The sequence below is a fragment of the Ciconia boyciana genome, chromosome 7 (genome assembly GCF_034638445.1).
Source record: "Ciconia boyciana chromosome 7, ASM3463844v1, whole genome shotgun sequence".
Lineage (NCBI taxonomy): Eukaryota > Metazoa > Chordata > Aves > Ciconiiformes > Ciconiidae > Ciconia > Ciconia boyciana.
Genome location: NC_132940.1, coordinates 4,293,543 through 4,365,631, shown reverse-complemented (window position 1 = coordinate 4,365,631; position 72,089 = coordinate 4,293,543).

The following is a 72,089-nucleotide window of genomic DNA, read 5'->3' as shown; positions in this document are numbered from 1 at the left end:
ACAGCCCGGAGCCTAAGAGTATGTTGAAGCTGTATTATGTGTGTTTTGAAGATAGAATCTCAGCTTATTCTGCAGGACTTTATGCTTCAAATTCTCAAGAGTCTTAATAACAATATCCTGTCTGTTTTTTATGTAGCACCTGTCAACCCGGAGGGACCAAAAACACTTCAAAAACTCTGTGTGGTTGTTGCTGTTAAAAACTCAGGAATCACTGCTTGAGTTGCCTGCAGGAGACTGAAATGTAGGATATTTAGCATTAAAGAAGAGCAAATAATTAGTTATGAATAATTTATCCCCTCAAATCAGCTTCTTTTTGACTTTATTGAACATCTGCAAATAGGTCTCAGCCTCACTCTTAGCTTTATTTGATGGTTTCATTTCACTTTTTCTTTTTCACATTACTGCATACTTTTATGAACCATCATCTCCCTAAAAACACTGAAGAGAGCAGAGCGAAGATGAGCAAAATTTAAATTACCTGACTATAAACACGACAGAAGCCACTAATACGTAATGAGGACAGGTAGAATTTTTTAAATAAAATGATGGACAAAAGAAACGTTGAGAAAAGGTTGGAAAGAGATGAGCAAGACATGGAAGAGGGTGAATTGTCTAGGAGACAGCTGGACAGAGACGTTTTATGGAGACATTTTAAAGCAATAGCATTTTGGAGCTCTAGGCCGAAGGGGAGAGAGAGGATCTGTGAGAAACTGGAATCAATGTGGTTGTTTGGATATGCATGTCTTGGAGCAGACATCCCAAGGGAAGCTCTAATCATAAGGATGAAAGGAAGGGAAGGTATGAGTAAAATCTGGGGAGGGAAACATCAAACCTGTGGCATGACAGAAGCTGTTTCTGAAGCTGTGATTAATTCACAACTTAAAATGGATGAATTTAGACTTTCTTCCTCCTGCTCAGAACTTGTCTATCAACACACTTTGTTTATTTGAAATTGTTGAAAAGTTTTCTAAAAATCCATTTCAGTTAGAGGTTGATGACCAGATATTTGGTTTCACATGTTTTCAATTAGGCAGTGTCCCTGGTATGTGATGGGATGCCCCGACCATGTGATACTGATGCTTTCCTAAGCAGGAGGAGGGAATGTGGAGGAGGAGTGCTTGCTATGTAAGCACTTTCTACTACACGAGCAGTGCTGGAATGAAATTCTACCTATATATATATGCAAGGTAAGTGCAGTGAACAATCTGTTGGATGCCTTTTTTTCAATTAGTACACATAAGATTTTACCTTAGGATAAAATTCAGGAGAATTCCTCAAGACAAGGAGAGGCAGATTTAGAATGATAACCTTAATAAATGCTCTAAGGAGAGAAATGGAAGAAAGAATTGCTCTTGACTTCTCTGAATTTCTAAAAAAGCCTTCCTGGGAATTGCTTGTGATGGAGTACTGTCCCAGGGTCCAAATAGCTTTCTTGGATTTGCTATTCCTGGCCATTTAACCTGATCGGTTTTGTTCTTTGCTGGTTTGCTAGGGATCTGCTACCAGCACAGTAATGCTGACATTTTGTTATTTTCTAGGCTTTACTGTTTCAACCCTTCACCTTTTCCCCTCTTTTTTACTTCTGGCAAGGTTTACTTGCGGTTGCAAAAATACTGAGGAACTGATTTTCTAGCTGTGACTGAACTTAAATAAACTGAAAGAAGCAGAACTACTGTAGGATTAAAGCAGTTCAACAGTTTACAATGTGAAATGATTTAAGTTTTGACACTTATTTCCTCAGCTATCTTTCCTTATCGAAATATACCACAAATAACAGCTCAGCGTGCTAGCGCTGACAGCAGTGCTACTGCCTGCCGGAGGTTATAGCACCCTTTGCAGGATCCCATTAGCTGAGCAGCATCTGCCAAGCGCAGCCCGACTGCCTTTGTACACGGGCAGGAGATGGCTGGCGAACGGCAACGGGACCTGCTGGGAAAGGCCGCGTGCAGCAATGCTTCTGAGCCCTTGCAGCTGCAGATAACCCCAGCACAGACACTGAAGCCAGAACGGACCGCCGGTCACCCATTTCACGTGACAGCAAATGCCTCCCAAAGACCATGAGCAAGCTTCAGGTGTTTGCTGCAAAAGGGTGGAAAGCTATCTGCCATTGAATGGGAGCCGGAGGGAGCAGGACTGACTCCAGATCCCTCGAGCTGAGCATATGCAGCTAAACCCTGCAGTCAACCCGAGCAATGAAGATGCACCATTACAAACAGGAAAACATCTTTAGATACCAGACTTCTAGATACTACAGCTAGTCTACTACATACTACGTCTCATATCTAGCCAGTTTCTGGTGCTATAGAGGAAAGTAGAAGCCCTAAAGCACGGAATTAGTTAAATACCACACAAATACAACACAACTCATGTTCACTGATCAAATCTCTTTTCACAACCCTTTTGCGGATAATGAATCAACAAATGAAATATCCCTAGCTTCATGATAAGAAACACTGGTTTCAAGATTGCCATTATCCTGTTTTACGATCTCTCATTAATTTGTTACGTTGTTCTTGCAACATAATCCTTTTGGTGAGGCCATTCCAGAACTTCTGGCAGCTACAAACTGTCTTCTAATTCCTAGTCTAAAAATATTGAGGACAATATATATTCATTTGATATTGTACCAGCTTCATGTTAGCTCTCTTTAGGTGGCTAAATAAAATATTTTAATGCTTCAACATAGTGTTAGGGAGTACTCATCTGCTACAGCTGCTTCTCAGCAGCATTTATGATAATATAGCAGAATGGGACTCCGTTGTGCTGGGTGTTGCAGAAATACGTAGAAAGAAACAAGTCCTGCCTTGTAGTTTCCATTCAGAATAGAAATGGTACACAGAACTTGTTGGGGCGGTGGGAATAATATAACAGTGTATGCATTTTTAATGTATTTTTAAAATATGGATATTATTAATCTTTTCTGCCTCTCCAGGTCTCTTTCACTGACTGATTTAATTTTGTTATTATCATAGAGGTGAAACTTGAGAACCAAAAGGAGACAGTGACACTCAGTGCACTATGGAACAATGAGAAATAATATAAAAAACAGAGCTGCTTGTATGAGATAGATACTGGTCCATAAGCAACTCGTCCAAGTGCCATAGTGGAGCAGAGGTAGGCGGGTACTGCAGCAAAAGACACAAGAACATAGTAGGGATGAAGGTAAGGAAGGATCCAAAAGATTGAGGAAACAGTAGGGATTATGAGGTGAAATAGGATGAGTAATTAGAAGAATTTGTCAGAGGCAATGAAAATAATCTTTACTGGTGTCATTCCTTTGGACCAAATGGACGAGAAATCCATGAGATGGAAAGGAATTAATTCCTTGTTTTCTGGGGCAACGACTGGAATGAATCAAACCTGGTCATCCCAGGCTGCAGACCTGAGCAGCAAGGGAACAGTGGTGCAGCCAAGGATCATAAAGAACAAACAGGATGAGAGAAATATTAAGGATATTTCAGGAGTTAACTTCTGTCTATAAAGCATTTCAGCTGTAGCAAAATAGCCAGGAAGACATGCCCATGCTCTGAGATGGATGACTGGAAACAGTTCAGAAGCAGAAGGTCAGAGAGCAGTGGGTGTAAAGACAGCAGATGAATATGCCGAATGGCTGGATTAAAAAATGGGCAAAGGGTATGAAGAGAAGAGAGAAGAGCACAATTGAAAGAGCCCTGGGGTACCCTCACTTGGAGGGAGAAAGAAAGGAGAGGGCACAATGAGGAGCTGAAGAAATAAGCAAAAGCAAGATTTAAAGAATAAAAGAAAGAAATCCAGAATGTTTCCTGTTAGAGAAGAAATGCTAGCCCATATGTCCTGCCCAAATTTCCACTCCCCATTGTTCTAACTTAATTTTTCACACAGATAAAGATGTTCCCTGTACATTGTTTTTTCTATTTGGTTTTCTAATGTTACCTGCTATACTCCATCTAAGTGATGAATGTTTTTCAAAAATGCCTACTGTACTATATACATCAGTTGATTAAATGCATGAACGTTAGAGATGAGAGATACTGCTCAACAAAGATCTATTATTAGTGTTCTTGGATCATCAATGCAGAACACAAGTCATTTTCGTTGTAAGGTTTTATCTCCTCTCCTTCCGCAGAAATGGTAAGGTTTCTCACAGGCAAGAGCCACAAAGCAGGTTCAAGACGGAGCCTGGCTAGAAGTACGTATGGATTTTGGATACAGTTTTGTTATGCCTTACTTCAGCAGAATATCCAAGGCAACAAAGAGAAAGGAAATGTGAAACCGTCCAAAGCACTGGCTGAGCTGTAGCGCTGGGGGGGGAAGAAAGCGCAGAGAGACAGAGAATGCCTGAAATGTCTGCAAAATGTAACTCAATTATCAGAGATCAGCCATAACAAGGAAAAAATCACATAAGGCTGTAAGAGCTATAAGTATCAAATAGTTACGTTTACTGCATTTATAAACAGATATCTTTTGGCAGGAGACTCAAAGAGGCCTCCACAAGGCACGAGAATCTGGGCTTGAATCCATTCACTCTGTGAATTAATTGACTTGGTTTGAACTCTACTGTTTTCAGTTGGAGAATTCACTGTGAACATGTTGTACATATCTCAGATATCAAATAGCAAATGTACTGAAGCCAGATACTGAACTGAAGCCAGAAATTTTTCATTAATCAGTATTGTATGCTTTCTGTGAATAGGAAATAGAACAACAACAAAAAGCAGACAAGAATGGGGAAAATATTTTTCTCTCTCTCCCTGTTTCTACACCCCCACATATGCTATTATTATTACTCAGTATTTACATTACAGTCACACCCAGCGGTTCCAACTGAGGCAGGAGCCCCACGGTGCTAGGTACTGTACAAAATAAATACACTTCAAGAGACAATGGCTGCTCTGAAGAGTTTAAAGTCCAAACAGATGGGATGGATGAGAGGGAGGCGTAGAAAGGTAACCGAGTTGGCTAGAGGTCAGACAGTGGGTCCATGGAAAAGATGAGAGCCCTTTTCTTGGGGGAAATCTTGAAATTATTGTCAAAATCCATATGTTTTAGCAGAGAAAACAGGTCTGTCCACACCACCAGTGACCCAGGCTTGCGCCTTATCCACCAGGCTCCAGCAGCTCGCCAGTGCTGCAGATCAAAATTCACTTCCAGGCAGAATGGGTAGCTGAAAGTAACAATAACAGATTATAATATCACACTCACATACTTTTGTGGAAGGGCAGATTTAGCAGGGAACGGAAAGTATGGTAGCCCTCACCACCATCTGACAGAGAAGAGGCTACTGCCCTCCCTGTGCTCCTTTGTAATCCATTAATTTGCTCCTGATTTACACCATCTAAGAGGTCAGACCCAGTATCTTCACAACTCAGGAAAGAATGGTAGGTTAGATTTCAGTTTCCTTGCAATTCCCCTTGGCAAAGCATAAATAGAGGAGAAGCACCCCACAACTGGCATCGATCACAAACAAATGCAACCACTCTTTTTCAGCAGCAAGGCAGAAATTATACGTTTTGGAAAGCACCTTCTGCTCAGCAAACCCAGTCGTTCCCTATCCCTGCTGTGCACAAGTGAGGTGGTAACCGAGCCTGCACTTACTGTGCATTGTGTTCTATGCTTCAGTCTCATCTCCCACATAACCTGTCCTGAATAAAGCTTCATTACCGTGTGTTTAGATTGTGATATGCCATGGCCAAAAACATTTCTCTGGAAAAGATGAGAAAATCTGCAGGAAGATAGTCTAAATACATGAAGAATCTGCTGGAATTTGATGACGGCTTCTCTGTCTTGTCTCAGCTTTTTAAGCTACCTATTTGCAAGCCAAATATATACATAAAAGAGAAAGCATATTACACAGTTGCCGGAGGGAAGGATATTTCTACTTATACAAATGAGCAGGGGGAAATGGAGACAGAGAGAAGAAGACCATAACCGGGAAAATAAATGAGCAGATGGAGAAAACAACAAATGAGGAAATAATACCAGTCATGGCTGTGATTCCAGACGGCCCACCTGCAAATGTTTTATGGTGAGCATGCATAAGAAGAAGAATATTTCCATTGGCCATCTCAGTGTTTGCCTCCCATTACTGGCACATCCTACTTGCCCTAAATCCTGCCGAACGCTGGAAGAACACAGAAGCAAGCAAAAATAACAACACAAAGGACTTATTAATGTTTCTGTGACTTACAAGACTGCTGCCAGCAAACTGGGGAAGCCTTTCGGGGAACCCAGTGACCCGAAGCTCTCCCCGCTTCATTCCTCCCATATTCTGACCCCAACCATCCCGTTATCCTCATCTGCAGCTTTTTCAAAAATCAGGGAAAACTCACAAAATAATGTGACTCCCTAAACCACCTACCTTTGAAATTACATTCATACGTTACAGGCCCAGTCCAGAATAGCCTGATCTGAACAGAAAGACACACACTGTATCTTCAGCCCAAAAATCAGTACCATAATGCAGTACATTTAGATTTAATTCATGTCATCTAGCTAAGGAACTCCTAGGAATAAGCTTATTATTAACCTTGACTAGATAATACGTGTTAAAATACAACTGCTTTGTCTTCAGCAGGATTTTAACATGGTTTAGCTCAGACTGGCTTAAAAATCATGTCTTTTTCCTCATGAAGATATATGCAGCATTTGAGCAATTGTTTGGAGAAATCTTTCTATCCTGTTCTGCAGAGCTCATTGCCTAAGATTTGTTAAAGGCTGGTGATTCTACCTCATCTGGTCGGGAAGCAAGGTTTGCTTTTGACTTCTGATTTTTTCTGGTTTATATAAAGTCATATAGACTGAACACTGACAGCCACGTGCACTCCAACTTCCTGAGCAAGAAAATGTATGTCAGCTACCAATCCTGCTGCCCAGTAGCCTATTTTACAGATTTAAGAAGGTAGATGAACACCAAGGAAACACAGAAAGAAAACATGAGCACTTTTCCTCCTACCCTGGCCCTGTATTTGCATGGTTGATTGGAACAGGTAGGAAGGAAACCACCATTTCTCCAAATATTCAAAGCAGAATCCCTAAATCTCTCCCACAGTTAAAACTCACACCTGCTCCATGCTTATGAAGCTCCTGTTTCTCCTTAATGATGAAAATTATGGACAAATGAAAATGCAGCTTAAGAGTTTAATAATGTAAGGAAAAGGTCTTGGTTACTTTGGGGAGGAGACTTCTATTTCATTACTCTTTTTTTACTGTGGGTTTTTTTTTTTTTTCAAATGGCCCCCAAAATTACCAAGCTTCCTCAGGCAAGAGGAATACAATTCACTAAGAATTGAACTCCAAAAATGGTAAGAGACTCTGACATAGCTATTTATGCTCATAAAGTATGCAAACTGTATTCTTCCTCTCAGCACCCATTTAGTCTGTTCCAGAAATAAATGTATTTGCTTGTAGCAAAGTCTGAAGAAAGTAGTCAATAGACAGATGTGTTATATGTTTGGGTAAGAGAGTCCATTTCCTTTCCTCCTCACCTCCCATTTCTGGTAGTTATATACTTTAAATAAAGTATGACTAAAATCCCTTATTTGGCATGGGGAGATTGCCAGCTGTTGAATCCAAAGCAGTTTAATTTAATCTAGACGACCACTGTCTGGTTAAAATGAAATATGAATATTTATTGTTACTAAATACATGAATTATTTACATTATTTATATTAGCCAGCAAAAGATTTGCAAGCATCTTTAAAAGAAGAGATAGCTATGCTGCTGACTGTAAAGAGACAGAGATATAAAAATATTCTCAAAATATTTTATTTATGGATTGAACATACACAGTTTGCATAACGATCTAGTCTTGGGAATACATATATATATGTATGTATGTATGTATGTATGTATGTATAAATAGGCCCAGAAGAACTGAGAGAAGGGCAATGTTCTTAATCCCGAGGGGATCAGAATGTTGTAGGACGAAAGCCAGGCAAAGTATGAAACAGGCAGATGATAACAAGCAAGAAACTGGGACTGGGGAATAGTCTATGGCGTATGTGTCCATAAGACAGTGAAGGGAGTGGGAGAAAAGGGAAAATTTAATAGGCCTTTAAGGGGGAAGTCATAGAACCTGGAAAGGAGCATAGGGTAATTCACTGAAGTACAGTCAAGTAAGAAACAGGGAAGAAATTCAAAGCTGAGAAACTCGTTATAGCTGGTGATCCTGAGAAAGGGGAGCCTTTCCACTTGGTCTATATAGCAGGCAGACAACTGCTGATAACAGCCTGTCTAGAATTTGAAGGGAGGAGCAGGGGTTGCGCGAGTGAAGGCACCCAAGGATTCAGCCTGAATGAGAATGGCTGGAGCGCCGGCTGCAGTCACAGCTTAGCGCTAACCAGTGCTCCTGATAAAGAATACATTTAGTTTTGGAAATGTGGAGCCTTCTTGTGTTATTATGCAGCATACTGTATGTACAGAAGTGTCTGGGGTCAGCCTTGTGGCACTCACAGCACGGAGGGGAGCGATGCCACGGGAAAACAGAGCAGAGTAAACAGGCAGTGCTCAGAACGCTGGGAAAGGTGGACACGCCTTGAACAAGCAGAGGATAAGGGTTTGTCTGCATCCTCACCCCTTTACTTTGACATTTGGAGAGTATTTTGCTGCAGAGGTATGTAGTAACAGAAGTGCTTCAGCTAACAGCTAGAAATGTCCAATGCGGATCAAATATTTTTCCACACATCCTTGTGAGCTTGCTCTCAGAGGGCACCTTTGACCGAAGGTGAGCGATACAAATGCCCACGAAGAGTTCATGAGCTTTAAGAGATGTGAACACAGAGACAGCACTGGGCATGCTAGCTTGACTGTAAAGATCTGCACTTGACCCAAATCAGAGAATGGGATTTTACTTTGGATTCTTCTGTTTTTCCTGAAAAAAAAAATAATTCCAGTTTCTGCTGGGGATCAAAATGCTAACATTAAACAAATGACCAAGGAGAAACTGAGGTACAAGTTGTTTTGCTATGCCAATATGAAGGACAGCTGCTGCTAAATAATGCAGCAAACATCCAGGATTGTTTTTTAATCTTAGAAAAGGCCAGTCACTGACTGGATAGTTAGAAAAAATGCGTATGAATACAACATTCCTTAAAAGCCTATTACAGAGTTCCCTGCATTTGTTTTAGGACTTGTCTGTACTTAAAGTTAATTTCACCTAGGGTTGATGTGAATTTTGAAAGCAAAATGAAAATACCTACGAGGTGTGTGAGAGGGCTGGCAAGGAAGATGGGGTTGTTCCTCCTCCCTGTCCTGAATCTGAGAGATGCTGCAAACAGCCCCAGCTAATCCACATTTTCTTTCTCTTAGCCAGTGTGTGACCTGTTCAGTGAAAACATACAGCACATTATGTAGCTGCTATTAGTAAGAGAACTCTAGCCCAGAAACTAAAAAGATTGGATTAATATTAATTATCTTACAGGTATCAAGTTATATGTCATATATATTTCTACTAAAGGTCAATATGGCATTCCTTCATTTTATATCCATCTGCTTCATTAGGTAAGGAAAAGTAAGCCAGATATAATGGATTTTTTGGTAGTTTTAATCAACAATTTCATCAAAAGCACATTTTTCACCTGTGATAACAACATAATGGAAAACTAGATCAATACATTAATTATATCCACTGCTTTCTAAATTCTTTTTTTAAATGAATTACGGTAAATGTTGTTGTGGAAAATGGAAAGAAAAAACATATACAACTAAAAGATATTACCTTCCAGTGTCAGGCAAATGGTCTCAAAAATATGTCTGCCTATTTTTATTTTTCAAAGACTTTCATTATTATTCCATATAAAAGATCAGAAATTAGGAGGCCTCTAATTGTAATGTCCATGCAATAGCAAATAAGCAGTGTAACTGATTTTACTAGCACATTACACAGAACAGGATGAGGTAAGAGCAGACTGCTACATGATAGAAATGGCAACTGTAATATTAATCTGGGGAAAATCCAAAATCTTTACTTCATGGGAACTCCTCCTCAGCACACTATGGTGAAGATAAATATTGTCTCCATCCATCCGAGGTTCTGTGACCACCACAAAGAGAGAGGCAAGGCAGTTGTCAGAGCTGTAGGGAAGCATCTCTACAGCCAGGATATTTTCTTGTTAGGAAGACCTTTTACATACTGAAAGGCTTATTTTTCTCCCAGGATGTTGAGTTCTTATAAGCCTAGAAAGAGGAAAAGAGCTACAAATCAGCTGAGATTTCTCTGCAGACCTTAGCAGGGTTTGAAAAACATTTGGTCTCCAGGGAAAGTGGAAGCTGCAGTTCTCCCCAGTTTGCTAGCCTTGCTATCTCCCCTAGTAACACACCATCCACAGTCACAGCTCCTCATACATCTTGTATGTGTTTCATTGTACAATAGAGCACAGTGCAAAGAGCCCCAAGCAAGCACCAGCTTGGGCCAGTAAGTCTCTACACAGTACTTACACAAAACAGATCCACAAGCAGCTCTGCCTTGGGGATAGAGCTTATTAATTTGGTTGCAAAATTGCAGAAGTATAGCTGTACAGATTCAGATCCAGCTCAGAGAGAGAGACAGGAGTGTCTTTACCTTCTGCCTGAGTGACTCCAGTTCTAGAGTTAGCCTGCACCAAGTCAACTGGAACATCTCTAATCTGCAATCTAAGTAAACTGTACATATGTACTATTAACTACTCTATGTTCTGTTCCAGTTTTCTTACCCCAAAAGACCCCTCTTTTGGCTGGCTGTTTTCCAGCTCTGGACAATATTGGGAAGACTGAAGACATAGCAAGAGATTGATTCAGCAAAAAAAGGAACAAGGTAGTCTAAGCTGGCAACCCTTCCATACCAAGGTCTATTCAGCATCATGCCTTGCTACTGCTTCCATTTCTCCTCTTGATTCTCCCAATAACCAAAACCAACACATCTTTAACATTTGTTTCTTAATATGCTTACATATTTTAATTGCCAGCTTAAAAAGGAGACCTGAGTCCTACATTATTTTCTTCTCCTTGCAGGGCTCACTGGTTAATTCCCAAAGACATCTTGCTTCCAGGCATTCCCTGAAACTTTCTGATGCAGAAGTCTACACCATTTGGGGAGCTTTAATTTCATAGACTAGTATCACATGATCCTGATCCTCTGACCCAAATGACAGGTCACATTTGAAAACATCTGGGACTACATTCTTTGCTGGTTATGGGGAAAGGGGAGAACTGACTCTAATCTTTTGACTGAGGAGTGAAGGGGGCCCTCTGCAAGTATTAAACAAATAGTTGTGTGAGCAGTGGAATGAATTAAACCTGGTTTCTTATGAATTTGAGGTGCATAAAAGTGTGACCTTGGACTGAAGCTTTTCTGTATAGTGGTGTTATTTACTGCAGCTCACCTCCATGGATTCTCTGGATCCTCATAAGATGTAAGTTCATGCTGCAGCCTTCCCTCAGCTGGACAACATCAAATTTTTTTGTTCATCTATCTGGTCACTTATTTTCATGAAATTTGTTAGAACCCAGTTACCTTGAAACTTCTGTCATTTTGTCACACTTGGTTAGAAAAGGCCACTAGATTCAAGAATTATTAGGGGGTACACAAGGACAGATACATGCACAGAGACAGCCTGATCACAGATGCCTTGTTTCCATAGGAAACCAAACTAAAAATAGACAGTTTCCTAAGTGTTAAAGATGGAATTTTTATTTGTTTTTGCAGTTGGGAACCAAACAGACCCACTATTCACATGGCTCTAGCACATGAGAAATTGGAAAGAAAAGTAATCTTCATTTTTCTGATAGATGCCTCAATATGTGTAATACAGTGACCAGGGACACAACAGCCAAGTGTCCAAAGGCTGCAGTGTTCTGGGCTGGATGACAGGTTGTCTATGCGGCAGTATATATGAGATCTTTTTTTTCTTTTAGCAATATCTCTAAAATCATTTGGTAAGCTGATTGCTAGAAATGCAACACACGATGACATCAGTCTGTGTAAATTTCATTGTTATGAATGATCCAGGCACAAATAAGGTCTCTATTTGGTTTTTCATTCATCAAAAAATGATAAAACAGATGTTAGCAATTCATTTTCCCCCCATCAGTTGCTAGTATCAACCTCAACGTGGCATGTGGCAGCAAATGATAGCTAGGCATACCACAACTGAGAAAGCACAGTTTTCTTTTATAATCAAAATAATATGGTCATGATAGCATGCGTATGAGCTGTGCAGTGCAACCTTTGGCTGCATCCTCATAGAAGCTGGCTTTTTACATACAGATGTCTTTAATGTATTTGAGGTGTTTGAGCTGAATCACTTGGGGATATTATATAAAGAAATATATAGAAGTGAGGTGAGCCTCTCAAGCGATGGATAGGAGAGATGGAGAGAGTGACTGACAACTCAGGCTATCTGTGTATCATCCAGCTAAGCACATAGGGATCTTAGGACCAGAAGAACTGTATAAAAACAGATAATCTGAGAACACTGAAGGGTCTCAAAACAGAAGACTATTTTTAAGGTGTAGTAACAATGCAGAAAGAGTAACTTCCGTGGTATCTTATATGGCAGTATGTGAGATTGTTGCATGAAAACAACCTTCTAAACCCACTTTCCTTGGGACTGAAGCTGCAGGTGGTAAAGGCTGGTTGTGCTTATTGCTACCACTGCACCTCAGGTGAGATGTAATGGTCAATAATTTGCTAAGAGGCAGAGCAAGCCCTTACAGCTGTAAGGAGATAGGGATGCCTTGGCCATTACCACCAAACAGTGGCTGCCGCTGGAAGTGTCACAGAAAGTGGTGTCATGGCATCCATTTATATACCTTCATGCAACAACATACAGCAATGTAACATGGTGTGGAGGTATGCGTCTCAAACTGCCATGCAACTCAGCAATGGCTGCTACTGGGCCTGAGCTTAAGCTTTACTGTGACCTCTTTCCACTTCTACGTCAGACCCACTCAAAATCCTTACGTTGCCAGAAAACTATAGGGGACCTCAGTCCTGAGAATCACATTTGTGGCTTTTAAGGGCAGGAGGGGCTTTTGGGCTCACCCAGTGTGACAACCCCATCCCTCCTCCAGCAGCCATAGCAAACAAACGCCTGTGGCTGCTTCCTCCTCCTGCACCGGGCAGGCACCGCAGCCCCAGGTTTCAAGTGCTGGCCTTTGTGTGAACAACTAGTGCAGCTGTATAATAAACTGACAGCAATAACTAATAATCTTGTGGGGAAAGGGTGCTCAGGGCCCCCTCAGGCAGCACGCAGCCTACAGCGGGTGAGGTTACAGTAAGGGAAGCCATGTTGTCATGACACTCATCTTCCTGCCGATGCCTTGCTTTAGGGGACAGAAACATGTCCTGAAGAAAGAAAGTGGGAACATGGCGTAGGTGCAAGACCCTGGGTGAGGAGGTGAGTGGGGAGCTGGGGAGGGGTGGCCTCTGCCAGTCTTCCTCATGGTGGGAAGGAGGGAGACAGGCCCCTGAGGGAGCGAGGCTGGAGGCTGCCGCCATGATGCCAGAGTGGGGGGGACGTTGGTCCCTGCTCATAAGCAAGTTAAAAGTCATGTCTGAAAACTTTTTTTGCACTGCAGTTTGGAGGCTGGTTAGAGAAAAGGTTAGGAAGTGCTAGCTTAAATCCAGGATGGAGTTTTTCAAGGATAGGTTGTTACACACAGATTGGTGCCACACTGTTGTCAACATGCCAGGGGTAGTTTTAGCTGTCAGCTCTGTCAGAGTCTGCCAACCAACTTTAACTTGTTTTCTGACTTTTCCAAATGTTTTCCAAGTTTTTGCTTGCTGTGCTGAGGATAAATTGTCCCTCAGTTTCTGTAAAACCACATTTGTTTACTTGTTTCCTTTTCGTCTCAATTTCTTTCTGTGGTTTTCCCTTTTTTGGAGGAAAAAAAAAAGCATAAACCCTGCACCTTCGCCCAGCCATAATATAAACACACTTTACCGAAGCTGTCTCCTAAACCATAAGGTTTTCCTCACCCACCGGTGGTCACTCTTGTGCAATGCACGCTTGCCTCCCTCTTGAGCTGGGTGTGCCTTCGCTATGGCCCTGCCCAAGGTTATGGCCTGGACAGAACACGCAGCTCCTCAGGAATAAACTGTTACAGCAGCTCTCTTCTGTGATTTCCTCCAGGTGAAGACCTCTTTCTTCTGGAATGAACATTTCTGAGGAAAAATGTTCCAGTTTGGTCAGAATTATCTGCCACGTGTGCAAGAGATTTGAACAGGTGAGCTGCAATCCTGCAGCTTTTCTCTCCTTCCCAGAGCCTCTCTCTTCCCACTGTGGTCTGATAGTGAATAACGCCATTTGGAAAAACAAATCTCTCATTGCGAACACAGTAATTACAGTGAAATAACATTTAAGGAATGTAAAAGGACAAGGGGCTTCAAAGATTGAAACATCAGAAAGCTGAAATTAAGACTGCACAACTTCTGTGGATGCATTATGCTACATTTACTTGACTGCGTGGTTTTTTATTCACGTATAAGATAGACATACTTCTGTTTTTCCTCACAGTTCAATGTGTGGCTCCAGGCCTTGTTTACTGCCCAGAGTTATTAATTTCCTCTTCAGCTCTTTTACAGCGCTTTTTACAGTAACATTTATATATGTGACAAACAAGATTTAATTTATTTTCATTATACCACCAGAAGGTGAAGGGAAATGAGGTACAGAAACAAAAAAAGAAAATCATCCTAATGTAAGATTATAATTATTTTAGAATACTGACCATTACATCTTCATATTAATACACTAATTTGGGGTTAGCTACAGAAAACAGGTTCTTATCATCATTATTTTCTTAAAATGTAGCAAGGTAAAAATCGGGAGCAATTGGATCACCTGAGTGACATTAGTCAGTTATTGAAGTCAGTCATTTTGCTCCTTGGAATCCACTGAATTCACAGTAATAATATGTACAAAAGAGAATTTTAGATTCTGGCTACTTTCTATTTTCAGTGTATCTAAAAAAAAATACATCTTTTCAATGTACTCATAGTTGATACTGCTTTTTTACTGATACTTGAGTTTATTATAAATGTTTTATGAAAATACCCAAGTTAAACTTTACATGTTCCTAGCGTGGCCCTCAGCTTCAGCTAGTTCAGCACTTCAATGTATCCAACCCTTGAATATCAATTTGGGCCCCCTGAAAATGAAGTACATATAAGTGACCATATATCATTGACTACGTGATTTGCCTATCACCACATGATGAATTTAGTAATGGCACTTACTTGAGAATCTAGATCTCAACCTTAAGTGGATTTAACTTTCCTATCACTTCCAGGAATCTCTACCTCATTTATTACCTCCAGTTTCTCAATATGTGGAGATCCAGAAGAGTCTACCTCACTATACAACCCTGATTCATCCCAAAGTAGGTCAGAACTATGCAAGGAATAAGGCAAGAGACTTGCAGAAAAAACTAGATCGCGATTATGTTATTAAAGATATAACGTATATGAACAGGGAGAGTCCAATTTCAACTGAAGGAGTAACATTGATTCTGTAGTCTCTTTTCCCGTGAGTCCTTGGCATTGAAATATATATAATTTTAGTATAGTTCCTGCCTGTCATCTTTCTAAAAGGCTCATAAATAAAATGGAAAACAGATCTTGCATCACACTGGCAACGCTGTGGGTGACTCCTGAGTCTGGGACCTTTCATACCATAGCATGGATCTCTCTGTCTGAGCTAATGGAGCAGTTAACAGCAGCTTTTATGTGTGCTTTCCCCATTGGCTTCCAATTGCAGTTTGCTCTGCTTACATCCTTTCCATAGCCAGCCTTTTCCTTCTTTCCTTCCACCTAGTGGTGCTCCCTCCGGTATTTGGTCCCAGATCCTCCTTCAGTCTACCTCCTCTCTCTACCAGAACTCAGTCTTTTTTGGTCCTTGGCTCCAGTTCTCATCTCTTTATTCAGTCTCCCCGCACCTCGAATCTCAGTTTCATTCTTTCACCCACCAGTCTGCAGCTCTAGGCTATGACTCCTTCAGGCTCTTTGCCCCACTTACTTTACATGAGACAGGCTCTTCTACATTTCATAAGGCAGCCTTGCCTTTCACACCACCAATGGAGCAAGGAGACAAACATGATGCTGATCCAAAATGGCTTGCAACAGACCAGAGCTGCAGGTACCAAGATTACGCTGTTTAATGCAGTCCTTTTCAAAGGCTAATGACTTGCCTAAATCAGCCCAAGACAGCTTTCTGCAACATGGAGAACTTCAGGCCAAAGGGTTGAGTTGGCAAGATTATAAGCAATCAGAAGTGGCAGTTTTGGAGCCATCTCAATAATAAGCTGTTTTACCTACTCCACCTTTACCTAGATCACAAATATTTTTCTGTACTTTGAGCTCATGCAGGACATAAGGCCTGTCTCAAAAGGGAAAGTTGTTAGGCAATAGGGATGAATGAATGAGCATTCCTAAATTTCTATTTCACTTTCATTTAATCCTTTTTATTAAAAGGCACAGAAAGATTTACCCTTGAAACACCTTCTTCTGAGTGTCTGCATCACCCTCAGTACAAACAGCTCCAGTCCTTTTTTTCCTTGCTAACTTGTCAGACCTGTTTTTTTCTAACCTGTGAGTGTCTCTGAGTTAGGGTTTGTTCAGTGAGAGACTAGAAGCAAGATCTATAAAAGGCTGCTGAACCCTTCTCTCTACCACAGTACTGAAAGTTAGGCTTGTCCTCTCAGGTACATCTTGGAAAATTAATCAGGATGAATTTTGAAAATGGATTAGTGTAAATGTAATGATGGAGGATAGAGGCATATAAACAAAACATTCCAGCATAGATTTGAGCATGAATTTGGTGGACATGAGCTGTTCTGCAGTAGTTGCCTGTGTGCTTCTTGTTACTCCATTTTAAATGAAATATGACATAGCCCTGTGTGAAATAAACTATTTCACATTTACCTCCACAGACTCGCTTGCATACCGGTGGTAATTATAGTCGACGTACTGTAAATTCACATTCAAGCTTAGGTCACTGTCATTTATTTCTAGGCCTGTACGAGAATGAAGTGGCCCTACTTTTTATGTGTTGCACTTTGCAAGCAAGGTCATTGTCATTCTGTGTCCACCAAGTGTTTTATGAAGGGTAACAGATCCACTGTAAATTCACATTTCTAGTTAACTCAGATTTCTTTTCATAAACATTGCCAAGTAAACAAACACTTTTCCACCTCTTTTAGGGTCATCATCCTTGGAGGAAGTTGTCATGTTGTGATCCAGATCTATGAGTGGACCTGTCTTTGATGGCAGTGGTAAGTCTAAGACAGAACTATCAGGGTTTTCTCACTCCAAGTCATATAAAGCATAACAGTAAAACATGCAAGAGGAGGTTGCACATGATATATCACAAAATGTGGTTTGGCACCAAGCACAGTAACAGTTTAGGGAACAGGCTGTTCTTTAAATAATATGCTTTTGTTTTCATGTTTTAATTCTTCATGCTGCTGATTTACAGCAAAGCCTTTTTTCTTCAAAAAAAACAGACCCACATCTAATGCATCAAAACGATGCTGTATGTGGTTTCTTTGTCAAACATTTCAATAAATCATTCAGATTTCTCAGGGGTATTTGTAGAATTCACACTGGAACAGGATTGTGGGTTTTTTTCATTTGAACCATGGGCTGGATTTTCAAATGTTGATGCGTGCAGACGTACATGCACAAATTCACATGCCTGGCTTCGAAAATCTTATCTTAAACACACAGCAGGTGAGTGAATGATGTGAGAGACTGAAGGAAAACATCAGTGTTCAGCTAAAAATATCAAAAGAACCGTGACCGGAGACACACCCTTCACCAGGCTTTAGCAGAGGTCAAGGGGGTGACTGGTAATTGGCACCTTTTGGATTTGATGTTGTTATGTAGCTAAACACATACCCAGCAGCTAATCCTAAAAAAACATTAGAGGTTCAAAGCTGCACTTAATATTTTCGTCTGTTTTTCTGTCTCTCTTCCCTTTCATAAGGAAGTTTATTTTCTGTCTTACTAGGTGTTTATGCTGAAGGCCCTGTAATAACTATGGAGCAATGTCAATATGTCTGACTTCGATTTAAAGTCAGTAGTAGTATTATAGGTAACCGATTAGCTTAGGCGAGAATACCTTGGGTGGGGGGCGTTGTTTGATCTTGCCACTATAGTTGGCTCTCTGGTTTTCTGTGTTTGCCATACGTTGCAGAAAATAGCTGAGTGATCAACTGATTTTTCAATTCCATTTAAAAAAAAAAAAATAATAATTGCTCTAAGTCATCCCTGAACATGTCATTCAAATTTAAATGAATTCTTTTGTTTCCTTTTTATACCACTTAAAATTTCTAGAGACTCTTGTCTTCTTAGAGGCTTAGGTCGAATTTTAAATGAATAATACTTGTTTCTGAGGGCAAATTCTAAAGTATTCTTAACCAAAAAGTATCAGGATTCCTGAAATCAGACATTTTTATTTTGAAAAGGAGCAGAAAAAAAATGTTTTGCCATTTACAATATTTTCTGCATTTTTTTACCAAATTATTGACTGAATCCATTCTACTAACAAATAATGTTGGTTTCTTCAAAACTGTCAAAATAAAAAACCTGGTTCTATTTTGCACATTTCATTTGTGAGGAAAAAGAATAGAACAAATTTTGATTTAAAAACAGGGAAGTGAGTGAGAGAGAAGGCAAAAAGTAAAATATATTTCCACAAGATGAACCATTTGAAACCAAATTCTTATCTGTCTTTGAAGGAATACCTTCTCTTTTACCAAAATGTAGAGAAAATGTGGCCAGGCCAAGCTATCTGGTCTTCAGCAGTGCATGGGGCTTACAGGAAAGTGTAAAGGGAAGCGGGTGAGCAAATGACTTATTTGGTAGACTAAAAGCCGTGAACAACCACCCGGATTGTTAAGCAAAGTAGAGACTGAGCATGAATGTAAGGGAAACACTAATGACCATAAAAGCTACTTGGGATAAACTGTGTTGGATTTAATGCGACTCAAGGCATCGACCCTCATATGAGCTCTCTGTTTCTGAAGCCCCTCATGTTGATGAGCACTGCTTATAAAACTCCATCATGATAATGCTAACCATTGTTAAGTGTCGAGGGCAAGGGTGAAATCCTGGCTCTGTTGACATCATTAACAGTTCTGCCATTGATCTGAACCGGGTCAGGATCAGCCCAAATTAAAGCAGTAGCCTTGCTGACAAAAGACCACTACTCAAAGGGAGGCCCAGTTATTGAGTTCGTCAGTCCCATGTGTTGTATTCAACAAAGGTCAATAAGATGGAAGGTCTCGGATTTAGATCGCTAGAAAGATAAGCATGCCGGGCTGAAACAAGACTCCAGAGAAATCGAGGGACAGCATTTGGATATTTGCTGTATGGCTTGTTTGAGAATTTTTAAAATGTGCTTTATCCATATTCAAATCCAGTATAAACTGAAGTAGAAGAATATGATCTCCGTGGGAAGAGGTCATGGAAACAATATCTGTGCACCTGCCTACAGATCTATGCAAGCACTTTCAAAACAGACATTTTGGAAACAGGCAGCTACTGCTAATCTATTATTGTTTCCATGCAGATATTTATATAAATCCTCTTCTTGTAAAATGCCACATACCCTGCTTAGCTTTGAATATAGGCAGAAGAAGCACAACTTCAGCCTATGTAAATAAAATTTAAAACTTAAATGGCTTAGGGATCTGGACTTAATAGGGGCAACTGTGTTAGAATTATCTATGAATTATAAAATCATTAATTCAAAAGGATATATGTTGCTAATAGTGTTTGTAACTTTTTACTGACTCTTAAACATTTTATACTGGATTGTATTTCCTTTAAGAAAATCTAAATATGCAGTCTTAATAGTAGCCACAAACCTATCCTATCAATCAACTATACCTGTTAATTTAAGATACAATCACTTGAACACGGTTTGATAATGCATGCTGTAAAGCTCTGTGTGTGCGAGTGCACACGCATGTGTTTATCCGTACATGCATTCTTTTATTTTCTTCCTGAGACCAGCACGCTTTGGAATGATATTTTAATTTATTATTATGAAAGGAATGGCAACTGGTTTTTAATGGTTACAGAATGGTGACTCACAACACTGTCCCAGATGCTGTCACCGTCGCTATGAGAGCAGATTTGCAACATCTTGTCACAGGCACACATCAGTGCTCATGCCTGCTGCCTTCATCCCAGAGGACAGCCTAACACCTGCTGCTGGCAGCGTGCCGGCCCTTCGGGAAACAAATGTTCCATTGCTGCTGGGTGATAGGACAGGACAGACTCGAGATTTCAAGTGAACTGGCTAAAGGCACCCTGGGGCTTGGTGCACCCACCCCAGCACCCAGATGGTTGCCATTTCTGTAGGAATATTAGAGAGTGAGTGGTATGCCTATAGCTGTCTCCTATAAATAAAGAACAAGAGAAAAATCAACAGCACCCTGCATGATAAGGTTTCTAGTATTTGCTGTAGTTCCTTAGGAAAAAAAGAACCAACATTTTTCCAGTCAATATTACACTGCTGGAGTAATATGTGTCTACTCTGTATTTCCTCACATAAGGAACTTAGAAGAGTGTGTTAAAGATTTTTTTACAGGAGAATATAAGTGCAAATCCACTTCTGGAAGGATAATGTGCTTCTTCCCTGCAGAGTATCCTTAACCTTATACAATTTACAAATCCTAGACAAAATAGACATCATTTTTATTTTTCACATAGTGTTCAGCTGCCATACCTTTATGTTGCCAGATGTACTATGTTAAGATGAGATGTAAGAACAAAAAAAAAAAAAGTGAGTAAATACATTTTGCAAGTGTTTCTTTTAAATGTATTTTTCAATACACCTATCCCAGAGTTGTAAAAATAGAGAGTACTGTGCACTAGCTCTGGAGAGCCCAAATTGCTCACTGAGGTCAAGGAGAGCTAAAAGGACTCCTGGTTTGGAATAAGAAGCTCAGTGCATTCCAGGATGAGGTCTCTTGGATAATATGTAATGCATTTCTTTCCATTTATTACCACTCCACATCCAATGGGGTGATAATAGCAGTGTTATGATGTCTTCACTTCATGTGGATTGAATAGGAGGCTAATAAAGATGAGGGTGGCACTTTTTTCAGCTGTTATACTCAAATTTCAAATAAGACCGTTTTCATTCTCTGCTTTTGAAAAGGCTTTTTGTCCACGTTATTCCCCAAAGCTTAGATCAAAAACATGTCATGTTTCTGAGAGAGGTACAATGCAAGATGCAGTGCATTAGTATTCCAGCTACTGTAATATAGTTTTGATACACTTTTGCATTTCAGTCTTTGCACAGGAATTTGCTCCTATGAAAATGGGATCCCTTAAAAATAAAAGGATTGATCCTATATTTATAGGAGGGTGACTTGATCTGAAGCCTCTAGATTGTTGCAGTTTAATTCAATGTGGTTTAAATCAATGTGCAGTGGAGCAAAACCCAGGTGATATTTCACTTCCACTGCAGCATGCTGCACTTTTCTGCAACAAATCGATCTAGTCTACATCGCCAAACACTGAGCAACACCCTGAACTAGCAACAGGAGAATTCCAGATGACTTTTACCAGTTAAAAATTCCCTCTTTTTCTCGCATTACAGAGGTTAGTGGTTGGGATATATCCCTGTAAATTCTTAGGCAAGAACAGCATCACACAAACAATGTCAGCTCTCTTTGTGGTTCTTTGAACACATGTTCCTATGTTATTCTTTCTGATCGTCTCTAAACAAAGTTTTCAGGTAATGCCAATTCATAATAATCTCTCTGATAGCGATCCCACAACTGGCCCTGGGCAAATCGCATTGTTTTTCTTTGTCGCCTAACTGTTTCTGTAAAATGATGCTAATAATATCCACAACAGAGAGATGTTGGGTGAATCTGTGTGCCTGCAGAGGACTTTGAAGATGAAAAGGCTTATTTAAATGTTACATGTTGCCACTATCACTATTAAAGATTAAGAGTGCATTCTGCCCTCAGATGGACATGCGCAGCTGCTTCTATTGCTATTGTCCGTGTTTACACAAATAACCGTGCAATGGTGCAGAGATGTACAAATCTAGAGACTGTAAGTTCAGCAAGTCGGCTTCACTGGAGCAAAGACAAGGTTTTTATGTGCAGATGGCAGGCATGCAAATTCGGTATGATCACAATTTAGAGGTGCTCGTAAAACATTTGCGTCGAATGAACTCTTTTCAGCTTCTGTTTCTACAAAGATATTAACTACAATGAGAAAGAACAGAATGAAAGAGCAGGAAAAATATTTATCATAAACCTTTGGATAAATCTCCTAATCAAAAGTGGCCAGAGCTAGGGCAGTCCTGGTGACAGAGACTGGGATACAATTCAGAGGTCAAGCTGAGCTCTCATGTCACATTTCGGTCATGCTGCATGAATCTTTTCTTTTGCAAGGCTTCCTTGTAAACTGTGGAGTATCCTGGGTCCTAATGCAGGAAATGAGCCCCAAAGGTTTGATGAATCTTAAAGGGCACTTCTAATCCAGAGTTTCTATTCAAACTGAAAAAATTATCAAGGCCCTCCTATCACTCAAACATTGCATTCTATTTTGACATTGTTAAAAGTATTTTTTCACTGTCCTGCATATAGTCTTTACAGAGGATTTACAGGCTAATCTTTCTGACTGTGCCATGTCACTCTTGTGAAATTCAATTGCAGTTCTATAGCCACACTGCCTTTGATTAGCTTGCCAGGTGTAACAACAGTAAAATTTGGTCTAATGAGTAGAAACTTAGCCTTGTACTCAAATAAAAATCAAAAGGAGAGTCTCCCTAAATAGATTGTCATCTTCCACTTTTCAATATAGACTGCTTTGTTTTAATTCCCTTTTTTTGGTTGAGTCAGTACACTTGCAAAATAGGGATCATCTGAATTCAGAAACAGAGTAAAGAAAACTGCCCCTTGGTTGTTGTTTTAAAGACAGTGTTGTCAAATAGCAGAGATGCTTCTTTTACCAGGGAAAGCTGCATTTATTGCTTTATGTTTGGAACATTCTGTGAAGTGAGCAGAAATGAGGCTGATCCATGCAAGAACCAGGGTTTCAGAAGTCAAAGAAATAAACAAGTTCCTGCAGTTAACGATACCTTTCAGTGCATTTTTTAAGGCCAAGAATAAGTAAATCAGTAACAGGAGACATATACATCTTCAAAATCCAACCACCCAGACCTGCTTTTTTTTTTAATAAAAACATCAAAAGTGGCTTATGGTTTGAGAACTCAATGCTACTACTAAAGAGCTCAGCATTAAGGGAAGCCAGAGTGTGGGCCAAGCTGACTGACAGAGCAAGCTAGTGTCTGAGCAGCTGCGTAAGTGCTTAAAGGGGTCTCCTTGCCTTTTAAAGTTTAAGACAAAAACAAGGAAAAAAGAAAATCTTTCATTAAGGCTCTGTTGCCCTGGATAACCAAGGACAGATTCTGGGTGGTCCCCATAAAGTTGCTTTTTAATTTCATAGCCAGACTCATGGGTACTTTTCCAACAGTTGTAGGGGATGAAATGATACTGAATTTTTTTTTTTTTTTTTAAATAAAAGGAATGAAAGGAACAGCTAGGTCTCTATACAACTGCCTTTGAAATCATCACTGTTGGGCTTGTCTGCCAGTTCTATGCAATATTATGTATTTGCATGGTCTGGCCCTCCTTCGGGCTAAACAGCTGATCTTGGTAACCTGGGATGCCTCAGTTGAGCGCAGCAGATCATTTGGGCTGGCTAGTGTTCAGGAAGGTCACTGCTAAATGCAGAGATATTTAACAGTGGTAAAATATGTGACCTGCTCACCTGGCTTCTTAGAAAGTATAGTCATCTGCCATCTCCAAGTCATGTTCTCCTGGACTTAGGAATCACATACACATGATATAAAACTGTTAGGTGACAACTGCTAAAACCATTAGTTGAATTGGCTACCTTGTATACAAGGTCCCCAAACAAGGTAAATATTTGACAAAGCTGTAAACAAGAAATCTTCACAATCAAGAGGGGATTTTTCCTGATGTTCCTTCAAAATATTAATGATGTATTTTACAGCCATTCCTTTCTTAGGAAAGCTATTCCTAACCTAGGAAAACTTTGGTTTCATGACTGCTTAAGTTCTGAGCTTGTTTTTGTCTCCTCTTCATGATACAGCTGTACTGCCTAATAAGATCAGCTGCCCTGTACTGCCCCCCATTACTCATTATCACTCCTTCACGAGAGCTTCCCTTTCCAAAGACCTGTTTTGGAATTCCTTTAGGAATTACCTTCCTTATCTACTGGAGACAAAATGAGTTGGATGGTTGGCCTTCTTCAGATGAACCCACCACCTCTGGACTGATGTGGGTAAGGGAGGTCTCCCAGGAGCAGCCACATCACCAGACAATAGGAATAGCAAGACAGCAGGGATGGGCTGCAGGAGTTGGGCTGTGACCTCCTTTTGCCCAGCTTCAGTTGAAAGAGGTTGTGTGAAGAGGGATCACTGCGGTAGCGTATTCATACCCTCAGTTGGTACCCATGATGCAAAGCAGGCGATACAACAGCAGCGAAATAAAATCAACATCCTGCTGCACAGATTATATGAAAGTAAATAAATAGAAAATACAGTTATTAGCTCTTAATTGTTTTCAGTGGACAGCTAAACACCAGAAACATGCGCTTTACAACCTGAAATTACTTCAATGGCTTTCAGCCATGCATCACTGTGATTAGGTCTAGACAAACGAGCCATCCACAAGCACTGCTGAGCATGTCTGCATTGTGCACAGCCTGCATGGTATATATTCCTTAACTGCTTGAAAAGTTATGTCAATTCTATGAGTTTCTTCTATTGAATGAAAACAGGTTTAGTAACACTCAGGGCTGATATAATCCCCTGCCTCTTCAAAGCATCCTACTGCACAACTGGCTTAATTAGCTACTACTTCACAGCATCCTTTCCGTTGTGCAAAACAGGGGACACAGAAAAACATCCATGAGGCTCTGGAGCAAACGTCTACAAAGACAACAGTGAGCGTTGATCTGTTGAAAGAGAATTGAAGGTATGTCCCAGTCACCCTTACATAATTAGAGTCAACACACTTGTAAACAGGGAGAGCCAAATTCTGACATCAGCATCTTGATTCTACCATTACACAAATACATATAGAAACATGGTCTTATCAGGAAACTCAACCTCAGATAAGTGGAAAGGTGAAAACTCTGTTTGTTATTGACAGGGCAAATAAACATAGGCAAGAAAAAAAGTAAATGTGTTTGTTGGAACCTGTTCATTTGAAATTTGAGTTAAGAAATAGTTGCATTTTTAAGTATTAGAAAGAAAGTACCTTTGATAAGGGGTAATATCAGAAAATAGTCTTAATTTGGAAACTGTATTTAAGGAAACAATTTATATTCTCTTGCAATCAAATTCCCAACTGCCCAGATGCTGGGTTGCATTTCCAGATGTTCCTTCTTTAGTTGTCAAGGAAGTGAAGTAAATTTCTGTAGTTTGCAGCTGTTTATTTTGAGATAAGATAGGTTGCAGGTTGTAAACTTTCATTTTCAAAGAGAAAAATTCAATAAGGAGAAATAAGTTTCTTGGAAGTTAAATGTAGTCTTGTGTCTATTTTTTGCATTCCTAGCACTGCTTTGTTACTTATATTAATAGCATTAGTAATCAAGGAAGAGCTCTGGGATAGCTTTGAGATTAAAAGAGTTTCAGTCCTCACTCGCTGGGTCAAACCCTGCAAGTTTTAATCATCTCAAAGCTCTTAAGTGATGTCTATGGTATACATGAATTGTCTTGATTTAGTTCCTTAGGGACAGGTGTTTCACTGCTGCTCTGTGTGTCTGGGAGGGTATCCCATCTGAAGACAGAAGGGAAAATTTCATAGATATCTATGACTATTCAGCTATTTAGCTGATTTCTGTTTTCCTCAAGTTGCGTCCATTCTTTTCTCTCCAAGTGGAGTTTCCTATGATTGATGGTTTCCCAAAATATAATTTCTAACAAGAATTGGAGATGTATCCAAGAAAACAAATGCTACTTGGACAGAAACTTGATTCTGCATTCACCTGCACAGACATTAAAACCTCCATGTGGCCAATAACGACTGTTCCATGGCTTGAGATAGTTCAAGGACACTTTCCAGCCCAGTTACTATTCAGCCATGAGACAAAGTCTCAGAGAAATCATGATCTCATAATGGAAAAGTTACAAACGGGAAAGTAAAATCAAAACAAGCAAGTTATCATTAAATATTTGCTTAGTTCTAGGTGACAGTCAAAGCAAGAAAGACCAAGTATTTGAACAGGCATGAAGTCAGCTCATCATTATTTGTCCTGTAAGAAGTGCTGGAGGCACACCGGTGGCTTGCTGGCCCTCCCACTGTGCCTGTTGTTGCAAGAATAGGTAAAGGACTTCAGCTTTTGAGTCAGAGCCATTTCACTCACTAAAAATTATTCCTTTTTTATTATTATTTACAAGAGCGATAATTTTATTAAAAAAACATAACATGTAGAACAAGGGGAATTTAGAAGAAAAATTACCACAGAAGTGTTTTTCCTTAGGAGAACATTGGTTACTCAAAGATGTAATTCAGATGTAATTCTCCAGCTTTTCCCTTGCCTTGTCACATGTGTTTATAGCTCCTCCTTCCGTTTTGTACCATGGTCATCATTCCAGATCCTGGGCATCTTCCAACAGTGACTGTTCTGGATGCAAGGACCATATTGTTTGTTCCCTCGTTCCCAGGAGAGGCAGCTTGTATGATGAGTAAATTATTTTGGTAAAGGAAGCGTTTTTGGGGGATTGAGTGGGGCTTGTATGTCCTGAGTAAACACCTAAAAAAATATTGCTATTGCAAAGGCTTATGGAATATTTCTTGTAATTTCTTTGTCTTTCTAGCAGAAAACAGTCCTTGGGAAATTCTGGTTATCAATGTCATAAGAACATAAGATATGCCTTTCAGCATGTTTGATCCATCTAACCTAGCATCCTCCCTACTAAAGGAGTCAGAAGTGAATTCTAAGGGTAGAGTATAAAAGCAGCACTGGAGTGACCTTCCCTTTGTATAATCATTCTGGTTTTCAGCAACCAGTAGTTTAAGGACTCGAGGCTGCAGCTGGGCCATCCTGTCTAATGGCTCTCAGTAGTTATATTCTCCATGAATTTGTTTAACTGCTTTTTTGTATCATCAGATTTATTATTCTTCAGAACACTGATGGGGCTTAGGATTGGATCATTGCAAGAGTACACTATACATTATTTATATTCAAAATATTTAATGTCTATCTCAACAATATAGCTTTACTTGTTCTAAGATTATATATGAGGTTGATATTCCTGCTTGAGTAAACATACAGTTACTAGTTAACAAAAATAACATCTTAACTGCTTGAGTGCAATTTTCCAGTGACCCATAAGATCAATTGTTCTAGGCTCTCTGCAGTCTTAAGCTCAGCGTGAGTTTAACCTCCATCCATGGGTCCACAGATACAGCAGCCACAGAACACCAGATGAATTTACCTAAAAGAAGAGAGCGTAAAATGCAAGCATAAATTTAAATGACTGCATGGTAAAAGCAAAAATCTGCTGGACGCTTTTAAAACACAGGAGGCTGAAATGAGAGCTGAGAGTGACAGAGAGGGCAGGTACTGACCCCCATACTAAAAGATGTACAACAAAGGCATTTTCTATAAGTTCTCATGGAAAGCCTTTTAGACAAATTAATTAAGCAATAAGACATGACAGGGTGTGAATCACTTGGTAATGATTTACGCCTATTGTGTTGTTAGGCAGAAGGCCAAAGGCCGAGTGCTGTCAAATCACCTAGGTGTAAATTATCATTTGATAATTTGAGCCCTGGAGTGCGTTATTGTAATTAGAAGGTGTTCTATCATATTAGTTTGCTACTTCATTCCATTTTTTTCCATTCTCAGCTACATTTTGATACTTAGAATTCTATCATTAAAAATTGAACTTTTTTTTGCAAGGTTGTTTCAGACAACTAATATCCTGAGAGGCTTTAGATAACAAACCCTGTCATATACCACAATGCATAGCAAAGAAGTCAATGCAGGCATGTCATCACTGTAATTTAATCACTATGCCTTCATTCATAAAGCCAGTTACAGACAAAGGGAGGTATTAGGGTTATAGGGGAATGTGCAATTTAAAATTAGTTGGAAGTTAGATGCAGAGTCGATGAAGAGGAATGAGGCAGCTGCAGATGACTTTCACTTTTCACATTAAATAGCGCAAAAAAGAGGAGGAGATAATAACACAAATTCTTCCAAGTTGCAGCATCCAGACAGCTGTGGAGACCACAAGGAAAAGGCAACTCAAAACCTCATTATTCAAATCGAAAGAAGCAAGTCCTGCAAGGGCTGTTCAACACAAAGATGTGAACACGATCTCTGGCTTTGGAAATTCATACAATGCAGGTTGTCAGAACCTGGGAGAAGGTATCACTGTCTACCTGCCTACTTGTTCTGTTCTTATATGCTTCTTTCAGCTGCTCACTACTATTGGAGATAGGATATTAAAGTGGCAGAGTCTCCAATTTGATTCAGTTTGCCATTCTTAGGTACTTACAGTCATTAGTCACACTACATGTATTGAGCAGAAGAAAGGTCTTTTTCAAGTCTGGCATAGAAATGGATGTCATGACAGCATCTTTTTTGCTCTTGTCTCGTCTATGGCCCCAACACAGAGAAAATCATTTTATCAAATCCAACTATTGCTTCCTAAAAATTAACCAAGCTCACAGTCATGCGCAATAGAACATTCTTAATGTTTTTGCATGACTAGATGACAGCAGCTTTCACTGCAGAATTCCTACACTGAAATTATTGCCCACTGCTAAAAAGCAGTCCCAGGATGCAAGTATCCAAGGTGAAATGTCAAGGTCAATCAAGAGAACAACTTTCCAAGCATTAGACACACTCAGAAAAAGAGAATTACACCAAGCTGATACCTCATTGGTCAGCCATGATTTCAAAACCAGCAAGAAACCATCTTGTAAGTGATGTAACTGTAAAAACAATATGTCTCAAAACTGTTCTGATAAACTACTGGTCTTAAAATTATTTTTCTGGAGTTTACTTTTAATGTTTGCTTATTGACGGCATATGCTCCTTTTTTGTTGTGATTCTTTTTGCATCTATTTTTTCCCCTCATTTTGTGTTGTCACAAAAGCTGCCACACATCCTATTGCATTTATTTAATCAGAAGGATCCAGATAGCGTGATAGTTGGTTTTACCATCCGTCTAGCATATTATTAGTAGGTTAGGGTTTGGAAAATTGACAGAGAAACAGATGTTGGGATTATTTTATGTAGCATGAATACCGTAATGATATACAGTTGTCAGAAGCTTCTATTTTCTTATTTTAGGAAGATGATTATTTTATGGAGGAAATGGCTCAACTTTTTACAAGCCAGAGGGGAGAGAACAATAAAATGAAAGACCTGAGGAAAAAATCTAAGGAAGGAGTGATGAATGTTTAGTCTGTGCCTAAAAGTCTGTGCAGAACACGTGCAATTCATGAAATTGTTCTATGGGAATAATCCTGGCTGTGCCTGTTTCCCTCACAGATACATATTTAATGAAATAAGGGAAAATAAATCTATAGTCTCATGATTTGCATATCCTCAGTCTGCTGTAAAGTGTGACAGGAAGGAGGCACCATTTTTGTTAGTTGCAGCTTAATAATGTAATATGCAGAGGTTTCTCCCTTTCTAGGAAGGAAACAGTAAGCTTGCAAATAAAGAACTTGGACATGCTTGGCATGTCTTCATTCCTTTTTAGCTATGCTTATCAGTCACAGGGGGGAAAAAGATCTAGCTGATGTCCAAAGGACAAAGGTCAAAAAAACTTTCTTTCCATTTTTTTTCCACATTTAGTGTCTTAATATTGGACTCTTAGATATGAAATAACAAGATCAGAGGTTTATTTAATTGCTCATGAGTTTGCTTGCTTTGTTTCCTGGCCACCTGCTCAAATTATATTTTAGGAAGAAACTGAGGGACAGTGGAAAATGATGTGAAAAGGACATAGTACTCAGTGTTTTGATGCATACCTCTGAGAATAAATATCCATTCCTACATTTCTTTACCTCTAATTCCTCTTTTTCCTGCCTAGTTCATCACTGCACTTTAGTGCCAGATGTGGATAAGAATTCAATATCTGGTAAGACAATTATATTTGATCCCCATCACTATAATTTAAGTCTAAATAGTTACAGGCACTCAGCTCCTTCTGGAGGTGAAATAGGTCTCAAAAATTAGTTCCTTGAGCAGCGGGGAAGCCAATATCTCTAGCTCTTTTCATCCAACATTCATGAGCACGGCTTAATACTTCTACCACTGACATCCGTGGGAACACTCTCTGACTGGTAAAAAATTGAGAAAACAGAGTTGTCTGTGGGTTGGTGCGGCACTTCACTGAATGCAAAGTACAGAGAAACTTTCCTACACATATGTGCACATTCACATACGAGCACACATCCACAGAGAGAGATGTTATATGACTTCCAAAATCTCTCTTATTTAACACAATAGAAAAGATGGATGTTCAGTCTTTAAAAAGCACACAAAACTGGTTATGAATAGAGTAACTTGCACAAGATTATATAGTCAAGTAACTCCCTAGGAAATTTGGAAAGATCTTTATTATTAATATCAAATATTCTCTTTTTTTGTTAAAGGCATAAATCTCCATAATGAAATAGAGTTCATCACCTCCAGATTTATACTCTTAGCAGGGGTTTAGATCTTTATGGATGCCTCCCAAAAATCTAATAGGTAATAAAGAAGTACTGATCTAATAAAGTCAACAGGTAGTTGATTCAATATTTGAATTTAGACTACACTTTTTAATTATAGGGTTACAACATGTAATATATAGAACTGCCTCTGGACATACATCAGAAATATCTCCCTTTGATTTACTTACCTATCCATTGGTTTCCAGCTAGTATAACTTCATTCAAAGGCAACTGGGAAAGGATGTATCTGATGATAGTAAAACTATTTTCATTAAAATATTTAAGAACCAAGGCGTGCATTTTTTCCATGCAGCTTTAATAAAAACAGCACTGTTCATCGTGCTTTAAAACAACAATCGTTATTGCCAGTATTACCATAAGATTATTAGATTAATCCACTGACTAAATTATTTATTCTTTCTTCTCTGTCCTTTGATTTATTTTAAAACATGAATTTCATGGGTGTTATTGACAATGAAGAACAAAGAAAAGAGAGTCAGCTGACTATCAACTACTCAATGTGCTCCAATTCTGTTCTCACAGGAGTGTGCTGTTAGTATTCAGCTATGCCCAGCCATTCTTTGAAATAAAAAAAAATTTAGATATTAGCAAAAGGTTCAAACAAAAATTCTAGATCCAAGCCCTCTTTAGCCCTGGGGAAGACCCCATTTCAAACTTCTGCGTCTTTTTGTCATAGCCTAGTCCCAGGCTCCGAATTCAGATTAATCCAGGATATTGAAGTAACTATGATCTGAGTCTTAACTTTGTAATGATGGTTCATCTTAGTAACATCCAGTGACTTCATAACATCCAATTGCTACTGAAAATGACAAACACAGAAATGCTAGTACAGTCTTTCAAGGTTTGTCAGGAAAGCCTCTAGGATTTACAAATCATTATTATAAGAGACAAACCAGAAATAGTGGGCATTTAAAATATTTGAGACGTGTAAGTGTAGTTTTACGTGATTAAACTACACTCCAAAAGAATGGGAAAGAATTAGCTGTCGAAGATAGCAGACAGGGACTAAGGCTACAGAGAAATGAATTGGGATCACTTCAAACAGATTATTCTATCCTTGGGGTAGATGTGTAGGAGAACTGGATTCTGAGATTATTCTTTTCCTTGGAGAACTAACCAGAATAATGTGATAGTCTTTATAGCATTCAGTTTAACATAACCAGGAACAGTAATTCAGTGTTCTTATATATTGAACAGATCTACACTGGGAAACACTAAAGACAGCAGTCAGCATGATACAGATTGTTCTGTATCTTTGACCTACAAGTACATTTTATAGCTGAACTGGTGTCAGGATTCTGTCTGGCTGCTGCACTGGCCTCAAAATACAGCCCAGCTCCCTTGCACTACTTGCAAGCAATTCAGACACAGAATATTTTGGGGATCGTAAATGAGCAACATACATCTATTCCCAGGGTAAGGCAAGTCTATTTCACAAGTTACTTTATGGACCATATGGTTATACTTGGTTACGTTCAGTCACATAACATCACATAAAGCAACTTAATCCAGTATATTCAGATACCATGCAATTCAAATGGAGCATCATTTCCAAGCTTTAAAGGAGCCTTGTCTTTTCCCCTGGGGAGCATGGTGTAGACTGTAGTTTTAAGTCAAACTTCCCATAAACTTTTAACACTCCACTCTTTCAAAAAAGCATGTCAGCCTCCAACTTAGTGTGATACAATTTATTATCTGTATGTCTGAGTATAAAAAAGGCAATCTAGTATTCTGCTAAAAGTATGCTGAAAATAGAAAATGAAATTGCAACCAGTAAAGAGGAGAAGTCAGAATTGGTTTAGTTTTTAGTATGGTCCTTGCCAAAACCAGCAAAGCATCCCTGAGGCCTCCTTATCCGGTGTGCTGAGCTGAAGCCTTCTGGAAACAGCAGGCTCAAAGGTTGCTAAGCCAGACTCTCTCTTAGATAATTTTAAGGCTTATAACTAGGACGTTTTAGTACTATACAGGGAAATAGTTCTCAGTCTCAAATATGGTAGATATTGGATGTAATTATGGGGTGAGCAAGACAGAAAACATTGCTCAAGAGGCAAGGAAAGAGTTAAGCATTATGCACTCAAAGGTAGGATTCAGTCCCAGGCTAACAGCCTTCCAACACAACTTTCCATTGTTCACAGGTCTGGTAAGCTCATGGGGTAAAGTACCTTTTTGGCTGTTGATGTCAGGAATGCTATCACTTTTGTGATATAATTTGGTTTTCTGTGTAATTACATCCTGGCAAAAGCATATTTCTAATAGCACAGCTAGAATTTTCTGTTTAAAATGCATTGTTGACTTTGCACTGGAATGCTGTATTTGGTTACATTCCACCCTCATTGTAGAGCTCTCTGTACATCCCAGAGCACAATAGTGTTATTATGCACTACCTTGGCCTCCAGGTCATGAACTACAATTATCTCTTTTCATGGCAACAATCTTTATAACCTAGAAACTACTCCCAGGGACAACATTATAAAGAAGGATTGGCATATGCATAAATAAAGATGAATAGATATTGGCACTCCTCAGAGTTTTTGCCATTGATTATGGAATGTTGATTAATGCCATAATCACTACCTCCCCTCGTAAGCGATAGCGGCATTTTGTGCTGGCTTCACTTTTCTGTCTTCACATCTGCTGCTTTCTCTCCAGTCCCTGGCTCTTGTCACCCATCTGATTCATCCTCGTAGCACGATGACAAAAGTCACAATGTTTGGTTGCCAGCGAGAAAATTTCAGAGGAACAATTTTGAATCTGATTGTTCTCGACTAACATGCTGCTCCAACGGATTATAGCACTTTTATATGCGGTTGCTTTTTGCTAGGTCCATCTGTCTGCTCTCCAAGCTGTGCTCCTAAGATTTGACATTTCAGGCAGTTCTGATTCTGTTTTCTCTCATTCAGTTTCAGTTTTTAAGAATAAAAATCCAGTCAGGAAGGTTATTTGGGGAGCAGTCAGCAAAAAGTATGATTATTATTAGCATTCTTTCAAGCTATTAACCACAATGCTTTGTATTTCCTTGCCGTTACCTAAAAAAAATTTATCTACAACTCATCTACAAGGCAGATGAGTAAATAGCACCTGCACTGCATGTAAGTAAGTCGAATCCAGGAATCAGACATTCAATAATCCACAGAAAGAGCTTATGAACCCTAACGGCTACTCCCAAAGCACTAATTACTACAATATTCCCCATCCTCATTAGATCAATTATTTGAAAGTTCATCTTTACTTCATATAGGTTGCTTACCTGCATTTACAGGTAATGAATGACTTGTGAAATGCAGCTGCATTTTAACAGACGTGACCACACAAACTTCACAGAACATGATCAGAATTGCTAGCAATAGAGATTGCTCTGCAGAAAGAGGGCTATGCTAGAAATGTATGTCAGAGTAAAATAATTAATTTACATGCATTGTCATTTTATGCAACATATGTTCATTTTTTTAAATACTTGCCTTGCCAGAAGCTAAGGAACCAGCCATAAAGATAAACTAAACCAGACAATGTCTGGTAAAGTTTAGAGTAAAAATTGCTCCAAGTCGTACTGCACTGTTCTAGTTGTCCTCCTATACCGTTTAGAATATATAGTCATATCAAGTTGATTAGGTTAGTCCAAACATGCTAGATGAGAATTACTTGGTATTGGTATCAGGGAAGTCTTCTGATTGCTTGAGAAGAAAATGCTTGAGGGGAGTTTGTTAGCCAACACCAGCACAGTTTTTGTCTATATGAATGTCCATTGAGGCTTATGCATGTCTACATATTTTGTGTATCTATCTGGTGTATCTGGGACAAGGAGAACAAATGGACTTTGTCCCTTTGGTCCCTCTGCTGTGGGCAAGGTTTCTGAAAAATTGCATTATCCCTAAATGCCACAGGTTCGCTCTTGCAATAGAGTATCTAGGAGCAGGAGGGGAGTAAAATACATAGACAAGAGGTGTAAAAATATGTCAAAGCCAGCAAAAATTAACCTGAAAGGTTTTTCAATAGTACAGAACAGAGGAGAGAAAGCCAGACCCTGAAACTATAATTGCTCAAATAATAAGAACATTTAAAGAATAGTATTTCATTTTCCACATCAAAAGATTGAACTTGGGGGGGGAGCGTGGGGGGTGTAAATAAAGGCATGCATTGCATACTTAATAGCAGGTTAATGAAAGAACTTATGAAACCTTTCAGAGACAGGGAATTTCCTAAAAGAATTAGAGGCTGTACAGATATTATTGTTTCCCTTTATTCAGGAGTTGGCAGAAGGAAGAAAAAATATGGCAATCCAGCAGTTCTACTTCTCTGAAGATACTTCAGTGCACGGTTGTTCCTCTTCCAGTATGTCTTCCGTGCTACGTCCTAGCACAATAATGTGGCATGTGGATAACAAACCCAACTCTTAAATCTTGTTTTTCCAAAAAGCTTGTAGACCCGTGTCAACGTGCTGGCTGTACGAAGGGGCCCATTACTGTGAGCCCCCAGAACACTCAAGCCAGTTTCTTTCTAAAGTGGGAATTCATCCTCCTTGAGACTTGCCCAAAGCTTTGGCTGCATGCAGATTCAGGAAAAAAAACAAGCAAAAATCCTCAAGGTGTGTTTAAGTACGTGTTAGCACAGGGAATTAGTCACACTGAGAAGGACTCCCATAGGGTGGATATAGAGCAAATCCCTTTAACATTTGCTGCCTGCAATCCAGAGGGGTCAGCGAACAACAAGTGTGTCCTCTCCATGGTAAATGAGAGCAGCAGAATGGAATGATAAGTAATACCCTACTTTCTGTACAAACTTTGCATTGGAACATGGTAGCCTTGAAAGATTCCTCAAAATTTGTAAAATAATGAACAATTTAATTGGATGCATGAAAGGGGTGAAATGCAGAAAAGGACTAGCACATGTTTGTCTCGTACAGTAAGGAGCATGATATGTTCCCAACGTTTGACAGATGAGCCAGGAGCTGCTGTGTCCTCATGCCTTTCCATTTTTATAACTGCATACCCACAGTGAATACAGTTTTATGTAGAAGGAACTGCCTCTGACAGATACAAAATTACCTTAACACCAGCATAGTTTATTACCTGCTCCTATGCTGATTTACACACAAGAGAAACTACAATTCCCAGTAAGGTCTGCCGTCCCTTTAAAGAATTCAGGTTTAATGCCTGAAGTTCAGGGAATCTTTATCTGATTAATGATCTTCACTGAAAAAATAACATCTGAACTGAGCTGACTTGAACACAGTTATGTCCAAAGAGAATCAGGAATTCCTCCCCTTTTCCCTCTATTCCTGGATAAAAGCAGAAAATAATTATATCCCTGTTTTTACAGGATGCCTATTATGGACAAATACCATCTAAAAGGGATTCCAGAATAACATCATTCAGCCTAGTGACAGACTACATAGGTAAGCTAGAACTGAACTTAGCTCTGTATGTCTGTGTGGCAGCAGAGGTGACAAGCGAATACCATTTGCAGTAAGGCAGCCAAAGAGCAACGACAGCAGGGATGATGGTAGCTGCAAAGTGCCAGCAGACTCAGCTTTGGAACAGATTTGCCAAGACTGCCGCACCATGTGATGACACAGATTCCATGCTGAATGCACAGTGACATGGAAAATGTCTCCTAGTGGTGTCCAGGCTTCACCAGTTAACTCCTCTAATAGCTGCTCTCCCCTGACTTTGTACTGTGTCACCAGCTGTTGTGCATCTCCTGTTCAGAAGGAGACACTGACAAAGTGGAAGCATCATTAGGGAAAAGCAACAACATATGAATGGGAGAAGGGGGGGTGCTTTAAATAATGAGCATGCGTGTGTCTGTTCAGTACACACACAGGGAGTCCCGTCTTATTTAGTTACTTGAGCTTGATTTGCCTTTCGTACCATTCTGTACCAAGGAGCTCTTGGAAGTGCAGAGCATTCTGGAGGATACAAGAGCAAATGCACTAAGCACAAAGTCAGTTCCACTTGGCAATGCAAAGAAACTCTAGGATGGAGAAAATTCCTATTTGGTGAAGAGTCAGTTCAGCAATCCAGCCTTACACTTCACTCCTGGTTGTCTTCCAGGGCTGAAGACATTCACCTGATGCCATCATGATCTATGACTGCTGAACAACCCCTTGAAGTTTATGGCATCCAGCTACAACTGCCTTTGGGTAGCCTCAAGACCAGAGAGTTGAAACAACCCATTCTATGGGAATTAGAGCTAATGAAAACTGGACTTCTCTATGAATTTATGTCTTTGGGTAACTGTCTTTGGTGATACAAGCTCGAACTGAGGCTTTTGGGATGCTAGGAAGGAGCAATCCTCTGAAGATTCTCTGACGTCTAATACTGTTAGCATGTGTGATAAATGCTTCCTTAGCGTATGTATAGGTTCACTCACTGGGTCTTTCTCTTCTAAACAAATATTGATTTTTACCCAACTTGGAGAATCTTAGCTGTCCTTAGGACATGTTTGAAATTCAAAAAGTATTAAAGGACACGATGCAGATAGATAGTATGCTTTGCCTGAAACCTGTCCCCTCAGGAGCCTGGTTCTGCAGGTCTTGCTTCTGTATGAAGGGTAATTAAAAGTAGGGTAAGCATTTTTTTGCACTTTGCTGCCTGGTTTTGCCCAGTTGCTGGGTGACCTGGCTGTAGCATGTGAATCCTGGCGCTCTTTGTTCTGTTGGTCATGAAACCCTCAGGAAGATACTGGGGTGATGAAGACTGCCAAAGTAATTGCACTGTCTTTTGCCTTTCCTAGGGCCTGTGGCATGTTCAGTGTCTCCAGGCTGTCATGCGCCCAAATTTATAAGAGTTTTTGAGGTTTTATGATCTCTAAGTTCACATCCAAACAGCACACAATTTATTTGGGCCACAATAAATTAAAGGCTTTTAACAGTTTATTAGCATTTCTCCCAAGCTTTCAGTCTATAACCGAGATAAGGATGTATTCCCACATTCTGCCTCACACCTGCCTATTATGTGTTTCATTGGTAAAAGCTTTCATTTGTAAAATCTCCCATGAGATGCATACCTTAGAGAGTAACTGAAATCAGGCAGTCATAACCTATCCAATTTAATGTTTCATAGGAAGGAAGCTTCAGGATTCCAGCTGGTGTAGTAGAAAATTGCCATATACACCACCATAACAATGCATTGAAAAAAATAATCATTAAAACAACGTTAACGATGCTGGTATCTTACACTAGTTTTCTCAGAGGTTTCTATACTATCCTTATCAACGTGACAGGATCAGGGAGCAATCACTGTAATTTAGCAGAATGGTGGATTATCTATTGTTAGTCTAAGGGCTTTCATCTAACACCCTCATCAAGTTTAGAAGCACACACACAAGCACACACATTCCTCGTGTGTCAGTAGGTCTGTGTTAGTACAAGTTCCAAGTCCAGCAAGTCGTGAGGACATGCCATTTCTGTATGATGAGTGCCACTCACTGGAGTGCATCTCATTACTGAGAAGAACCAACGTTTAGAGATGAGGCACAGTGTGGCATGGAGCCCAGACTAATAAGAGTTATTATCATGATGGTTCTCCATTGACATGGCCAGAAATGGTGGAAGGGAGGACAAGAAGAGATGGAGGAAAGCTAATTGGGTCATCCTGAGAAAGGAGATTATGATATGGTAATTGTAATATAGATTCCACAGCCTCCACATTTGTCGACAATTCATTTGTTTTAGGCTTATCTGTATTCAGATCATGACATGAATTCAAAGGGCAGTGGATCTGATTTTCTGTTGCCTAGCACTTTGTTTAACATTTGCCTCTTCTGCAAAGGAAAGGAAAAATTAATGTAAAATACTGCTCAGAATCTGGGCTTGGTTTTGATCTTACACTAGTTTAGCAGAAATGCCTCTATACTGTTATTTTGCCTGTGTTCCACTTGCGTGATAGCAGTGGAATGATGTGACCCTCTTTCGTCCTTGCTCTACTTTCATGTAGCTTATGTTCTCATCAAACTGACCCCAAGCCTCTTCTCTGCCTATAACTGCAGGTCAAAACATCAGTTTTGGCAATTTGGCTGCCCACTCTGCCATTTGAAAGGAGCAAGGTGGAGACAGCTGGCAGTTAGGGGAGCACTAGGAAGCATATGGTAGCTCTGTGCAGTGTTGTCCAAGAGCTCATAGGACAATCATTCGTTTGCTTCACTGATTTCTAAAATGTACATCTCTTTTTTTTTTTTTGTCTTCTCTCATAAGCCCTCAGGATAGCCATCACTTCAGCAAGGGTCCTTTTAGAAGAAACTCCATAGTTTGCAATTTTTTGGTTCTTTCCATGAAAGAAAATCTGCTTTAAAATTATTCTGCTCCCATAAATGTCTACAGAGAAAATAGGGTGACTGATAAGTATAGGTAACTGGCCAGAAACAAATTTTCAGAGACTAAATGGGACAATAAAATGCTAGAAGAGAGCATCTTAAATTTAAAGAATTATGTAGCTGGGCATTTGCAGCTTGTCTTTTTAACATGGCAGCTGGTCGGAGGGTTAAGAAAATATGTGGCCATGCAACTTTGGCTGAGATCCTGCCTGATCTTGAGAGTTAAACACAGCCAAGCCCTGTAGTGTTGGATGGGAAACCGCCAAGGAAAATCCAGTGATTCAATAAGTGGCATGCTTCCTGCATGATTACAGCAACCCAAGTGCCAGCATGGTGCTAGGGGATAGTTTTGTTGGTGGCAGTGATGTTTTAATATGAGATGTAAACTTGTCTAAAGATCTAGTGACGATTTGCACAAAAATAAGAAAGTTTTGATAATTACTGTCTTGTAATTCCACCTTCTGCTTTCCGTTGTATGGGGCTTTCTTCTTGTTTTATTCTGTTGGCTGACGGTGGGCATCACTACAATAAAACTAATGGATTCCTCCAAGGAGGTGGCTGCATTTCTGTAGTAAATTCTGTTTATATACACTGCCCACAAAACATCTACAGCATTTGATGAAGTGTATAATCAGAAGTTTGTGCCTGTATAAACAGATTTCAAATACTCTCTAGCAAGAGACAGTAATTTGGGAAGGTCTTTATACAGTTCTGTGATACAATTTCTCTCTCTTCTCTACCGCAGTCATTATTCCAGCCCCCAAGCTGCAATGCATTACTGTAATATTTGTGTTGATGCAACTGTGTGGGCTGCTTTCTAAACCAGATCAATGAGCTGACTTGGACTAAAAAAATCCTCCAAAAGGGAATATTTTTAAACTTCTGATAAGTTCTGATCAAGTTTGAAGTGCAGCCGTACAATCGGTTTCATTAGCACAACTGTGGAGGCAGAAAATCCCAATGTGGGCCTAGATGTTGTGGAGCAAGGAGGCAGGAACACCTTCAAGTGGTCTTTACACCAGAAGAAACAGCCTACCTCACATTTTTACCATTACCATAAGAGTAATGCCTATGTTAAGTTTTCAAGTTTAACTACCAAACATGAATCTCATTCTTTGTATACCTAAGTTTCCATTATATAATTAGGAGTTTGCAGTTTATAAAGGATATGCAAAGTGCTTTTGGATCCTTGGATTATACTTGTCTTCTGTAATACTCTATATAATGCACAAATGGGAGTGCATAAATGAACATTTTTGCAGAGGTCAAACTGTAATTTTTGTTATTTCACTTCACGGTTTCCATTTGAAATAAGATTCCATGACACATCTAAATCATTATACACCAGAGTCTATTCTAATAGTAGTAGGCTCATAAAAAATAACAAAACCAAATGATAACTGTCTCCTGACCCATACATGTATTTACAATAGAAGTACTTTAATAAAGGTAGCTACATCCTCTAGATCCCCAGACCTTTATTTGAACTCTGCTGTAGCATAATTGACGGACAGAATTAGAGTGTATATTAAGACCTGGAACTGAACTTTTACAGTAGGCTCAGCTTCACTCACATCACTCATAATATTAGAAAGAATCTGTGACAATCATATTAAAACGATGCCACCCTGACATAGATTAACAGAGTATGCAATTATATTTAAATACTGTAATTGGAACTTGCTGTTAAGTGCCTACTGTCACTTCTCAATTCCCCTCAAGGCAAGTAAACCACTTCTTCCTTTGCTCTATAAATTCAATGCCATATTCTGCACACAGAAAGAGCTGGTATTTCATCAAGAGCATTTTGTTTGCCTCAAATGCTGTGAAAACACAGGCCTTGTGAACACTGCAGGATATAAATCCATCCTGGAAAATGACTCTGTTAAAAAAAAAGGCATTTTGCCATTTCATGCTTATGGGGACAACCTGAGTCTCTGCATTTGATTAGTTCCTTAACCTGAAAGCTGTTTTGAGCTCAATCTTTTGTACACAAAATTATTAGTAATAAAGATCCTGCAGGTGAAGGCAGGGCCTGGTGAACCTAACAATACCCAGGTGCACCTTTTAAAGCCCCATGGATGCACCCAGGTGTTTCTGAGGGCCTCACCTTGGTGGCAGAAGAGCTTTTGCTGCTGGTGGTGTGTGACAAAGGAGAGCCCTATGCAACCTTCTCAGCAGAGGCAGGGCTGCAGATGGGGTAAGGAGGTAGGAAAGAAGCATTGTTGTTTATCCTTTTAAAGTAAGGTTTGATGGGAAATTTGAAAAAAATGGTGATGGAAGTTTCTTGTGTGCCTCTCAGGAAAGACCCTTCTCTGAGTGTCTTTGAAGCTTTTTGTGAATGTGATACTGCTGGCTGTTAGTTATCACTCAGTTGCTTACGTGTTTTATTAGGTTTAGTCAGGATCATACATATCCGAAGTTGTGATGTGATTGTTTGTTTTGGTGGATTGTGTTAGTGTGGGTTAGCATCTAACATGCCTAACAGTGTGTAAAGAATAGCAAAGCGTTAATTAAAAGTTTGGATGAGAGTCTTGCCCTTCTCATGGATCCAGACTGACTGAAGCTGGACTTCTATTTTTCCAGCACGGCCATGAGCAGGGCTGCTTTTCCTTCATGTCTGTTGCCAAAATGACCTAGACTTGAACTCTCCCAAGAATGGGAAAGTGCTTTCGTGTAGTCTCCATACTGGAGCAGTCCCAGAGACCTCAGCTAATAGGTGTGATAGCCAGTGTGTGTTACGTTGGTCATGCATAAATCTGCAATGTTGACTCTTGCTCACTGGAAACTTAATCTAAGATAACTAAGTCCTTTCATGCTCAAAACCAGAAGTTAAATAGTATTAATTTAGAGGTGCTTTGAAAAAGGCTGACTAGAAAAGGGTAGGAAGGAAAAGGTAGGATTTTTTTAATTATTAGGACTGACTATAACTTTACTGTGAAAATTGGTATTATACAGGCTGGGGTGCAATTAGATACGCATTCTCAGTGGTGTTGCTTTTCTATGTACTGTACTTGTGTTAATTCTACATGATGTCTACAGGCCTATGGATGTTTTTAAAACAGTGACTATAAAGCTATACATTGATGGCTTTGATAAATACATAGAAGACTAAAATCTGAGACTGGGCATTGCTCTGCATTGTACAAAAATCCATCTATTAATCCCTTTCCATTTTCTGTCTTGAAACCATCTATTTTTCTCTGAGCAATGAACTAGAAACCAGCACACCCAGATGCTACAGAGGGCCCTTGGCTCCTCTGCAAAACTTGGTCTTAAATAATGTTTTTGTAGTGTGGCAAGTGCTAGAACCCCACATGGTGACCTAGATGGCGTTGGCTGGAGCTTTTCTTGTGAATCTAATCCAACAAAAGCAGCTGTCTCTAAACTAGTAGAGCTGCAAAAGCACTAACATTTTAGCTCTGTGGCTATTCTTCATGGTATGCGATAGTAAATGTGAATGTTTCTAATGGGATACAACACTCTCATTGCACTCTAGCATGCATGTTTTCCTGTAAAATTCTCTATTCTCATTCTTTTTGTCCTGACACTATATATACTCTGATGGCTCCCTGAACTGGTGGAAGGTAAAAAACAATGCAACTGAAAACTCTCTTAGTCAGAATCTGCGATTGCTACCAACAGAGGCTAGCTCATGCTGCATATGATTGCCATCATTGTATGCTAACGGCCTCATTAGAGAATACTAGGTAATACAATGCAAACCGTAATATGAAAATATACAGCTCGTGTTGAGTCCAAATCCTGTGTGCTTTCCCAATGCCTTTGTGTCAAGGCAAGAGTTCAACGTACAGGGAGTCCCAAGAATGTCACCCTTCAGTCATCCTTTGTCAAAGCTTCCCTTTACTTTGTTGGAGTCCAACAGCATTGTTAACTGGTGGGTTTTTTCCAAGTGCTTTGAGCATTCTTCTACAACAAGGATTCACTTGTTTATCAGTTTGCAGCATTGGCTGCTGCTTTCTCAGCCAATATGGCAAGATTATGTAGATTAGGTCCTGCCCTAAGTTATCCAAGTCACTATCTCCATTATTGAGACAACTGAGGATATTTTAAGGCTGTTTTTGTTCCACTGCACTTGATAATCTACTCTGTTAATTAAATTCTTACTCTCAGGATTCCCTGTAGAATATGTAGAGTGAAATTCTGGCCCCAATGAAGTCAGTGGCAAAACTCCCATTGTTTTCAATGGTCCGAGACTTCACCCGTAAAATCAAAAAAGGAAGACATGCAGGCTAACGGGCTACAAAAATACTAATAGAGTAATTTTCAATCTACTGCCATGACTGAGGCTTATATTTTGGAAGTGAGAAGCTTAATCCCAATAGTAGGCGACAATACATCTCTCCAAGGAACTAGTGGAAGTGCTGGTGAGGCTTAGAGGTTGTGACAGGCCTGCTGTCCTAATTAATAACTTGTCAATCTCAGGATGGAGTTAGGCTATTTCATCAGCGCAGGCCTCCAAACCTGGGGATACACAAAGGCGGGGTTAATTGAAGCTATGCACTAGCTTAAAATATCACAAAGTTTGGGGGGGGTTGAAGCATCTGGCATAAACTTCTGATATGCTGTGATACTTCATTAACTTCAGGATATATTTCTAGCGAACATCACTGCAGTCATTGCAATATAAAAGAAACTGGAGTTTCAAAATTCCCTCACACACTACCAAAGATGTGCCTACAGGAACAGTTATATCTTAAAGCATTTTGTATCTAGTAAAAGAAAAAATCTTTTAGGGTTTTTAGTGGTTGGGAGGATAAAAGGATAGATTTCCTAAAAACTCTCGTGTTGGGAAAGGTATCGGTGGTAATAAACGGAAGAGGAAAGCCAGCATAAAGTAAGTACATGACTTTGGGGGAAAAAGCGTATAAAAACAGAATTTGAATACAGTGACCTGAAAAAAGATACAATAGCAACTGACCAAATTTTGCTTCAAAGTTTTGTTCAAATGTTTTAATTGTGGGACCTCAACTACCTCACAGAGTTAATTTTTTCATGCCTTTACAAGGAAGCATTGCTACTCCCATTTATACACAATGGGAAATGGAAGCACAAAAAGATGTGCCAAAGACAGCAGCACCTACTAGTTTACTAGTGCAGCAAATCACCAAGCAGCTGCAACTCACTAGTTTGCACGGTGCACACTGTTTCAGAGTGCTGAAACTCATGTTTTGATATCATGCAATTCTTTTTTCACCAAAATGCATTGAAGATGTATACCAGCCTTGTCCTTCCATCCAGGGTTTGAAAACTTCAGGAGCTGAAATCTGTGGCTTAAATATCTGTTGTTGAGGTACAGTTCAGATTTTTTTCAGTTGTTGAGATAAGTAACTACCTGCTCCCAAAAGCATGCTTGCAGCCCTAGGAAAGTTCAGATCTCAGTCAGCACCTTTTAACTCAGGTTCATCTCTCGTGTATGCTTCAAGTAGTCATTTAGATAAATGCAGATTATTACGCACTTTTCATCCTTCCTTAAAGAAGACAGTCCTCATCCGGATAGAATCTGTCGGCCATCCAGAAAAATAAGGAGAATGAGAGTAGAGTGTATGGTGTATCGCCTGCCAAATGGTCCAGAAACCATCTACCCATCTTAGCTATACTAAGTCCACCATTGCTGGTAGTAGCTGGATTCCTTTGGGGAAGCAAGCTTAGATTTATTGCATCATTCTAGCAGCCAGCCAGAAGGGGGAGATGACAGCAAGGTTGTTTGAAACTTAGAGGGCCAAATGACTCTTAACTCCGCTAATCACATCTAGCAAGAATAGATATTTTTTGCTATCCATTCTACTGCTTGGAAAAAGGTAGACTTATAACTAGCAGAAGTGAAGTATGAATGCAAATAAGGAAAGAGGACACTTGAAAGCATCGGGAGGCCACAAGGAAATTGATTTTGGGAGAACCTAACTTCTGTCTGCCCCCAAGGGAAGCTAGGAAAGGTGGCTAGATGGAAGAGTTTGCATTAAAGGACTGTGTGTTGTATAAACAGATCACACTAGGTCCACTTAGTTATGCATAACTGTCAGGTCTGATGGTTATGGTATCATCTGTACACCTATGAAAATAAATTCTTTTTTCCACCCAGTCTACTGCATGTCATTTCTGTATTCAACAGCAAGATGTAAGGGGAGTAAAATGTCAAGTGCATTTAATCCATTGAAGCTAGGTGTGAGAACCTAAGCAATTCAGTGAAACTATTGTATATACATTAAGTGTCTTGTGCCTGGCAAGTGCTGTTTCCTCTTCCTGCTGACATTTTGGATTATTTGTTGACTATTTTAGAACTCATTCTTTTTCAGCTGAGATTTTCTGTGTTACTCTGATAAAATCATACTGTTTGATAATGAAGTTGGGAAGGAACAGTAACCTAACATGGGACATATCTAATGCTGAAAGTGGGTATTTGTAAACAGATGCCACTACTAAGTGCTTAAATTAGATAATAAATGGTACCTATCTCATGAACGCCTTTTCACTCCATTTAGTATGGTGTACAGTCTGGGATCTTTTTTTTCTGCTTTTAGGATGTTTTAGGGATGCAATTTGCTTGTGAATCTTGCAAAACTGTCACTGGTTCAATACAGGCTTAAAGGGATTAGTTCTTTTCTAGAAGGTCCCAGGTGGATTTTTTATTAACCTTTTGGGTAATAAACATTTATCTCATTTTTACAGCAGTGTTTAACACTATCTATTTATGGCCAAATATCTGTAAATCCATTACATGAGCTGAAAATGCACCTGCTTCAGAAAAAAAGCTCTCTAGAGAACCCACAGCAGGCACTGATAATTGTAAACAAAACAAGAGCCCATAAAATAAAAATAAAAGTATTACCTTGAGTATCATGTCTTACAGAATAACTGCTTTGAACAAAACCCCAATTATTATCATAGCATGTCTACTTAAAAAAAAAAATATAGAGAAGAGGATGATTGAGTTAGTGTGAAACCGCGGTGGATGCTCGTGTGCCCAAGCTGCAATGACTGTATCTGGGGCACAACAGTTGAGAGCATGACATTGTGCTATTAATATATTACACTGTGATCTATCGGACCATCATCTGCCATGTTGCTTCTAAATTTATAGACCCCAAAACTGCTTTGAATGCTCTGTATGAAGAAATAATAATACAGGCCAGTGGTGGAAGCAATCCTGGTAAATCCCAAAAATCCCAGTTGTAGTCTTTGCTCCAAAAGACCCTAGAGAATCAATGTAGGTTTTAAAAGAATAAGGATGATAAATGAATGGGGGGAAAATGGGCCAGAATACTACCTGCCATCCAAAGAACACATCCTCATGCTATGTGTTGTGAGTACAGCTAACCCAGAACAGAGAGGGTGCACGCCAGTAACCAGCAATAGTGTTTTCAGGGGGAACAGATTTTGAGCATATGTTGATTTCATTGTCATCGTACTTCCTTAAAGGTAAGCGTATGCTTAAGAACTTTGATGAATCGGACTTGTAGTAACAGAAATATCTATTGCCATTGAAAACTTAACAAAAAAATAATTTGAAAAGTGTGATTGAATCTTAAAGTACAATAGCATTCTTCTCGCAGGCCTATTGGACCTTTCATGATCTTGAAACTTTTATGATTAAGCTAGCTTCAAGTTTGGACAAAAGTTTGGATTTAATCACAGCTGTGTTTCTCCTTAATAATTAACTGCTGAACTGCTAATACTGTATGTGTACATCACCTTTTCCTAAAAGCTGATATCTTCTTATTATGGAGCGCTACAGTTCGTCATAGTTCCCATGTTTTCCAAAAGTTATATAAATTTGGTTGCCTGAAAAGATATTTAACTGGAGCAACATGACAGGAGGTGTACAATGCACTTGACATTGAGGCAACCTGAAATTTTGCCACTTCAGAAAAAAAATACACATTTTTTCACCTATTGAAGTAATTATTCTGTAGCAATATACCTGCTAACAATGCAACAGTCACCATTTCTAACTATGTGAGCCTCTTATATCTAAAAGGCAGAAATAGGGGTCAAAGAAATTACATCATTGCAGCATGAGAGAAAGAAGCACTCTTTCGCTGGGTTGATCAAATTAATTATGCTAAATAGCTGAAAAGAGAGGGAAATGAAACAGAATTAGCCCTTCAAATGATGCTTAAGGCAAACCCAGAAATGAGCCCACTTCAGAGTGGTCCAGTGATATTTACAAATCAGGATCTCATGCCGTTCCCTCTGGCTCTGGCTGACAGCAGTTTCAGTTATTGGTACAGGTTTCTGTTGCAGAACTGCACCATACGGGAGCAGAGGGTGAGAGCTGTGAAGTTCTGGGATGCCACTACCACTAAACATGCAGGTTTTTAGAGAATTTTCAGCAATTACTAATGCTGAATTTTGATTTGCTATTTACATAATGTGATTTTCTTTTTCTGTAAGTGGAAGCTAAGAGCTTCCCAAGAAGTCGTGTGTTTGGATGGAATAGGTAAATGTGCATCAAGACAAATTTCTGTAGCATGTACACCTGTGCAGCCCAGAGGGAGCAATTGAGTCGAACAAATGTAATGGAGGGTAACAGGGAGAAGGGGGGAACTATTGTGAGTCTTCATTTATATCAAAATAAATGATAACTGTGTTTATTTCCAACACTGAATCCATTCACAAGGGAATTTTGATTTAACTTAATTTAATGAGTAGTCTTCCTGCCACTGCAGTGCTCTGAAAATTAATGATAGTGTTCAATTCCCAATATAAAAGGCATTTGATAATACTATCAATTTAATCATACATATATTTTGGTTAAAACACTTGTCGTATTGACATCAATAGTTATCTCTTTCCTCACCAGAGTTAACCATACAATCAAGGAACCAGATGTACCCATGTTTCGCAGAAGGTATTTTCTTAGCATTCACAACTTTTCACATAATCTCAAGCAAAAATAGAAGACAAAATACTGTATAGCCAAGGAACGGATCAGGTTTGGGGTAATGTTTTGCTTTGTTTTTTGATTAATACAGGTCACAACTTTCTTTTGTAGAAGTCAGTAGTCTATCCTCCCCACATCAGCAGTGGACTTAAGTCTTTCCCTTCTGTCTTTATCAGTTAGGAAATGCATGAGTAAGAAATAGAGACTGAAGCATAAAGTATTCCAAATAGCTCTCATAATTCAGTGAAGGTCACTGGTTTTGTACTCAACCAGAAAAGACTTAACATGAGAAATTAAACAATGACTGTACTGAAGGTTAAAACTCTTTTGCACTAGAAATTATTCCAGTGTATATGGAATAATAAATGTATATACATTTGTAAGACCCTTTTTATCTCAAATACCATCTATTTCTTTACATTTACATATGGGTTATTATTTCCACTTTCTAAATAGAGAACCTTGGGCTCAGAAATACTATTTCATTTGGCTAGGTCACGTAGTGTATCTACAGAAGAATGAAGAATACAAAATTGTTCTTCTGCTTCCTGAATCTGACTGTACATTAATGACTACACAAGACTAGGTAAAAAAAAGGCTGATGAAAGAGTTTGCAGGGGCCTTAAAAGCTCTTTCTATGGTGGGAAATTAACCCTTTGATAAAGAAGAGTATAAAACCACTCTTGAAGAGATACTGAAAATGGAACTGTTACTTGTTGAAGTAGACAGCAAGAAAGCCACTGTAGTACCATTATTAGGAAGTGTTTTTGAGACAAGATGAAATGCTTCTCTGGGTGGAACTACTTAGTCAACAAGGTTGTTAGGATTATATGATGGTAGGGGTTCCTCCATAAATAACATACACGTAAATCTCTAGAGAGTTGTGTATTACTTAATAGAGTATTCTGCATACTGAAAATGAGAACTGCAGAAAAGACTAAAACTGAGGAGGACTGTCGGTATTATAGAATCATCTAGGTTGGAAAAGACCTTTAAGATCATCGAGTCCAACTGTAAATGGTGGGACTTAAATTATGCTTCTTCACACCAAAAAAGCCTTTATGAGAAGATGTTACTTGTTGATGGTCTGAAGCATGTAATTTGAATTTTAATGGTTTGGAACAGTCTAGAAACTTGAGTGACTTATCCAATTCAACATAAAGAAACATGAAGTAATGAGATTGAGGGGAAGGTAATCAAGAAAAAAGTTTTACCGTTATTTCTTATGTGTTATGGGGACATGAACAAAAGAAAGATGTGGTAGTGATTTGAAATAAGCCCTCTGAAGTAATCAAATAATTTTAAATAGTAATAACAAAACCTTAGGAACAAGTAAAAGTTTTCTACCTCATTAATTAAACCAAGAAATGCTACAGTAAATAAACCAATAGGGTAAAAATTTATTCCTCTGGGGGCATTCTGTGATACATTAACACTACAAATCCAAGCCTCAGACAAGAAAAGAAGCTCCTGAACTCTCTTACAGAGTACACAGTACACATGACCTCAGAAGTACTGAGTACTACATATTACTCAGAAGTAATATGTACTTGTGTACATATTAGGAAAAAGAAAACATGGAAATATAACTTGTTACCAGACTTCATCGGCCCAGGAATTATGAACACATTGGTTTTGTGCTTTCACTATCCCAGCTTCCTAATGATTCAGGTATATCAGAAACAGAGTTGTGGCTTTGGCTTCCCTATTGTAGTGACCAAAGCTGTGAAAAAACATAGGTGTCTAAAATTGCACGTGTGCTTCCTGTATCAGACCTGCTTTCCTTAGAGAGGTGCTTTGATAGGAAATGCAGAGTAATGTCAGTGGGACTTCTTATTCACCAAGTTAAGAATTTCCTGAACTTGAGCCCAAAACTGAACTCATTTCTGTTTTGAATAGCTGATTGTCTAGCTACAATACTTACAGTCAGATTGACGAAAAATGCTTGAAAGACTCTCGGATTCTTCAATTATCTGCAGAGTCCTCTTTCTGTTAAAAAGATGTTGAGAGATCTTGAGGGATATGTCCCTCGTTTATCTCTATTACTGTCTCACTGAACAGGAGGGACTCTAAACATGTTAAGTAGAACCACCTTGAAACTAGAAGCAACAAACACGTTTGTTTTGATCACATATAACCATGAAGACCTGACTTATATTATTTTCCATTTAAGGTCAATATTTTTGAGTGTGTCATAATAAATATCATGTTTTCTCAGAGCTTACTTTATGTTCTCCTCACACCTGTGTAACTCTTTCTCTTCCCTCAGGCTAGCTCTTTCCTCTAACAACATCAAAAAATGTTGTTATCTTCTCTATTCTGAAGACAGAAACCAGCTGCGTTAACCATCTTTAAGACTATTAGCGTGAGCCTTAAAGATATGGACTATGACCCTTACCATCTTGCAAGACCTGAGAGAATTTTGATCTCCTCTCAAGTGAATAGTTTGTTTTGCCTATAAACATTTTTCTTCTGTTAAGAAATCCTTCAGATAAATTATGTTTTGGGATAGCTAGTTGTATTCTCTGGTATTCTAGCAAAATGATTTGGAAAAGGACCAATCACAGACAATGTGCATGAACAGGATCATTCAGGGACTGCTGGGACATCAGGCAAGGAACCACAGAATAAAATGAACATGCAATGCAATCACTTAAAGTTTAGTAGATGAAGAATTGGAAGAACTAAATAGGTGAAAACAAAAAAAATTGTGGGCCACAGGTGTCCTTCAAGACTACACCTTCAGAATTTCTTCAATATAGTTACTCAGTCAATACAGTATAACTGGTAAAGAAACTTAACTTTCCAAAAGGTAAACGGAAGGTCTTGTCTTGGGTTCATAACTAGTAAAGAAAGAGCAAACAACAGAAACGTAAGTATAAAATTATAATCTATTCTTTGATCTGGAGTCTTTAACATAGTCAAAACTTGCAAAGTATCGGACAAAGACATCACAAAACTGAGTGAAGAGGTGACAAAATGGCACCTGGAAATCCAGGTTAAGAAGTGGAAAGTAATGAATATGGAGGCAAACTGAGCTGCTACATAGAACAATTGGATCTAACTTACCTATTATCACTCTGAAATTAGATTTTTGGAACTGTTGTGGATAATTCTGTGTAACTGTCCACTTTGTGGTGCAAACTGAAAGAAACACTGCTAGGAACTGAGGGCAAAGAAAAACACTGCTAGGAACAAAAGAACTGAAAGAAACTAGGAACTGAAAGAAACACTGCTAGGAACTGAGGGCAAAGAATACACTGCTAGGAACTGAGGGCAAAGCAAGGAACACGTTTATGTTGTTGTGCCCAGTGTGTGCCCTAATCTGAATGCAGAGAACTGTTCTCTGATGCAAACACTTGAGCATTTTTGAGGGTTGGGTTGTTGTAAGCCTCAATGCATTTCATAAGCGGTGGTTTAGCATGGTGCCAGGGTACAGCAGGTAGAGTTGTGAACTTACAGCATCTGCTGCCATTGCAATCACAGCTAAATCCTTGCAAAAATACAAATGACTAAGTACCTGTAAAATTGCTTGAATCAAATAAGAACCAGAAACTTTACCTGAGACTGAAAAGAAATGGATGTCACCTCTTCTGAGCATTACAGATGCTTGGTTAACCTCTGCTGCCACAGTAGTTCTAATTTGCCTTGACATTTCCAGAACTGGTAGTAAAGGAGCAGTGGCAAAAAAAAAAGTAAATAAAATAGCTCCGAGAGAGGTTTTTCCCATTGCAGTTTTGGTCTACTTAGAAGCCACTCAAGCAAAGCCATTTCTCATTGTGTTTCTGTCCTATTTTATATATTTCTTCTTTGGTGTTTGGTCAAACCAACCTTCTGAACCGATTCAGCCTTTGCCCACATTTAGAGATGTCACATCACAACTGAAAGATGGAGAAGCACTCATTTTTCTCTTTCCCATTCACAGCTGCCAAGCTACTGTGTTTTAGCACCTGCACAAATTAGCATACTCTGCTCCAGCCGAGTACTGACTCCCAGACATCTCTAAAGCTCTTATTATGGGCTAAACCAGAAATTACTATTGGCTTCAGAAATACCAGCTCTTCTTGTGGTATCTGGATTTCCTTTGTGTCTCATCCAGCCAGAGCAAGGATGTATTCTTAGCTGGTGAAAATTGATTTGAATATACAAAAGCCAGTGATGCTTTGCTGATTTACATCTAATAAGGATCTGACCTTTGAACCCCTCACAGGCCTATGTTGCTGGCTTTCTTCCAAATTGTATATCCTTTTTACAGTATGGTCAGGTGAGCCTTTTCCAACCTTTAACTTACGTAGCAAACATGTTGAATGTATAGAAAGCATACTGCATTTCCATACAGAATATCATTTGCTTCTGTGAGTGGTCACGGCTTATATGAAGCTTACCTTTGCATAGCTAGTTTAAGTCTCTTCAGGCAAATCAACTCTTATGCAAAATATCCTTCATGGCCCAGTCCCTCTACAGCAAGCAGCATGCATTTCTGGACAGTGCTTCTTAAGTTTTGATAAATACCAACCTGTGTGGCTGCTCGCTGCTACTACGTAGTAAGTTAGTGCCCAGGGATAAATCCTGACTCTGACTGCGTGAATTCTTCTAGCAAGCCTCTCGCTTCTGTTCATAGCCCTACACACAGATGTAGTTGAAAGCCCAGTTAAGCTAGTGAGAGCAGACATAGACCAAGCCTCTTACAATTTGGCTGTAAAAACCAGAAAGACCAGGAAATTTTTTTGTTTAATTTGAAGAGAGTTTACATAAATACACTTTGCAAAGAAACCTTCCTGACAGTTTTGTATGGTGATTGGAGTCATTTTGTAATATGCTTCGGGTAGCAAAGTTAAAGCACTTAGCTGCCTATATTTCTATTGCAAGTACCGTGCTGTATATGGGCTCTTGTCTGATTTCGGTGCCAACGAACTGAGCCTCTGCCATTACTAATGTACCAATGCATCAGCAAGACCATTAACCTCTCCTTTTACGTGCTCAGCCCTGAAGTGGTTATTATTTATCAAGCAAAGCATGCTGCAAATATTCTCAGCAGGTTTTCTAGTTCTGTTTTCCCTCTTTTGCTGACCAGCTATGGTGTACTATCTTCTCCTTTGTAAAGAGGAGTAAATAATACCAGATACTTTACAAAAAAGCAAAATAACTGTTTAAAGATGGGAAAATATTAGTATATGCTAATATTATATTCCTAACTGATATTTCTAAGTTGTAATTTCTCATTTTTCTGAAAGTAGCTAGAAAAAATTGTGCACCTGACAGAGTAGAAAACTATTTCTTTCCCTAATTTTTGAGAAAATGCAATTATATTAAGCTGTCATTTTTGTAAGTTTTTAATTGTTTCTGTTTTTGAGAAAAATCCTTTTCCCTGGGAACCCACAAAAATGCTGATTGAAAATATTTTTTTCTTTGTAAAAATGGTGCCTTTGTATCATTTCTAACTGTTCCAAAACCCTAAGTACATTATTTAGTATTTAATGAAATTTTGTAGTATTGTTCTGATTTCCTGCAGTTTACTATGAAGGGCATGCCTTATTTTTTTGTGTGTTTCTATATTCAGCCATGTCATAAAATATTGAAAGCATTGAAAAATATATGCACAGAGGATGTGCTGGGCATTATTTGAAGAAGCATTTCTAATTAGAGTAGGAAAAGGAAACAGCAGAAGCGTAATGTGAAGAGGAGCGGTGATAAGGCTGCCTTTTTTGCTTGATGAAACAAGGTGGCAAATTCAACAGAGGAAAAACTGCTGGGAGTCAAAGCCAGCTTCTCCCAGCCATGGGGCACGAGGCTGCTCCTGTTGGAAGCAGTGCTGCTTTTTTCAAGGCTACCAGAGCCTGGGGGTATGGTTCTTGGGCTTTTGTAGCCCACATCTCCCCTTTTCCTGCCAGCAGCCCTGGCCCCGCTCCCGTTTCACTTACAGCACTGTGAACGGGTCTGTAACCTTCATGGAGAAGCAGGAAAGTGGTGTTGTTAATAAGAGGGCTAATTGTTACTCCACACCCCATCTGCCTTGGAAATGACAGAGTTCAAAGAAACTGTCCTTACTTAAAGCAAATAGTTCTTCTCCAGAAAGCATGCAGCAGTGCATCCTTTAAATGGCAGGGTGAAGGAAAGAGTGCTTATGCAGAGGAATATCTGTATAGTATATCAGCTTGCATGTTAAGCAATGCCCACACAGTTGTGGGTCTAAAAAAAATGATTCAGTAGGTATCTAACAAGAGCATCTTCTTTCCAATTTTTTTTTTCTTGGAGGCATTTGGTATGGCACTCATAGGAGTTGACAGAGCTGAAGGGTTTCACAATGGAGAGGGAGAAATTGCTTCAAACACTGTCCAAGTGGCAGGATGTCATGAGGCAGGGGGTTCCCTTTGCCCAGAATGCCTTTCTGTGTAAACGGGTTTCTATTATGAAGACACCTTACACCTGCACAGTGTCCCTCTGTAATGTCCATAACCTCAGGACTATGAGAGTGGAACTGGGATGCAAATCTGCTGGCCTTATCCCCCTGTGCCCTCACACACACACCCCCTATTTTTAATCTTCCAACATCAGACACAATGCATGTGATTCAGATCTCATTTATAGTACTACAAAATGGAGATTAATTCCATCTAAATCACGCAGCCAAGTCAAGTTTTGGAAGTCTACCTTTAAGAAGCATATGGCAGAACAAAAATGTATTAAAGTCATCAATATTTATGGAGCAGGTAAAATGCATATTAGACAGGCTAGATGCCATCTGTCAAAATAATCTTGATTCCAACTTGCTATCCAAAATGATGAAGACTAATTCTAGGGCCAGCTCCTTAAGTCAGGTTAAAAGACAACATATTCCTGTGCCAACAAAAGTGAGGTTATCACACAAATGAATACGAAAGGATATCCCTATGTATTGAGTCACTGTCAATTCCAGACATGTACCAAAAATCTCGGACTCTGAACACGTCATGGAGTGGCCCCTAGGCAAAACTTTGTCAAAGTAATTTTGTCCTTCAGACCAGAGTGCTAATTGTTCAGAAGTATTCTGGGCAAATTACGCCAAAAGTAAATTAACTAGTGACTCAGTATCCCATTTTCTAAATCACCTATTAGAAGAGTGGACCATATAAGCACATCGGTGGAATAGATTATCTTAGGTAAGGCACAGTCTGAAATGTTCCCCTTTCTAGATTAACTCCAGGAAGTGTTGGGATTTAAATATTTATGGTCTAATCCTGCATCAGCTTATGTTAATAAAATTGTCATTAAACCTGGAGGAAGCAATTTCAGACCCTGGAAGGTAAATTTATTTTAATCCTGTTACACAGGGCTGTTTAATGTTCTCCACAGAAATCCCTAAAATAAGGCAAAAGTGACTTGTTTTTCAGATTTTGGGGGGATTTTGTTTCACACACGCCAACCTGAAGCTCTGATCGTATTTGCCAATTTGGCTAGAACTCTGACAAAGCTTAGGGAAAAAAAAAAAAAACAAACCTAAGTTATATGAGGGGTTTCATGTGGTTTACAGTTTCGACCCAAATAACTTTCACTTTAAGATTCTTTGATTTCATTCAGAGCAAAACAAAGCAAACAGTAACTTGGAGGAAAGGGGATGTGAATGGTGATGCAGCCCAAGCAGGTTGGTAGCATAGGAGTAAAGGGAGGTCCTTCTCCTAGTCATTATCAGGGCTAGGTGCCAAAATCCATTAATGCCTTCCCCCTTTTCAATGTTAAAAAAATATTTATCTCAGCATACATTATGAGTAGAAAAGTATTTGAAACTCTATTGGCTAAGAGTGTCAGCTGCTGCTTTTTTTTTTCCTCATTCTTAAGAAAATCCAAGTGTAGACATTTTCCATATATTTAGAAAAGTTTTAAAATGCCAGGAAATGTGTCACATTCAGTAACCAATGGACACTTAATTAGCAAAGCTGTTATTAAGCAATATGCAGCCAAAGCCCCCTGAAATCAAAGGGAAACTTTCCATTTGCACCTTGAACCAGGCCTTTAAACACAAGCCAGGTAGCAGAAAAATCAGGTCTGATTATTACACTTATTTCTTATAAAATGCTTATGTCTTCTGCTATGTTATTAAATGCAGACTGCCTGATCAAGGCATATTTTTCTCCTCAAATGGACTCCTTGAGTCTATTGTATGTCATGGCAAATATCCACAAAATGTTTCTTTTGCTGATTAATGCCTTCATTAAATACTATTTAAATTTTAAAGATGACAGCAACTATTTAGTATTCGTTTTTCCTCCTACTGGCTCCATGCTTCATCAGTGATGTGAATGGGTAGTTTGGTGTTGGCTACACAAAAGAACTTCACAGAATTGTATAGGTTGGAAAAGACCTGTAAGACCATCAAGTCCAACTGTAAACCTAACACTACCAAGCCCACCACTACACCATGTCCCTAAGCACCTCATCCAAACGTCTTTTAAATACCTCCAGGGATGGGGACTCAACCCCTTCCCTGGGCAGCCTGTTCCAGTGCTTGATAACCCTTTCAGTGAAGTAAAATTTCCTAATATCCAGTCTAAACCTCCCCTGGTGCAGCTTGAGGCCATTTCCTCTTGTCCTATGGCTTGTTACCTGGGAGAAGAGACCGACCCCACCTCTCTACAACCTCCTTTCAGGCAGTTGTAGAGAGTGATAAGGTCTCCCCTGAGCCTCCTTTTCTCCAGGCTAAACAACCCCAGTTCCCTCAGCCGCTCCTCATCAGCCTTGTGCTCCAGACCCTTCACCAGCTCCGTTGCTCTTCTAACTTGCAACCTTTTCATTTTTACTCAAAGCCTCTATCCCCTTAATGGGATACTACATTGGGGTATTAAGTGTAGCGGGGTCTGTTTGTTTGTTTGTTTTCCCGCCTTCAAAAGGTGTTTATGGAATAGCAGAAAATGGCACAACTTGATATTCCAGCTCGTAGGTGGTGGGGAAAAAGAGTAAGGTCACTGGAAGTGGAGCACATTTGTTCTGTACAAGTAGAGGTTTGTGTTCTGATTTTGATTCTTCAAGTTAAGCTCTTCCTGCAAAGTGCTAAGTGCCCTCAAGCAGGCTTCTTCAATGAGAATTGATGTTGCTGAGCTCCATCTATAACCCAGACCTAGTATAAAATGTTCGAGGAAGACTAAGTCTAATTTAATCTATTACATGATTGTGCAAAATTGCTTCACCTCATCAAAGAAGCAGGGGCATCTACTCTGGGAAAGACACTGTAAAAGAGCTTTCAAATGCAAAATGCAATCTTACAGGTGATTTAGTCATGGGAATGCATCACTGAATGTATGCTTCACTTATGCCTCTAAAATCAAAACAATGAAACCATTATCAGAGAAAGAAATATTAGAACTATTTTCCTTATTAACTTTTCTTATTAGAGGACATTTAGCTGTCTATTCATCTTTCCTTTTTCTTCCTTTAATCAAAGCATTTTTGAAAAGGATCCTTGTTAGAAATAAAGTATCTTCCAAGGGTCAGAAGACATTGTAATTTCTTTTTCTTAAACAACCAATATTTGAATATTGGTTGGAAAAAGGGGGAGGGGGTAGAATTTTGGATGAAGTGAATGAAGTTCAATTCTGAATGAAGTTTCTTCCCACAAAGTCCAGTACTTCTTGCACAAAGGTAATATTTTTTCCACATCCAGCTCTTGCTGCTGTAGTCGCTGTTTGAATGTTATTTAGTGGTTGAAAAAATGTCAGTGTTCTGTTATTTGGGTGCCAGACAAAGTAGTTTGAATGCCTGTGTACATCTCATTCTTTGGTTAAGCTGGTAAAGTGCACTGAAAAACCCCTCAGTAGGATTTAGAGGTTTTTTGGTGATTCGGTAATTCAGACTTCAGGCAGACACCACCATGAAAATTACCTTACTTCAATGAAACTCTGCCCCATTTTTCATGATTTGTTTAGTCTGACATTCCTTCTTCAGTGCAGGAGAGGAATAGTTGACACAAACCTGAGGACTGTGGCTCTAAGATACCTGACCTTTGTTGTCCTTTGCAGGCCTTTGATTTTTGGGGCCATTTACACTGATTGTCAGAGCATGAAGGGGATGTTATGGTTAATAACAGAAGACCTGGAAGAAGCCTGGCCACCACCCTTCCCCAGGCACAGCCTTGAGAGTGATTGCACAGAGCTATTCCTCTCACCTGCCTCTGATCATCCCCTGGAACAGATTGATGCAGTCACATAACCAGCCTCATTTCGGATACCAGAAATCTTTATGAACCATTAATTACTGAGGGCCCAGCTCACTGACATCCATCTCACACCATCCGAATTGCCTGGATCCTCCTCCAAAGCTTCATTCAGAGGCGAGCTGAAGCATAGCCACCCCCCCCCCCCCCAGGTCAGCAGTGATTGAAAGGGGCAAAGTGCCCAGGAGCGGGGAATTATCCTTTGCAGCAGAGTGGGAGTGCCTCTGCACCAGTGGTCCCCACATCGTGCCTCCCACCTTGCTCATAACCACAGACCATTAAAAAGATAAACTGGGGCTGACGGAGAGCAAAGATTGACGTTACCTGCACAGTGTGTTGCCCACAGTCCAGTTCCTGTACACTATAGTGGCAGGAAGGAGGCAGGCAGAGCAGCCCAGCCATATTTTTCTGCAGCATTTAACTTTTGCTCAGAGCACAGAGAAGTCTAGATGTGTCCCCCACTACCCTCCCCAATAAAGATGAAGCTGGATAAAACAACAGTGTTTAAAAGAGGATCTTTGTGCGAGTCCATGACTCTTGCTATATGAGGAATGTTTGGAGGCAGAGACATGCTGGTTTCAAGGTCCTGTAAATGCTGATATAGACAGCCAAGATGCTATTTGATTGCAAATAGACTTGCAAGTACTAAGCAGTGGCAGAGCAAGGCCTTAAAGCTTTTTTAATTGTCAGACATTTGAGGCTTCTGTTAACAGCCTTCTCATTCCTTGATTACATCTGGAACCGGTAAAACCACTTTATTTTAAAATAACGATGTCAATAAAAGGCTAGAGTGACCTCTTACTTGTGATTAGCAAGTGACATGTAGTTTGTAGCTTTTGAGAATCACATGTAGTAGTGCAATAGTTACATGCTCAAATGTATGGTTACATGCTCATCTGTGAAGGTGGTTCTGTTTGTATGCAGGCAAACTGCATAACTCCAAATGCCAGCACTCACTGACGAGTGAATTTCTTTGATCCAAGTCAATGTGGTGCCCTGAAAATAAGAGCTTATATGCAAGTGCTGATGCAATGTTAGGTATGGCAGCAGAACACTTGCACTGCTGCAACACAGATTCAATTGTGCTTCTGCCAAGAACACCTTGACAATCTCGTTTGGGCATTGTGATCAGTTTTTAGCTCCAGCTTGGGTTTAGCGAAGGTGTCACAATTACACTTCATTGAGCAATGCTTCTGCAGCAGAATCAGCCTGGGTGCAAACAAGTGACTGCATTTCTCAGCAGATGAAGCTGGTATAATGTTGTCCATGTTGATTTGTACTTAAATGCACGGAAATCCTCAAGAAGGAAATCTTAAAGGCACAGGAGCAGGCTGTCCCCACATGCTGAAAGACAAGCCGGTGGGGAAGAAGACTGGCCTGGCTGAACAGAGAGCTTTGGCTGGAACTCAGGAAAAGAAGGAGAGTTTATGACCTTTGGAAGAAGGGGCAGGCAACTCAGGAGGACTATAAGGATGTCGTGAGCTTATGCAGGGAGAAAATTAGAAAGGCCAAAGCCCAGCTAGAACTTAATATGGCTACTGCTGTAAAAGACAATAAAAAATGTTTCTATAAATACATTAGCAACAAAAGGAGGGCTAAGGAGAATCTCCACCCTGTATTGCATGCGGGAGGAAACATAGTGACAAAGGATGAGGAAAAGGCTGGGGTACTTAATGCCTTCTTTGCCTCAGTCTTTAATAGTAAGACCAGTTGTTTTTGGGGTACCCAGCCCCTTGAGCTGGAAGACAGGGATGGGGAGCAGAATGAAGCCCCCATAATCCAAGGGGAAATGGTTAGCAAACTCCTACACCACTTAGACACACACAAGTCTATAGGGCCAGATGGGATCCACCCAAGGGTACTGAGGGAGCTAGCAGAAGCGCTCACCAAGCTGCTTTCAATCCTTTATCAGCAGTCCTGGCTAACTGGGGAGGTCCCAGTTGACTGGACGTTAGCAAATGTGACGCCCACCTACAAGAAGGGCCAGAAGGAGGATCCGGGGAGCTACAGGCCACTCAGTCTGACCTCAGTGCCAGGGAATGTTATGGAGCAGATCATCCTGAGTACCATCACACGGCACGTACAGGACAACCGAGTGATCAGGCCCAGTCAGCATGGGTTTATGAAAGGCGGGTCCTGCTTGACTAACCTGATCTCCTTCTGTGACAAGGTGACCCGCCTAGTGGATGAGGGAAAGACTGTGGATGTTGCCTACCTAGACTTCAGTAAAGCCTTTGACACCATTTCCCACAGCATTCTGCTGGAGAAACTGGCTGCTCATGGCTTGGACAGGTGTACTCTTTGCTGGGTAAAGAACTGGCTGGATGGCCAGGCCCAAAGAGTGGTGGTGAATGGAGTTAAATCCAGTTGGCACCTGGTCACCAGTGGTGTTCCCCAGGGCTCAGTACTGGGGCCAGTTCTATTTAATGTCTTTATCAATGATCGGGATGAAGGGATCGAGTGCACCCTCAGTCAGTTTGTAGTTGACACCAAGTTGGGCGGGAGTGCTGATCTGCTGGAGGGTAGGAAGGATCTACAGAGGGACCTGGACAGGCTGGATCGATGGGCCGAGGCCAACTGTATGAGGTTCAACAAGGCCAAGTGCCGAGTCTTGCGCTTGGGTCACAACAACCCCAGGCAACGCTACAGGCTTGGGGAAAAGTGGCTGGAAAGCTGCCTGGTGGAAAAGGACCTGGGGGTGTTGGTCGACAGCCGGCTGAATATGAGCCAGCAGTGTGCCCAGGTGGCCAAGGAGGCCAATAGCATCCTGGCTTGTGTCAAGAAATAGTGTGGCCAGCAGGACTAGGGAAGTGATCGTGCCCCTGTACTCGGCACTGGTGAGGCCGCACCTCGAATACTGTGTTCAGTGTTGGGCCCCTCACTATGAGAGAAACATGGAGGTGCTGGAGCGTCTCCAGAGAAGGGCAACGCAGCTGGGGAAGGGTCTGGAGCACAAGGCTGATGGGGAGCGGCTGAGGGAACTGGGGTTGTTCAGCCTGGAGAAGCGGAGGCTGAGGGGAGACCTCATCGCTCTCTACAACTGCCTGAAAGGAGGCTGTAGCAAGGTGGGGGTCGGTCTCTTCTCCCAGGTAACAAGTGATAGGACAAGAGGAAATGGCCTCTAGTTGCACCAGGGGAGGTTTAGACTGGATGTTAGGAAATTTTACTTCACTGAAAGGGTTATCAAGCACTGGAACAGGCTGCCCAGGGAAGGGGTTGAGTCCCCATCCCTGGAGGTATTGAAAAGACGTTTTGATGAGGTGCTTATGGACATGGTGTAGTGGTGGGCTTGGCAGTGTTAGGTTTACAGTTGGACTCGATGATCTTAAAGGTCTTTTCCAACCTGTACGATTCTGTGATTCTGTGTCCAGAGAAGGGCAACGAAGCTGGGGAAGGGTGTGGAGCACAAGGCTGATGAGGAGCGGCTGAGGGAACTGGGGTTGTTTAGCCTGGAGAAAAGGAGGCTGAGGGGAGACCTTATCGCTCTCTACAACTGCCTGAAAGGAGGTTGTAGAGAGGTGGGGGTCAGTCTTTTCTCACAAGTAACAAGCGATAGGACAAGGAGAAATGGCCTCAAGTTGTGCCAGGGGAGGTTTAGATTGGATATTATGAAAAATGTCTTCACTGAAAGGGTTATCAGGCACTGGAACAGGCTGCCCAGGGAAGGGGTTGAGTCGCCATCCCTGGAGGTATTTAAAAGCTGTGTAGATGTGGTGCTTAGGGACATGGTTTAGTGGTGGACTTGGCAGTGTTAGGTTAACGGTTGGACTTGATGGTCTTAAAGGTCTTTTCCAACCTAAACGATTCTAAATCCTTTCTCATTTTTTTGGTTAATTGGAGGAAGCTGACTATGGCTGCCAAAACCACAGAAGTCAAATGCCAATAATTTAAAGCACAACATAACTGAAGGAACAGACACTTACACTAACCTACATATTAGAAAAATTGGGTAGAAGGTTGTTAGTGTTTTCCAATTCTATTTTAAGCCATATAAAATTATCACTTCATTAAAACCCCTGAAACATCAACTTCAGGGGCTAAATTTAGCTTACAGCAGCGTAAATCCAAAGCACCTCTCACAAGACAATCATTTTACATAGCTATAAGCAAAGTCTAATTTTGTCTGCTTTTGAAAGTGCAACCTTGTATCCATAGAGATGAAAGCAGAATTGTGACTTCGGCCTTTTAATAGCAAAGCTATTTCATTTGTGACTAAGTATGCAAGCTACCCATCTATCTTAATGTAGAGAGACAATGCACAGGGAAAGAGGAAGAATTAGATTGAGGGGAGCCTGATTCTGAAGAGCAAGTATTAGCAAATACAATCCTTGGTCACCTTCTGAACTAATCAAACTTGTAGCATCTGGAGTAGCCTGCAGCGTGGAGTCCCACCACTTGCTTCCTCAAGCAGTTTCATTTGCTGCCTGAGTTCTCCTCTTTCTTTAAACTTCACGAGCTAAGTGCTGGCGCAACACCCTGGCACAGCATATTCAAAGCTGAGATGTTTCCTCTTTCCAGTAATTACTTAGTCTGGACCTTCGGTCTTTGGCACATAGGAATTCCTGCTGGAAAATAAGTACAAATCCAGATTGTGAACAGTCTCTCTACTCTTGCAAGAGCAGACTGTGGTTCTCCCTATCACCCACAAAAGCACATAGAAGTATTGTATCTTCCTTATGCTCTTTCTGGTGATCCTCCAAGAATTTTGATGTTTTACATAGACCCTTGTTCAGAGTTGGGTTTTAAGAGCCTCAGTTGAGCTGGTATGTTTAATGGCAACTAATAATCTTTCTATGTATTTTGAACTGTTCTGTGGGACCTTAAGCATTGACTTTGTTGTGGTTTAGCCCCAGTTGGCAATTAAGTACCACCCAGCCGCTTGCTCACCCTCCACCCCCGGTGGGATGGGGCAGAGAATCGAAAGAGCAAAAGGAAGAAAACTCATGGGTTGAGATAAGAACAGTTTAATAATTGGAACAAAAAATAATAACAATAATTTGTAATGAGAAGGAAAACAACAAGAGAGTGAGAGAGGAAGAAAACCCAGGGAAAAAACTAGTGATGCAACCGCTCACCACCCGCCAACTGACGCCCAGCCAGTCCCCGAGCAGCGATCGCTACCCCCTGGCCACCTCCCCCCAGTTTCTATACTGAACATGACACCATATGGTATGGAATAGCCCTTTGGCCAGTTTGGATCAACCATCTTGGCTGTGCCCCCTTCCAGCTTCTTGTGCACCTGGAAGAGCATGGGAAGCTGAAAAGTCCTTGACTAGTGGAAGCACTACTTAGCAACAACTAAACCATCAGTGTGTTATCAACATTATTCTCATCCTAAATCCAAAACACAGCACTATACCAGCTACTAGGAAGAAAATTAACTCTATCCCAGCCAAAACCAGGACAGCTTGCTGCTAGGTAATAGGTTGAAAAACCTGTGAAACAATGTCAGTCTCTTTCAATTCTTTTCTTTCCTCAGATATTTCTGATATAGTTCTGTTTTCATCCTTGTAATCTAGGTTTTTTCCATAAAGAATTAAAGTTCCAGCAAAACAACTGTGCTGGAAATATTCTCTGGCTGATTGGTAGTGCCAAAAAGCTACTGCTGGAAATCTTGAAGAGAACTTGCTTGAGTGATTTATACACAATCTCCTGCATTTCTTTTTTTAATAGATCACACATTATCACTGAATAAAAAAATCTCATGGGTACAAGGTACACGCTATAGCATACTTCTTGCTTATGTGTAAGAGCTTTGGATATTCAGTGTACTAGGTAGTCTGAAGAACAGGAGTCCGTGAGATGGTGCAGAAGCCCCAGCACTTGCTTCCTAGAGTGTATGGTGTTTTCTGGTCTCCAGGACACGTATTTGTGTCCATAAGAATTGAGCTACAAAATGTAGCCAGTCATTCTGCATATGCTGGTGCTTATGAATCCTTCCAGTGGTTAGAGATGGTATAATTAGCTACAGGAAAGCATAACTCTCTGCCTCATAAAGAAAGAAAAATATATTTTATGCTTAACAAGCTTTAAATCTTTTCTTTCAAGTTGTAGCTGCTACGTTACCTGAAACCATAGAGAACACACTGAGTAAAATACTCAGTGTTGGGAAATCATGGGAAGACATGGATGTGGTCTTCAAGGTCCAAACTCGCATAATTGTGTTGCCCATAGCCTGTCGATTACAGTGCAATAACTGACAAATGAGAAAGCTTTTATCAGTATTGGCGTAGTGTCGGAACCAAACAAACCAATTTTGCAATTTGTGACTGCTTAATTATGTGTTTGGAGGCCAGGCCTGTTGCAGATAGCAAAACAAGTTTAATTATGTCCCACAGTGAAAGGTTTAAAAGTCTTTTAAAAGGTTTTACAGCATTAAAAATGCACTTAATATTTTGTTTATTGCTGGACACAATAAATTACACACATTCTGCTTTGCATATCTTCTCAACCAGCAAACTTTTGATAGTTTGAGGGATACCTGGGGAGAGGAAAGGATCCAGCCCCAGTTGCCCCCAGTGCATCTCATAGCAGCTCCCTGTCCAGCAGCACATGTCCTCTCACAACAACTGTGTCTTCTCTAGCTAGTCGAGTCATTTCTTTCACCTCGTGGCTTCAGGCTGCTGCTGCTGGACTATTTGCACATCCGTAGCAGTACAGCTGCCAGGGGATTTCAGAGGGGGAGAGGGGGAAGCTGGAGGCAGTGGCTTTGCTTAGGCCACTGCGCTGATCAGAGAGGGGATCAAAAAGTACCATCTCAGAGGGGATTTTCCTTCCTCTTCCTCTCTCAGCCTCATTTCCCTCCAGAGTCAGTTGACAGCCAGTTGCTATTCCCCTCCCCTCCTCCTTTGTGTTCCAGGCAGGAAAGAAAGGTGGAAAAGGAGCAGGAGGCCGCAAGCACAGTAATTAAAGAAGGATGTCCCTACAGAGGACACATCTTGTCATTCTGCTCGGCCTCTGCCTTCAGCAGCAGCAGCTGGCACCATGGCACACACTACACCCATGTATCAGCTGATGCTGTGGCAGATGTGCAGACCCCCAACCCCATTAAAATCCAAATCTCTCCCTGCTCTAACTTCCCACAGGCGGGTCCCATCTTGGATAGTCTGTGTCAGGAAATACCACAGGAAAAATACACTGAAGTGGTTGCAGTGCTAAGTATTTGGTGGTGAGCCTTTCTCCACTGAGGATGTCCTATCTGGAAATCCAATCAGCTTGATTTACATCTTCTGCTTTAGTCTCTTTCAATCTTCAAATTCTGTTTGGACTATTTCTTACCCTTTTTAAGTGAGGAAGCACTTGACCTTTCTTCCAAGACCGTCTTGTCCAGTGCTGACATCTCAACTTGCTACAACCAGGTGAAAGCGAGACCAGCCTTTGGAAGTTTAATTATGTCTGTTTCCCTATGTTGGCTGCTTCTATGCATAGGAGTGGATGCCTAGGTGTCAGATTTGTGCAGCAGATTCATTACAGATAGAAGCAGGCGGCAAAAAATATAGCAACTAAAGAACTTACTGTGAGCCACGACCCAGAGTTTGAAACATACTGCTTTATGAGACACTTTTCCCTAGGTGATGTGCTAATTTTACGTCAATAGCAGTTGTCTATTCCTTTGGCAGAAGAATAACTTCAGTTGCCAGTTGAGGCTTGTCTGTTGTAATGGAATTGTTAGCTATGCTGTGAATTAGGTTCTGATTCTTTCATGATTCATTTTAAATATATCGGAGGTTGGGCTGGAGAAATCAGCCTAAAAGCTGATGTGGTTCAGCGTATTGGAAAGCTGAGCTGCTTCCCTGTGGATCTCTACAGAAAAGGATTAAAGAGGGGATTTTGGTGAAGTTTACAGGGAAGGCTAGAAAAGATGCAGGCAAAGCTTTTCTCGCTGCCACTATGGCATCTGCTGACCCAAATGCCTACTGTAACAAAAGGGTGTAGCCATGTATTATTAGAGAGTAATCACTAGATGTGATGCCATCCAATTAACTCTTGGATCGCTTGTACTGACTGGAAGGTTGGGAAGGGAACTGGGAAAATGAGATCTTTGTTCCTCATGTTATTGTTTCTTTTACAGAGTTGCAATACATGAGAGGAGAAAGTGATTAAATCTAATTTAGTCCCACAGCTAATGCAAATTATAGGTTATATACAGAAATGTACATGGTGAATGCGATGTTTAAAAAATATGCTGACAAAATCATAAGGAGCACTCCTGTATGTGATATACAGCACATACCAAGGGTAAAAAGTTTAAATAATGGTCTGCAGAAATATGATTTTAAGTTACAAAAAATAATAATAATCTTATCACTCCTGAAACCAAAGGAAAATTTCTATCCATAACCACCAACAGACAGTTTCTCCACTGCAGTTAGGAGAAAAAATTAGAGTCTGCCAATCTATAAATTCAGGGGCTCTGGATATTGTCTCCTTCACCAAGACGGCTTCCAGCTCTGGACTTCCAAGCCAGAGTAAACACGCAGCCTTCAGCCTACCTTCCCAGGTGATCGCATCTGCCCCGCGTGGCTCCCAGTCCCCGAGTCCCGAGCCAGTACAAACAGCGTTTGCCTTCCGGTCACGGTCTGACTCTGGATCAGGCAGCCACCAAGGGGAATGCTTCGAATAAGCATCACCAAGCTGCTGTAGCGATATCTCTCGGATCCAGGGACCTCCCCCAGACCACTGTTACCTTGTTCTCATCACGTTTCACAACTTCTGCTCCCAAAATGCCAAAAAAATATTTTGAGAAAAGACCCTACTGTTGTCCTCAAAGAGCAGATATCTCTGAGGCTGCGCTTACTGTAAGCTATAGTTTGCTATAAAATGCTCCACTATTTTTACAGAGCTGGGCATAGTGGAAATGAGCAATAATTAGGAGTAGGACAGATTACTTTCCTCTGAACTTATCTTATAAAGATAAAAACTTCTTATCTTTAACCTTTATCTCTAATTCTTATCTTGGAGAGGGGCTGAAGTTTTGAGCTTTTTTTTTTTATCCCCAGTCATTCTTTGCTCAGAGAGAAAGTACAAAATTGACAGAGAAAGGAATTTTATTCTGCAGCTTTTAAAGAGGGCAAGGGCATTGCAAGCAATGGAGATTAAAAAAAGAAAATTAAACTATAAAGAAGTACTTGACAGTGTCTCTTCTGCACTTATTGGAATATGCTGCTCAAGCTAAAAGAGAGGGCAAGAGGTAATCTTTGCTCTGCTATTTGCTTTTAATATGATCGTGTTTTTGGCTCCCACTACATCTAATGCTGCTTGTATCATTCAAAAACACACCTCATTATCTCATGTTAAATGTTGAGCTGCTGGAAAACCAATTGTAGTGGGTAGTATGCCTCCAAGCTTATGATATGCAGGAAAGATGTAAGCTCAAAATATGTTTGCAATCAGTGACAATACTGCCTGCTAATGTATTATTACACCATTTGTCTTGTCTTGTTCTTAGTCATAAATATTTTGTTTCTTAAGCTTTAAGGCAGCTCAGCATTGGAGGCTAAGTTTCGCATAACTGGTTTAGCTATTGTTGCTCTGACATTTATCTCGGATGCACTAACTTGGGTGTAGTCTGCAAAATCAATAAATAAAACATGTAAACTTAGTTGGAGGTTAGTGGGTGTCTTTTAAGCTTTCTTCACATGGTAAGTATAGGGCTAATTTGAAAATCATGCAGCTAATTTGAACAAGGGTGAGGGAGAAATTAGGTTTCACTCTCTAAGCCTTGTTTTCAGGGATTGAAAAGCTAGGTCCAGGTTCAATGCATCATTCTTGAGGCACCGAACAAAATCAGTCTTTGTTCTTCAGTGAAACTTATCTGCAGAGGAGCTGCATTACTTCCTGTGAAATACAGCCCTGCAGATGTGCTTTGCTAGTAATCCCTCTGCTTTTGCTTCCTTTGGTCAAGTAGTCAAGAATAGACACTTTGTGCTAGAGTGAAAATGATGCTGCCTCATTTGCCCTCTGCTGAGATGGAGCCCTGCTCGCCAAAGGGGCATGACTTCCTGCCAGTTACTTTGCTGTTTGTTTATTTGTAAAGCGTAATGGGATATCACTCAGTGAAACCAAAGTCTCCCTCCTTCAAGCCTCAGAAAAAGAGGCAGCAGGTTCTCAAGCAAGTGCAAACAACATGAACCGATGCTCTAAATACGTAAATGTAGGTAATAAGCAAGTGGAGACAGTGGATGTGGTAGACAATAATTAAATGGTTTAGCTCTAAGAAGCATATTGTCAGAATTCAGGAGGTAGCTGGTCCCACTTTTAATAAATCAGAATATAAGAAAGTGAATTGTAGCAAATTAAGGCTTTAAGTGGTTGGGTTATAAACCAGAACAGAAATTGATTTTATAATAGTGTCTTGCATACTCCAAATATCCTTAAGTGCTTTATGTTTTAAATAGAGTAAATGCATAGCAAAATGAATTGCCTATTATGCACCAAATAGTGCATTTGTTATTAAATCTTAGAATAGGACAGATTTTACCAGTATCTTTTCTGTAGGTACTTATTTAGCATAAAATTTATTTTATAGTATGAAATTGTCCAGAAACCAAATCCACATTCATGGACACTTTATGTTAGGTGCAGTATAAATAGAGTTAATAAGATCCCTACCCCAAATAATCTGTGTTGTTAGAAGGCAAAAAGCACATGGGTTGGTGAAAACATCCGGCTTTCTATATTTGTCTCTATATACCTTTGTATTATGTTGTCCCAATTAAGTGGGATGAATCAAGCATTTTCTGGTTTGCAGATTGGCACAGAGGTGGGTTTGAAAGCAGAGGGTGTAAGTGCCTTTTCTGATACGCGTGGGGCAGGATGGAACTGCAGTCTGAAGCCTAGGGTGAATTACTGTGTTCTCAAAGGCTCTCTTTTTATATAAACTCAGGAGTTTCTCTTTCGCCAAGTTGCATCCCTGGATTCGGCAGCAGCGGCTCTTACCAAGTATTTCCATTCTGCCCCTTTGTGAGTGGGCCTGAAAGCAACACAAGGAGAAAGCTAACTGGTTTGGATTGGGGGTCACAGGAGCTAGACAGGGATGACCAGAGGACTAGAGTGGGGCAGGGCAAGGGAGTAACAGAATGAAGTGAGAGGAAAAAGAAACCAGAAATACATTGAGAATGCAAAGAGGCCACAGTCATGGAGCAAGGGACGTTTGAGCAGAAGCTTGGATATGTGGAGAGATGGGAATGCCTACGGGATAAGTTTGTGTTGTTTCTGAGTGCAGCTAAGACTGCTGAGCAAGGTGATCCGGACCTGGGGAAGCTGCTGACTGAAGGTGTGAGAAATAATGAAGTGCAGAAAAGGTAGGACAAGGGGATGTACAGAGGTGAGAGGATGGGACTTGCAAAATGTCCCATCCCTTCATAGTCATCCCCAGGGAGAATGGCAACCTGCTATTGCTGTCACTGAGATACTGGCAGAGGTATGAGCGGAGAATATGAGAGTCCAGACCCACTGAGGTCCTGGGGAGCTGTCAATATAGTGCAATCTGATAGGACACTGGAGGGGGACAGGCTTTAGTTTTCTTAATTTTTTTACCTGGTTTAATTTAATATAAAGGCAGTTATAGCAACGTATGATCACAGACTATGCAAGTGTTTTGCATTGTTTGATACATGATACTTCCCTATTTTCTCTAATTTTACGTTGGTCCAGGCAGCTTTCCCAGTAACGTATTCTTGGCTCATGTTTGTGGTGTGACATTTTTGATAAGTATTGTCTGGGTTAATCCACTGCGGAATAATCTTTTGGATTATCCACTGGAGCCCTGGTCTTCCAGCACAAACACAAACAGGCTCTAGCTAATGCTGTTTCCCTTTAGGAAGGTGATCACTATATTCTCAGGTGAAGCAATTACAAGAAGGAACCTGATTCTGTGTTTGTTTATTTTAAAGACAAAATGAGGTGCTCTAGGCAATATAATATCCGTTTCTGACTGAGAGCGTGTATATGCATAAAGGTGCTGCTCTACGTTTCTACAAAGACAGAATGCGGGGCAAAATAACTCATTCTGCCTGGTTTGGAACATATTCAGGTACTGTAGGTTTGGAAGCCTGACTCAGTATGAGGTTTACATAAACTTCTGAATAAAGACCAGGGATGTGTGCCTGCATGTTTGCATGTGAAAGCAAATATATATGATGAGTGCCATGTATCAGTACCCTGTTTGTGACAGGGTGGCCTTAGAAGGAATGGTCTTATTGCAGGACTTGCAACAAGCTTCTCTCTATTTATAAAAACACAATTGTTATTTTAGTTACACCAGAGAGACCTGTGAAGTTGCACTAGTTTGGTGAACCTTAAAAGTAGTTCATGAAGATTAAAAATCTTAGTTGCTTTTTCCCATCCTTTGATAAACAATTCTCCCTCTGCTTCCTGTGATGATTGTTTCACTTTCAAGAGTCAGGATTTGCCCTGTTACTGAAAAGTATCTGTAATTTGTAGGCATCTCATTGCTTTATGTTTCATCTTAACATAATGTCGTGCCAATTATTTGCATTGAATCCTCATATTATGATGGTAAAAGCTCTGGTCCTGGTAAGTGCCCAGAAGCAAGACTGTCTAGCCAAGGTGTAGGCAAATAATTTACAAAACTGAGTATAAAACACAGGTTTTAGTCAACAGTCTAGATGAGGTTTTGTGGGAGGGGAAGGGAAGCATGATCCCAATTGACTTGTCCACAGCTAACTGGCAGTCAGGTTCATATCTTTTTTACTGCGATTTATTTTCTAAAATTATTATTGGAACAACATTTTTGGTGTAGACATTGACATGTGAGTATACTTGTAGCTATTTGCATTCTGTGCAGGGCTTCTTTAGTATCTGCTTATCTACAGGGAGTGTGAGAATAATTTTTATCCAGCGGAAAATAAACGGGTGTTGTGACAGGTTTTGGATTGCCTTGAGATGGTTGAGGACACAGCAATGACCTGGCTCAAGCTGGGAGAAAGGGAAGGTTGTGCAGGCAGGAGAGTGCATCCCGTACAAGCCAGCGCTAATGGGCAGGGCTACCTAAGCTCCAGTACCATCCCCAGGAACCTGCCCTGGTCCCCACTCAGCTCAGCGTCAAGTTCATAGTTGTTAGATTGCAAGAAGTCTGGGATCTCTGAAATGGGAATACTGCTATATAGATTTTTTGAGCCAGAGGCTCAACAGAAAGCTAATGAGGAAGGACTTGGATTCTCCGTTTTACCTTCTGGTGTAAGCCATATTCTTATCCCTGTATTCCCTTCTTATCAAATAGATTGCTAGTCTTGCTCAAATACAACAAGCTATTCTTTGATAGGCTTAGCCTGTACGCTAAGTGTAGAGCTTTAAATATGCTCTTACCTCCTCCGTGTCGCTATTTGTCTGCATTACCTCATGCAAACAAGAGAACTTTTTTCTTCTGCTTCTTATTGATCCCAGTAGTTGACTTATACTGAAGGAAGAAACACCTGATTTATTAGTCATTGGTCCCCCTTCCTGAGGACTCGGCATCTGAAATAAATTGAATGGGGTTAAGAATGTACTTAGACCCAGACACAATTGTTTGTGTGTCTTGTCTTTACAATAACAAAAAAACTCGGAAGCAAATTCGAAGTGTCGTTAGTGTCACGCTATAAATAAACAAAATGCTACACAGATAAGAGAGTACCACATTTTCAATTCTGGAAATAGCTTGCAAGCCATTAGGTGCAGGATAGGATATAGAACCACAGATTTAGAAAGGAAAAGTAAAGACAGATTAGTGCTGAAGAACAAAAGGAAAAAGCAATCTCCAACAGCGATGTCTGGATTTTCCATCCTGAGATGAAACTATTCCCTCTAGAAACATGAGGGAGACATCAGTATTATTTGGCAAGATGGTGTGCCTTGTTCTCTCTGCCTTTGAAAATCAGTCTCAAGGAATCAGCAGCTGACCACAGCTGATCTGATGGAGTTTGTCCCATGATAGGAGAGCCACAGTGGCAACTCTGGGTCCTCTCTTTC